At 39.0% G+C, this 72089-nt stretch overlaps 1 protein-coding gene across 1 annotated transcript; it reads left to right on the top strand.

Moving 5' to 3' along the window:
• The first annotated feature begins 38156 nt into the window (after window positions 1–38156).
• On the top strand, window positions 38157–54707 carry TNMD (tenomodulin). Its single transcript, XM_081126053.1, has 7 exons — window positions 38157–38343; window positions 38508–38639; window positions 48512–48652; window positions 48867–48968; window positions 52320–52473; window positions 53854–54020; window positions 54328–54707. Exons 1-7 carry the CDS (start codon window positions 38296–38298, stop codon window positions 54535–54537), a joined length of 954 nt encoding a protein of 317 aa, XP_080982179.1. The 5' UTR covers window positions 38157–38295; the 3' UTR covers window positions 54538–54707.
• The last annotated feature ends 17382 nt before the right edge of the window (window positions 54708–72089 follow it).

Genomic DNA, 72089 nt, shown 5'->3' with positions numbered 1-72089 from the left:
GGTCAAATGGCAGTTCCATTTTTAATTTCCTGAGGAACCTCCAAACTGTTTTCCACAGTGGCTGCACCAGTCTGCATTCCCACCAGCAGTGTACCAGGGATCCCTTTTCTCCACATCCTTGCCAGCATGTCATTTATTGATTTGTTGATGGCAGCCATTCTGACAGGTGTGAAGTGATACCTCATCGTAGTTTTAATTTGCATCTTTCTGATGATTAGCAATGTTGAGCATTTCCTCATATGTCTCTTGGCCATTTGTATGTCCTCTTTGGAGAGGTGTCTATTCAGGTCTTTTGCCCATTTTTTTTTTTTTTAATTTATCTTTATTGTTGAAAGTATTACAGGTGTCCCATTTCCCCCCCCCCATTTCCCCCCTCCACCTCCCTCCCACCCCCTCCCCAGGCCTTCACCCCTTTATTGACTGTGTCCATGGGTTATGCATATAACTTCTTTGGTTAATCTCTTCCCACCCTCCACCCCCCTTCCTCTTTCCTCTGAAATATGACCATCTGTTACATGTGTCAATGTCTCTGGATCTATTGAGTTCATCAGATTCTTTTGTTCATTAGCTTCTTGTTAAAGAAGATCCTTCAACATTTCCAGTAGTGCTGGTCTGGTGGTGATGAACTCCTTTAGCTTTTCCTTGTCTGAGAAGCTCTTTATCTGACCTTCAGTTCTAAATGATAGCTTTGCTGGGTAGAGCAATCTTGGTTGTAATTCCATGTTTTTCATCACTTTGAATATTTCTTGCCACTCCCTTCTGGCCTGCAAAGTTTCTGTTGAGAAATCAGCTGACAGTCGTATGGGGGCTCCCTTGTAGGGAACTAACTGCTTTTCTCTGGCTGCTTTTAAGATTCTCTCTTTGTCTTTAACCTTTGGCATTTTAATTATGCTGTGTCTTGCTGTGGGCCTCTTTGGATTCCTCTTGTTTGGGACCCTCTGTGCTTCCTGGACTTGTAAGTCCATTTCGTTCCCTAGGTAGGGGAAGTTTTCTGTCATTATTTTTTCAAATAGGTTTTCAATTTCTTGCTCCCTTTCTTCTCTTTCTTGCACCTCATAATACGAATGTTGGGCCTCTTGAAGTTGTCCCAGAGGCTCCTTATACTATCTTCATATTTCTGGATTCTTTTTTCTTTTTGCTCTTCTGGTTGGGTGTTTTTTGTTTCCTCATGTTCCAAATTGTTGATTTGATTCTCAGAGTCCTCCACTCTCTGTTGATTCCCTGTAAATTATCCTTCATTTCAGTTTGTGTAGCCTTCATTTCAAATTGGTACTTTATTATGTCATCGATGGTCTCAGTTGTTTTCGTCTTACTCTTACTAATATCCTTGAGCATCCTTATAAACAAAATTCTGAGCTCTGTATCTGTTAGCTTGCTTGGATCTATTTCATTTAGTTCCTTTTCTAGAGATTTCTTTTGTTCTTTGTGACATGTTTCTTTCCCTCCACATTTTGGCTGCTTCCAAGTGTTTGTTTCTATGTATTAGGTAGAGCTGCTATGTGTCCTGGAATTTGTCGAGTGGCTTTGTGTAGTGGGTGTCCTGTAGGGTCCAGTGGCTCAGCCTCCCCAGTCACCTGAGCTGGGCCTTCTAGGGGCTCCCCTGTGTGGGCTGTGTGCATTGTCCTGTTGTAGTTTACCCCTGGTTGCTGTTGGGGTCCCTGGGAGGAATTGACCCCCATGAGAATCAGCTCTGAGGACCAGCTGCAACCACAATCAAAGAGCTGCTGTGCTGGAGACACTGTTATGGAACAGGATTTACTTCAGTGGGGCTTTGGTATTCACCAAGTGCGCTCCTTGAGTGTGTGACTCGTGGATGTGGTAGGGTTGTAATCCAGTGTGGTCAAGTCTGACCACCAGGTGCACTGTCTCTGGGGCCTCCCGGGAGGTGCAAAGTCAGCCTGTGCCAGTGCCTTGCCCAGGGCCACCCAGCATGAGCTACTCAGCAAACCGTAGTTGGCTGCTCCTTGTGCTGGGCTTGGAGGTGCCCAGGAGAGGCCCAGCTATGAGCCAGTGCAGCTGCCGCTAGTGCCAGGCCTGGGGCCGCTTATCAAGCCGTATGGGGCCCGCTGCTGCTTGTTTGAGAGATTTTAGGAAAGTCCTAAGCATGAGGCTTGAGAGGCCACTTGCACAGAAAAGCCCCTGGAAATGGCCTGGATGAGATGCAGGTGGGGAGGGGCGGGGCCTCCGGGAATCACGGGGCGGGGCCAATGGTGAGTCAGGTGCTGGGGATTCAAACATGGCGCCTGCCTGCCGGCTGTGCGGGGAGGACTCACCACAGGAGCCATGGCCTCCGCCAGCCCTTCTGCCTGGGAGGAAGCCGCCCTCCGCCTCTCGCCCGGATCTCAGGCAGGTTAGTTCCCCCCGAGTGTCCCAGGTCCTTTCAGGCTGCTGCCCGGCGCTGGGCTCAGAGGGAGCGTCGGAGTGAGTCCGCGCCGGGCCCTTTAGGAGGAGCTGCTGGGGCTCCTGCAGCCTCCATGACCCTCAGGGACAGTCCCGCTGGTTTCACAGCCGGAAGCTTTGGGGATGTCTCTTCCCGGCCCTGGAGCCCTGGGCTGGGGGCCTGCTGTGGGGCTGGGACCCCTCCCTCCTCCAGGAAACCTCCGCCACCGCGATGCCCTCCCGGGTTTCCCCGAGGCCCCGGGTGTGGCCCTCGGCCTGTCTCCGGGATCCAGCCCAGCCCCGCCCCGTCCCCGCCCCTCCTACCGGTCTCGGCGCTGCTTCAGCTCCCTGGTTGTGGGGCTTCTGTTCAGACAGCTTTCAGGAGGCTCTGAGTGCTGGTGGTTCAGTATTTTAGTGGTAATTTTGATGTGGCTGCGGGAGGCAGCGGGTGCACTGTTACCTGCGCCGCCATCTTGTTTCCGCCCTCTGTATTGTCCGTCTATAGCAGTTATCCATCCTTCTCAGCAATCTAGGTATGTTAATTCCTGTTTCCTGAGGGTATCAGCTACTGCATCAAATAAATGTATATCAAGGAAGGCCACATCCTAGTCTGGTCCAAGTGAAGAGTCCTAGACATCACAGAACTAGGGTTACTCCTGTATCCTGGCACCCCGTGAGGCAACTCCTCCAGCCAGTCACCTTGAGTAGCAATCCATTAGATCTAAGGATTTGGATGGGGAGAGGTGGATAAATGAATGCCAGAGGAAACCTGCTTAGTCCATCTCTGTGTCCATCAACTCCTCACCCCAGCAGGACTTTTACACGGCCCAGCTACGCATGAGCCTGCTGATACAGGCAATTTGGGCTATTGTAGCTGATTTCTATAATGAATAATAAGGCAAGCAGTAATTATTCTAAGGGTCCACAGGAAAGAGGCAGCAGTAGAGCTCTAAAAGATTTCTTCTGCCATATCCTATCTGATGCCTCTGGTCACCCCCTACACCAACCTACAGCTATCCACCTTCTACACACACAAGTTCAAGGCAGTTTTCAGTATCCCCAGAGGTCCTTCATAGTGTTGTGGTGGTTGCTGTTATTCCTGGAATATATCTTTCCCTCTGGCTTCTATAGTTTCTCCAGAGTTGATTTTGGAAAGGAAGACAGCAACTCACTTACCAGGAATTGCAAATATAACTCTTGTTAGGTGCTTACTCTGTGCATAGAACTTTACTTGCATTATCTCATTTAATCATCTCAGCATCTCTATGAGGTACATACTATTATTATACCCATTTAGCAGTTGAGGAGACTGCAACACAAAAACAATGAGTGGCTTATACAAGATCACACAGACATAGGGATGGAGCCAAAATTCAAACCCAGTCAGTCTTACTTCAGAGACTAGGGTCTTTGTTCACCACTGGTACCCAGTGGATAGCATATTGTAGGTGCTCAAAAATATTTGTTAAGTGTGAACAAATGGATGGATGGTTAGAATTACACTGCTAGCTTGCCCAGCAGTCTTATCACACCATGTGTTCATCTGTTCAATTGCCTTAGTGCCTTTGAAATATACGATGAAGTTTATCTAGGTGTCCTTACAAGTGACACATTCTACTTTCCTTTCAGTCTTTACCATTAAAAGAAGCACATTTATACTTCTAATAAAAAAGAAATACTCACCTTTTGATCTTTCTGAGTAAGCACAAGTGACATACTTTTCTCATTACCAGAGCTCTGTCACAAAATCTGGCTTGTTTGCCCTCTGCACTTCCTGGTAGAAGTAGGTCCTTCAAAAGAAAGAATATAAATGGCCATCAAATGATGGAAAGGTGCTCAGTTTCACCAACTATGAATGAAATTGAAACCAGCAACATACCATTTTTGAAACTGGCAAAAAACTAAAGGATTGAAATACTCAGAATTGGTAAGGGTTCTAGGAAACAGACCATCTTATACATTGGTGGTGGGAGTTTAAATTGATACAGCCTTTTAATTTTTTTATTATTATTATTATTTTTAAAGATATCTTTATTGATTTCAGAGAGAGGAAAGGAGAGAGAGAGAGATAGAAACATCAATGATGAGAGAGTCATTGATCAAGCCCACAACCTGGGCATGTGCCCTGACTGGGAATCGAACCCCGATCGCCTGGATCCCAGGTCAACGCTCAACCGCTGAGCCACGCCCGGCTGGGCAATACAGCCTTTTTAAAATGAAATTTTACAAAATCTAAAAATATTCAAATATGTAGATATTTTAACAGGATTTTTATTTCTAGGTATTTGTGTTACAAAAAAACTTGTGCTGTACAAGCTTATATGTTGTACAGCATAATTCATATAAAAATCTAGTATAAATGAAATTTCTGTTAATAAGGAAACAGTTAAATAGATTATGACATTAGGATACTGTGGGGTCATTCAATGAGGAAAATCTATGTTTACATGGGAAATTATCAGTGATATATTGATAAATTTAAAAATACAGAAAAGTATATAAAATATCCAATTTTTATAAACCAAAATAATTCATATATATATATATATGGTCTAAATTTATATCAAGCTGTTAACAATTGTTACCACTGGAGAGTGGGATTAAATAGAGACTAGATTGGTGGTTGCCAGATTGGGGTGGGGGTGAGGAATTAGTTGAAGGTGGTTAAAAGGTACAAACCTGCAGTTAAAAGACAAGTTCTGGGGGTGTAGTATACAACACGGTGACTACAGTCAATAACATTGTATTGTATATTTGAAAGTTGCTAAGAGAGTAGATCTTAAAATGTTCTCACCACAAGGAAAAAAATTATAAGTTTGTGAGGTGATGAATATTAACTAAATTTATTGTGGTAATTTTAAAAGAGGGGGCATGGTGAACTTTCACCACTCTAATATTTAATTTTTTGCAACATAGTAGGTTTTTTTGTAAATTTTTAAACATGTATATCTGGAAGCAAAGAAAGATGAAAGGAAGGAAGAGAAGAAGGAAGGAGAGTTAACATTCACTTGGAATCCTCTCTCACATCCAATAGAATTGCAGTTGAAAAATAGCCAGGAATCTGAAGGCCCTTGTTATATTTGACCTTTACTAGATTTGAGCTAATAAGGAAAGCACTCTAGGACATTGAGCAGGAAGCTTCTTGTGAAGAGCTCAGTCCTTTCTCACAGAAAACTGGTGGGTTTTTAGCTTACTGTGCTAGTGATTAGGGTAGCCCACATCCTTCAGGTAGAAAAGAAAGCATGGCAGTTGCTCTAGACCTTGAAAGAAAAAGTGATCTAAATGCAAAAGCAAAATTTCTTCATTTTTTCTTATGTCATTGATTTTAATATATACACCTACATATATGTATATATCTGCAGAAAACCTCTTCCCTCAGCTACACACAAAAGTGGTCAAGGTTGCTGAACAGATCCTTCTATTCTCAGAGGCTAAAGCTAGACAGATGAAGGCACTTGGAAAGCTGAACTGAGAATCTGAGCATATGGGCGTTTCAAACACTGAGAGAAAAGGCCAGGCTTCAGGTAAATGGTCAAGCCTCTTTGCTTCCCAACTCTAGGCTGTGTGAAAATCTCATTGTTGGGCCTATGTTTACCATAAGTATATCTTGGGGAAAAAAAAGAAAAGCAAACCTCTGATCTTTCTCTAAAGACTGGCATCTTTCTTGATAAGACTATAATTGTGTAGTCAGCACCCTGGCCTCTCTCCCTATAGCTCAGCTGAAATATAGCCAGGTGGCATTGTGTAATTAGTCAAAAGCCAATTCATATATGCAAGAATTTACCACCACTTTCATTTTCATCATGGAGACTATTGCTTACCAATCTTGATTCTCAGAGCTCTATTTTTTCATATAATAATAATAGATTTCAAAATATCAGGGACTAGAGTTTGCTCCTTGTGTAAGCCATTAGCTGAGAAACAGGTTTGTAATTCTAAGGAGGAAACAGGCATGGACTTTAGACAGAAGGGCTGTTCGATCAATAGATAAGTCTATATTTGGAGAGTAAAGGCTTACCCTCTTCTAAAATAGACTGGATTAGACTCATTCCAACCAGATAGAGCTGTACTCAGCTAAGAAAATGTATTTTTAAATGGTCCAGACTGGATGCCATCAGTCCCAATGTACCTCAACAATTCTAGCAGCAGAAAAATCTTATGAGATACTTTAAATTTAAGCTTTTCCATCAGCTATACTAAGTGAAGAACCCTTAGTTGAGTCCAATCATTTAAGAGTCTGGAGTCTGTGAAGGTCAAAGAGTTGGGGGTGGGAAGGGCCTTTAGATTCTTGCTACTCGATGTTTGATCTGCAGACTAGCAACCTAGGCATCACTTGGAAGCTTATTAGAAATGCAGACTCACAGGTCCCACCCCAGCTAGCCATATGGAATCAGAATCTGCATGTTAACAAGATTTGTATTAAAGTCTGAGAAGTGTTGCTCTGGATGTTAGCTTGGAGGTTGGCTTGCCTGATTTCAAGCACCAGAATCATGCCTCTAGTAGCTAAATCCCAGCATCTACCCACATTCCTAGTTCTCATGGCCAAACTTTAGGAGATATAAGTGGGCAGTAATATTAGCTAGTGGCTGAATTGACCAAAATTTATTAAACCTCTACTGTGTACCAATCTAAGAGTTAAGCCCTTGGAGAGAAACAAGAGTGAATCCTCTGGTTGGAGGAAGAGAGGTATATAGGTGCCAATACACCTTTCCCACATTTTCTCCCACTTTTTCCCCTAATGCATTTAATACTTTAGCCATAGAGGACTGATTCCATTTCTCCAAAGGTGTCCTATGCTTTTCTGCCTTTGTTCTCAATGTTCCCTCTGCCTGGAACTTTTGCTGTCCACCCCCACCTTTGACTATTGAAAGCCTACACACCCACCCAGAGCCAGCTCCTGCCTACCTTAAATTATTCTGTCTACCATTCCTCAAGCATGAATTCCCACTTGTGCACCTTCACCATTATCCAGTAACACTTGGCTTCAGACTAATTACAAAGATTGATGAAGCTTTCTAAAGCAAAAAACCAAAGAAACTTAAAGAATAATTTCACCTTTCTCCCAGATAAACACAATCATCTCTTAATTCTTGCATTTAAGGTTGTCTTTGACTTCCCCTTATCCTTTCAAATGCTCCCATTTCATTTCCAAAGCACTATTGAGGTAAAGCATTGTCAAAATGTCTCTCCTAGTTTGAAATCAAATTTTAGGACTTCATGAAAATTTTAAATATTTCACTCAGGATACAAAATCAATATTCAGGAGTCAAAATATCAGTCCCCAAAACACTGGGCTGCACCAAGAATATCACTCACCTCCTACATGGCTTACAGAAGGCAGCAAACACACACATAAACCCAGAGGCCCTAAACTAGTCTCTCAGCAAGTTGCCTGATTTGACAGCAACAGTAGGTGTAATTTTCAGTGGATACTCTAGATGGTAGCATTGTGCATATTATTCTTTTACTTCTTTTTATTGGTTTCCTAATTCATTTTATACATCAGGAAAGGCATATGTGTGGAGTGGCGATAGTAAGTAAAACTAATTTTATATTAATAGAAATCCATAATGAGGTGAAAAGTAATAATAAGTTTTCCAAAATTCTATTGCTCCTCAAGAGTTTCCCATCTCTTTTTTCTATCGCTCAAATTCTCAGAATTGCAGTCCACACTGTTGACTGGACTGCTTCACTTCCCGTTCACTTGTCACCCAACTTTGCAATCTGATTTTAGCCCCCTCCCGCCTGGCCCTTCTGAAATAATTGTCTTTTAAAGATTTCCATTGGTCAACTGTTGTGTAGACTCAAGTTCCTCTTCTTAGGGCTCATCCTAATTCATTTCTCCAGAACATTTGTAAGGTGATTACTCACTCCTTTTTTTCATAATTTTCCTAACTTCTTTATTTTGAAACTTTTTAAACTTATGAGAAGTTGATAGAATACTACAATGAGCAGCCACATACCCTTCACTTAGTTCATCATTTACCATTTCACCACATTTCCTTCATTATCCCTCCTTCACCCTCCCTCACTCTTTATGTTCCCTTTTCTGCCTCTCTCTTTCCCTCTCTCCCTCTCTCCCTCTCTCTCTCTCTCTCTCTCTCTCTCTCTCTCCAGGTATGATGCCACTCTAAATATTTCAGTATATATTTCTTAAGTTTCAGATATTATTACCCTTGAACCCTAAGTTCTTCAGCATGCATCTCCTAAGAATAAGATTGTTCTTCTACAACATTTTTCTTGAAACCCTTTACTCTTCTTGCCTTTCCTTGGTTCTCCTTCTACCTCTGACCACATCTAGCTAGAAATCTGTAAGAACTAGTAAATGAATTCAGCAAGGTTTCAGGATACAAAATCAATATTCAAAAATACACTTATATTTCTATACACTAGCAATAAATGATCCAAAAATGAAATTAAGAAAATTCCATTTAAAATAGCATCAAAAAGAATAAAATACTTAGGAATAAATGTAACCAAGGAGATGGATGACTTGTACACTCAAAACTATAAAAATGTTGCTGAAAGAAATTAAAGATGACACAAATTAATTTTTAAAAACATGTGTTTATAGATTGGGAGATATTATTGTTAAAATTTCAATACTACTAGAGCGATCTACAGATTCAATGCAATTCCTCTCAAAATCTCAATGACATTTTTCCAGAACTAGGAAAATGCATTCTAAAATTCATGTGAGATCTCAGGAGACCTCAAATAGCCAAAAAAATACTGAAAAAGAACAAAGTTAGAGGTCCAACATTTCCTGATTTTAAAACTTACTACAACTTTACAGCAATGGGGACAGTACGATACTGGAATAAAGACAGACATATAGACCAATGGAATAGAAATAAACTCTCACATATAAGGTCAAATGATTTTTGACAAAGGTGTCAAGACCATTCAGTGGGGATGAACAGTCTTTTTCAAAAAATGGTGTTGGGAAAACTGGATATACACATGCAAAAGTATTCATTTATACCATTATGTTATACTATATATAAAAATTAACCCCAAGTAGATCAAAGAACTGAATGTAAGAGCTAAAACTATAAAAGTCTTTAAAGAAAACAGAAGAAAATTTTCATGGCATTGTATTTGGCAATAATTTCTTGTATATGACACCAAAGACACAAGCAACAACAGAAAAATAGATAATTGGATTTCATCAAAATTTAAAAATTTTGTACATCAACAGACACTGTCAACATAATAAAAAGGTAACACACAGAATTGGAGAAAATATGTACAGATCATATATCTTATAAGGAACTTATATCCCAAATATATAAAAAGCTACTACTACATCTTAACAACAAAAAAACAAGCCACTCAATTAAAAAATGGACAAAGGACTTGAAGAGACATTTCTCCAAAGAAAACATACAGACAGCCAATAAGCACAATGAAAGAAGCTTAACATCACTATCATTAGGGAAATGCACATCAAAACACAATGAGATACCACTTCACACGCTTTAGGATGGCTATTATCAAAAAGAAGAAAAAAAACAGAAAATAACAAATGTTGGCAGGAATGTGGAGAAATTGGAACCCTTGTGCACTGTTGGTAGAAATGTAAATTAGTACAGCTGCTATGGGAAATAGTATGGCAGTTTCTAAAAAAAATTAAACATAGAATACCCACATGATCCAGCAATTTCACTACTGGGAATAAATCCAAAAGAATTGAAAGGAAGGACTTGAACAGATATTCATATACCAGTGTTTATAGCAGCATTATTCACAATAGGTGAAAACAACCTCAATGTCCATTGTCAGGTAAATGGTTCAAGTGTGCTCTATACATAGAACATAATATTATTCAGCCTTAAAAAGGAAGGAAACCCTGGCAACATGCTATAATGTGGATGAAACTTGAAGACATTATATAAAGCGAAACAAGCCAGACATCAAAGGGCAAATATTGTATGATTCCACTTACATTAATTTCCTAGATTAGTCAAGTTCACTGAGACAAAAAGTAGAATGGTAGGTCTGGGGGAGGAGGAATGAGGAGCTATTATTTAATGGGTACAGAGTTTCATTTTGGGAAGATGAAAAAGTTCTGAAGATGGATAGTGGCGATGGTGGCACAACGATGTAAATGTACTTAAAATGTCACTGAATTGTACATCTAAAAATGGTTGAAATGGTAAATTTTATGTTAGTGTATTTGTCACAGTGAGGAGGAAGAACCCTTGCAGGACAAGAGCTTGCAGATTTCAAACACCCCAGAAAATTAGGGTGACGCATAGGGTTAATAGAGTAATTAGTTGAAAGTGTATATACGAAGTGGTTGAATCACCACCTGAAATTCTAGGCAATTACGCCCACCACCAAATGTTTATGGTATGGAGAAACTGATCCAATGCACACCTAATGGAAAGCAGCAGTGGATGTGGACCTGAAATCAGGTAGATGAAGTGCAAGTTTGCAAGCTAAATGCAGAACCTCTCAACTCCTGTCCCCTCTCTCGTGCTCCCAGAATGCCAGCAACCAGGCCTCTGGCTCCTAAGAAGATAAATTTTTCTCTTGAGAAATGGAAAAGCCTATTAAATATATCCTTCCAATTCTGGCATTTGCAGATCGCTCAATAACACCAGCATGCTAAAAGACCAAAAAGGCAAACAATAAAAAGAAACAGGAGGAAGTAGATACAATACAGGTAAAAGATTATTCATCTTTTTAATTATTTTTCAATCAATAATATATTTACATGATTCAAAGGTCAAAACAATATAAACAGAAGTTCTCTGAAAGGTCTCACTCCGACCCTTTTGCCTCCATCTACCCCGTTTCCATCCCGTCTCTCACAGAAAATGATTTTATTCCCTTTTTGTGTATCTCTTTAATATTACTTTAGGTAAATATAAGAAAATACAAATATATATGTTATTTCCCCTTATTTATATCACAAAGGTAGTATACTATGTACAGTACTGGTTTTCACCTTAAAATTTTTTTTCACTAAAAAGGAATCCTGGAGATATCTCCATATTAATAACGATGATTTTTGTTTTTGTTGTACTTTTCTTTGGGTATTTTTGTATTTGGGGTTGTTTTTTGTTTTTTAATTTATCTTTATTGTTGAAAGTATTACAGGTGTCCCATTTTTCCCCCCAACTGACCCCCTCCACCTCGCTCCACTCCCTCCCAAGGCCTTCACCCCATTATTGACTGTGTCCATGGGTTATGCATACATGCATATAACTTCCTTGGTTAATCTCTTCCCACCCTCTGCCCCTCTTCCCTCTTTCCTCTGAAATATGACCATCTATTGCATGCATCAATGTCTCTGGATCTATTTAGTTCATCAGATTCTTTTGTTCATTAGCTTCTTCTTAAAGAAGACCCTTCAACATTTCCTGTAGTGCTGGTCTGGTGGTGATGAACTTTAGCTTTTTCTTATCTGTGAAGCTCTTTATCTGACCTTCAGTTCTAAATGATGGCTTTGCTGGGTAGAGCAATCTTGGTTGTAGTTCCATGTTTTTCATCACTTTGAATATTTCTTGCCACTCCCTTCTGGCCTGCAAAGTTTCTGTTGAGAAATCAGCTGACAGTCGTATGGGTGTTCCCTTGTAGGTAACTACTTGCTTTTCTCTTGCTGCTTTTAAGATTCTCTCATTGTCTTTAACCTTTGGCATTTTAATTATGATGTGTCTTGCTGTGGGCCTCTTTGGCTTCCTCTTGTTTGGGACCCTCTGTGCTTCCTGGACTTGTAAGTCGATTTCTTTCCCCAGGTAGGGGAAGTTTTCTGTCATTATTTTTTCAAATAGATTTTCAATTTCTTGCTCCCTTTCTTCTCTTTCTGGCATCTCTACAATATGAATGTTGGGCCTCTTGAAGTTGTCCCAGAGGCTCCTCATACTATCTTCATATTTCTGGATTCTTTTTTCTATTTGCTCTTCTGGTTGGGTGTTTTTTGTTTCCTCATGTTCCAAATTGCTGATTTGATTCTCAGCTTCCTCTACTCTACTGTTGATTCCTTGTAAATTATTCTTCCTTTCAGTTTGTGTAGCCTTCATTTCAAGTTGGTACTTTATCATGTCATCGATGGTCTCAGTTGTTTTCGTCATACTCTTATAAATATGCTTGAGCATCCTTATAAACAAAATTCTGAACTCTGTATCTGTTAGCTTGCCTGGATCTATTTAATTTAGTTCCTTTTCTAGAGATTTCTTCTGTTCTTTCCTTTGTGACATGTTTCTTTGCCTCCACATTTTGGCTGCTTCCAGGTGTTTGTTTCTATGTATTAGGTAGAGCTGCTATGTGTCCTGGAATTTGTAGAGTGGCTTTGTGTAGTAGGTGTCCTGTAGGGTCCAGTGGCTCAGCCTCCCCAGTCCCCTGAGCTGGGCCTTCTAGGTTCTCCCCTGTGTGGGCTGTGTGCACTGTCCTGTTGTAGTAGAGCCTTGGTTGCTGTTGGCATCACTGGGAGGAATTGACCCCAGGCCAATCAGCTGTGAGGACCAGCTGCAACCACAGCCAAAGAGCTGTTGTGCTGGAGACACCCTTATGGAGCAGGACTTGCTTCAGTGGAGCTTTGGTGTTCACCAAGTGCGCCCCTTGAGTGTGTCACTTGTGTATGTGGTAGGGCTGTAATCCAGTGTGGTCAAGTCTGACCCCCAGGTGCACTGTCTCTGGGGCCTCCCGGGAGGTGCAAAGTCAGCCTGTGCCAGTGCCTTACCCAGGGCCACCCAGCATGAGCTACATAGCAAACCGTAGTTGGCTGCTACTTGTGCTGGGCTTGGAGGTGCCCAGGAGAGGCCAAGCTATGGGCCAATGCAGGCTGCCGCTAGTGCCAGGCCTGGGGCCACTTATCAAGCCATATGGGGCACGCTGCTGCTTATTTGAGAGATTTTAGGAAAGTCCTAAGCATAAGGCTCTAGAGGCCACTGACATAGAAAAGCCCCTGGAAATGGCCTGGATGAGCTGCAGGTGGGGAGGGGCGGGGCCTCTGGGAATCATGGGGCAGGGCCAAAGGGGTGAGTCAGGTGCTGGCAATTCAAATATGGCACGTGTCTGCCGGCTGTGTGCGGGGAGGACTCATCACAGGAGCCATGGCCTCCGCCAGCCCTTCTCCCTGGGAGGAAGCCGCCCCTCCGCCTCTCGCCCGGATCTCAGGCAGGTTAGTTCCTCCCCGACTGTCCCGGGTCCTTTCCGGCTGCTGCCCGGCGCTGGGCGCAGAGGGAGCGTCCGAGTGAGTCCGTGCGCGGGCCCTTTAAGAGAAGCTGCTGGGGCTCCTGCGGCCTCCGCGACCCTCAGGGACAGTCCCCGCTGGTTTCACAACCCGGAGTTGTGGGGACGTCTCTTCCCGGCCTGGAGCCCTGGGCTGGGGGCTGCTGTGGGGCTGGGACCCCTCCCTCCTCCGGGAAACCCCCACAGCCGAGATTCCCTCCTGGGTTTCCCAGCATTTGACAACATTCAACAGCGATTCATGATAAAAATTCTCAACAAACTAGAACTAGTGAGTAACACAACAAAAAATATTTAAAAGCCTACAGCTAACATAATATTTAAAAGGGAGAAACTTCAATCTTTTCCAATAAGATCAGTTACAAGGCAAGGATATAAAAGATATACTGGTTAGGAAGAAAGAAATCAAACTGTCATTAAATGGTTATGTGGAAAATCCAAAAAATTGACATCCCTGCCTTGTAACTGATAGTAAGGATACAGGATATAAGGCAAATACACAAATATCAATCACATTCCTATATACCATCATTGAATAAGTGGAATTTAAAATAAAAAACACAATACACAATACAATTTAGCATGCAAAAAATGAAATACTTAGGTATAAATCTAACAAAATACAAGATCTATATGAGACAAACTACAAAACACTGAAATGGAAAAAATCAATGAAGAATCAAATAAATGGAAAGATATTCCATGTTTATGGATAGGAATACTCAATATTGTCAAGATATCAGTTCTTCCCAACATGATTTATAGATTGAACTCAATCCAAATTAAAATCCCAGGGCGTTATTTTGTGGATATTGACAAACTGATTCTAAAGTTTGAGACAGTGAAGAGGCAAAGGACCCAGAATGGTCAGTGCAATATTGGAGAAGAACAAAAATGAAGGACTGACATTATCCAACTTCAAGATTTACTATAAACCTGCTGGAATTAAAACAGTGTGGTATAGGCAAGAGAACAGACAGATTGATAGAACAGAATAGAGCCCATAAATAGGCACACATAAGTACAGTCATCTGGTCTTTGACAAGGGACCAAAGGCAATACAATGGAGCAAATGTAGTCTCTTCAACAAATGATGTTGGAACAACTGGACATCCACATGCAAAAAAAAAAAAAAAATCTAAACACAGACCTTAAACTTTTCACAAAAATGAACTCAAAATGAATCATAAACATAAATGTAAAATGCAATATTATAAAACACCTAGAAGATAACAAGATGAAACCTAGATGACCCAAGTATGGTGATGCCTTTTTAGATAAAACCACAAACACAATCCATAAAAAGTAGTTGATAAGCTTGACTTTATTAAAATGAAAAACTTCTGCTCTGTGGGAGACACTGTTGAGAGAATTAGAAGACAAATCACAGACTTGGAGAAAATATTTGCAAAAGGCGTATCCAATAAAGGACTGTTATCTGAGATACAGAAAGAACTCTTAAAATGCAACAATAAGAAAACAACCCACTTGTTAATTTTTTTATTTTTTCCTTTGTTTCCCTTGCCTGAGGAGATATATCAGAAAAAAATATTGCTATGAGAAATAATTTTGTTAACCAGTATCACTGCAATAAATTCAATAAAAGGGGGGGGGGAGAAAACAAACGACCCAATTTAAAAAATAGGCCAATGATCTTAACAGATACTTTACCAGATAAGATATACAGATGACAAATGAGCATATGAAAAGATGCTTCATATCATGTGTCATCAGAGAAATGCAAATTTAAACAATAATAAGATAGCACTGCACACTTATTAGAATGGCCAAAATCCAGAATACTGACAATACCAAATGCTGGTGAAGACATAAAGCAAATGGAACTCTCATTCATTGCTGGTGGGAATGCAACATGGTTACAGCCACTAAGAAAAACAGTTTGGCACTGTCACAAAACTAAACATACTCTTACCAAACAATCCAGCGATCACACCCCTTGGTATTTACCCAAAGGCATTCAACATTTATGTCCACATAAAAAACCTGTACACAGATGTTTATGGCAGCTTTATTCATAATTGTCAAAAACTGGGAAGCAACAAAGATGTCCTTCAGTAGATGAATCAATAAACTGCTGTACATACTGACAACTGAATATATTCAACACTGAAAAGAAATAAGCTATCAAGCCATAAAACAACATGGAGAAAACTTAAATGTAATTATTAAGTGAAAGAAGCCCATCTGTAAAGGCTACACACTATATGATTCCAACTATATGACATTCTGGAAAAGGGAAAAGTATGGAGACTGTAAAAGATCAGTGGTTGCTTGGGTTTAGTGGGGTGAGAGTAATGAATAGGTGTGGCAGAGAAGTTTTTAGGGCAGTGAAACTAGTTAGTATGATACAATAATTGTGGATACATATCACTGTAAGCCGGAAGCTGTTCCGTCCTTGCTGCTTGACACAGTCCTTCAAGGAGGAGACATTTGCACAGCCAATGCTCCATGGGACTTGATGTATGGCAGATCCCTCTTCCTATGCCTGTTCCCCTTTCTAACGCTCTGTGTCCTTACCCGAGTCACTGCACCAGAAAAGGGCATTGCCCTAGCTGGAAACTTTTCCCTAGCAAGGGGTGTCAGATGGGACTGGAAGAGACAATAATTCAGTAAAAGCCCAAGGAGTACAGGAAAATCATGTGCCACTTATGAGGAACTCAGACTGTCAGCAGAAGAGTTAGGACTTGCTAGACCCACTACCCTGGGGGCCTTCCCACCGGGTAAGAGGCCTGGGTCCGGGCCCTGCTGATTCGCCAGCGCAGGGCAATCCACAGGGAGGCCACCAGGGAGTTCCCACTAAGCAATGTATTACTGGGGGATGTTTATATTAATAGAAAACTCTGGGAATCCCCACAAGGAAAGAGCAGTCTAGGAAAGAGATTATTTCAATCTACACCTGAACCCTTATCATACACAGAATATTACAATGAGGACGGACTGCTGCAGGGAATGTAAACGGAGAGGCTGAGGCCGAGTGCCAGACAGGCGGACAGTCACCACAGCTAAAAACAATCACGGGCAAGCTCCATAACCCTGACTTAGTGTTATAGAAATAGATTTGTGTGTGTATTAGAGTTAGGAATATAAGTTTGATGTGTGTATTAGATTTGAAATAAGTAACTTCATCTTGTGTGACCGAGTGTAACTGTGAGGCCTGCGCGCCACGATAAGATGAACACTTTGTAGCCCCAGCCTCCAAGCAGGCCCGCGCTCTGTGGGACCCCGATAAGACACACTGAAGACGCACCACACCTTCAACTCAGCTGTTAAAAGCAGCGGCTTTTCGGCCACATCTTTGGATGCTTGTCTGCCCTCCACAGACTTCGTCCCCAGCTCCGGGAAAGCTGACCCTGCCTTGCCCTGCCCTGCACCTCTCTAGGAGAACTTCCAGAGGGCTGCAGTGACCGACGCCGTCGCGGCCGCACCCCCAGACCTCGTGTGTGTCTTTCAGCGGATCCTCCGGGTGGCCTGCTGGTGCCGAGAACCATCGGGAACTGGTAAATAAACCTTGTGTGATTTGCTTTATGTTTGTCTCTGTCTCCCTTCTTGAAACTTGAATTATTGGCTCGGTCTCATTGAACTAAAGTGTCTCTCGACCCTCACGGTGGTATAGCCACGTATTGGGAGTTAGACCACCTGCGTTTAAACTCCAGAGAAACTGGGACACTTAGGACTTGCATAACCTTTACATAAGAAAAGCTGGCTGAGTTATTCTCCTTTTAGCTATGTGGTAGAGCAATAAAATAGTAACTTCAGAATATAAATAACAAACGAGATTAACCTGTAGAATAACCTATAGAAATATAAACAATAGGTAAGACTAAAATTAACATACCTAAACAGATGTAAATTCTTTAGCAAAGGTCAGATAAGAAGGTACAATCATTAACTGTGAAAGGCCAAAACAGAAACCGGAACAAAGCATGATGTCATGTTGTTTAACCAGCAATAAAATCAAATAGTATAAATACAGTTGTAACAAGGCAATAAAATGAGGGAAAGCTGATTGTACTGATGCTCTGAACATTCTTCATGTCCTTCATTCTTCGCTACTGCCGTCCACACCTTTGGGGACCCCTGGACCACTGGGGCTGGACCCCAGCAACTGCACGTACATTTGTCCAAACACAAGCATATACCCTAATGTAAACTATGAACTTTGGATGATTATGATATGTCCATGTAGGTTCATCAATGGTAACAAATGTACCACCCTGATGTGGGATTTTGAGAGTGGAGGAAGCTGTGTGTATGTGAGGGCAGGGGGAAATGGGAACACTTTGTAATTTCCACTCACTTTTACTGTGAACCTAAAACTTCTCTAAGAAATGAACTCTTTCTATATATTTTAAAAGCAAAATCAAAGGTAAAGATATAATAAATGAAAGAGAAAAGATAATAAAATTTGAGGATTGATCCAGAGGGGATCTAATACCCATTAAGTTGGACTTCAGAAAGAGAGACGATGTAGGGGATGAAATTAGCAAATAAATAGTGCAAGAAGCTTTTCCAGAATTAAAGGATACGAGTCCTTATAGTACTTGGTGAGTATTTGGGGAGCCCAGCAAAATGCATAAAAAAAGACTGATCGCTCTGAAGTGATTTGCCTATTATCAGTGGGAGTTGGTCTGTAGTAAGTTCAGGTTGTGAAAGATATTGCTCTTTTTCAGTAGTTCTAATTTAAGGTTTGAAAATTTATCACAGCCACTTCAGTGGAGCTTTCATTAAAATCAGTTGACTGAGCCAAGGTGCTAATGAGGCACCAGCCATGAGCCCAACCCCTGGGTGGGCCATTCAACTTATTCTGTTCTCTGGCCAGCCTCTTAGCATTGAACATGAGGGAGGCAGGGTTAGAAAGTACAGTATTATTTTTAAAAAAAAAACACAACACTCCAGAAGAAGGAGAAGTTGCTGGCTGAATAGACAGACCTTTTTTTCACCTCCTTCCAGGGCCAGACTGGAAATAAAACTAACTGGGGAACATTCACCCGGAATTACCAACTGAGGTCCAGCTGAAGAGGAGACATATCAAGGAAGGACAAAGAACACCTGGAGACTGGTAGGAAGGGCAAGGTCTGGAGAGGAGCTGACCCAGCTTTCACCAGGGGGACAAGCCGAGAGTGAAGAGGGATCTCCTGGCTACAGGAGGGTCTTTTCCCTGAGAAGATCATGGCCTGGAACCCAAGCTGGGCTCCATAGCCTGAAGCACCAGAGCTGAGACCAGCAGCCCACGTAACATCCAGCCATGAAAGGCAGCAGGGCTGCTGGCCACCGTTTTTTTAAACCCAGAGACAGAATTTTTGTTTGCAGCTATTCACCTGAAGCTTAAGTGGAGGGAGAGTGCTGCAGACTGAAGGTGCCTGAGGAGAGGCTAGGGTGGGAATCATTGGGGGGACATGTGGAAAAGTGGCAGCCCGGAGACCTGCATTTGGTAGTACATCCACAAACCAAAAAAGGTTATTTTTCCTGAGGCGCTGGCCGCTCCCAGAAGCCACAGCCTAGGAAAGGGAAAAAACCCACCCTAGGTGATACAGCCCCCCACACTCTCAGGAGCCCTGCCTACCACACCCTGCATCTCAACCTTTGCTGAGCAGACAGCAGAAGCCAAGCCTACGGGTTTGAACAATCTCAGGGAGCATCAGTGACTGGTATGGAGGTATAGCTCTGGGATAGAGAAACATCCCGGCCACTGTCCCTGAAATCTGAACAGCACCTCCCCCTAACAGGAGACCCAGAGCTCTATACTCCTGATTCCAACTAAAGCCCTTTCAGAAACAGACTTTTGAGTGATTAAAAGTAAGAGCTGGCCGGTGAAGACGGGTGGAGGCAGATCCCTGGGAACCTGGGGAAATTTGCTGACCCAGCCTTGGGCCTGGTGCTGCTAACAAACCCACCTTAGTGTGCAGCTTGGCGCCACCCAGGCAAAGCCAAGTCCTGTGAAGACAGACATAAACTGGATTGCTTGAAGCTTCAAACAGGTTGCTGAGAGCCAAAGGAAGACAGTTTCTGACAGTGGTTAGCACCTGAGTACCTCCTGGGAAGTCAGAATAGGCAGATAGAACAGTCAGCTGCAATCATCAGAAGAGCAGTATCCAAAGGGAGCTCCCAGGAGGCACTAAACTCCGCTGAAACAAACACCACTTTACATTTTTTTCTTTATCTTTCTTCTTTATTGATTTGTTATTATTTTAGTCTCTTTTTTCTTTCATAGATCTAATTTTTTCCTTTCCTTTTCTAACTCTTTTTTTCTTCTTCCTCCTGCTTTCTCTTCATTTTCCCTTTTCTTATTTTTTGTCTATCTGCTTTCTCCTCTATTTTCCTTTTCATAACTATTTTCTTCCTCTTTTATTTTATACCATTTTCCTTCCTTCCCTTAGTCTTTATTCTTATTTTCTTTCTTCCATTTCTGCCCATTCATATTCATTTTTCTTGCCCTTTTTTTCTCATATTTTCTTTTCTTTTCTTCTATTATTGTTCTCTTTTTTCCTTCCTAATTCTCTCTCTTTTATGGTTGCATTTGTTGTTGTAAGGGTCTTGTGTATGTTTTTGCTTTGTTTCTTGTTTTGTTTTGTTTTATTCTGTCAGCACCTGCATAACAGCTCACATGATGTGGTCAGGGGTGAGCCTCACAGTCAGCCAGCCTGAGAGAAGATTCTATCTATGAAAGGGAAAACATTCAAGACCCATTTACAACAGGAGAGCCCAAATAACTCACACAAGGGACATTTGTAGAGCAGCCAGCTCAGGAGATCTAAGAGCCTGCACTACTGAGTCCCACAAAACACTTACTACATAAGGCTACCCTATGAAGACTGGGAGGCATATCAGTCTGATCTAATACATAGAAACAAATACAAAGGAACAGCAAAAGTGGGGAGACAAAGAAACAACCTCCAAATGAAAGAAAAGGAGGAAACTCCAGAAAGGGAGCTAAGCGAAATGGAGGAAAGCAATTTATCAGATATAGAATTCAAAGTAATGGTCATAAGGATGCTCAAGGAACTTAGTGAGAATTTTAGGAAACTTATTTGGAACTACAACAATATGAAACAAGAAATAGAAACCATAAATAAAAATCAGCGGGAGTCCAGCCAAGCGTGGCTCAGCAGTTGAGTGTCAACCTAGGATCCAGGAGATCACAGTTCGATTCCCAGTCAGGGCACGTGCCTGGGTTGTAGGCTCGGTCCCAGTTAGGGGCATTCAGGAGGCAGCCAATCAATGACGACTCTCTCATCATTGATGTTTCAACTCTCTCTCCCCCTCTCTCTCCCCCTCTCTGAAATAAATATATATTTAAAAAAAAATCAGTTGGAAATGAAGAATAACATATCTAAAATCAAGAATACACTGGAAGGAATCAAAAGCAATTAAATGAGGCAGAAGATAGAATCAATGACTTGGAAGACAAGGTAAAAAAATAATTAGAGCAGCAAAGAGAAAAAAGAATTAAAAAGCAGGAGAATAGTTTAAGGGAACTTTGGGACAACATGAAACAACAGACACATCATGAGGTAACAAAGGGAGAAGAAAGTGAGCAAGGAATAGAGAACCTATTTAAGAAATAATGACAGAAAACTTCCCTAGCCTCGTGAAGAAAAAAGCCACACAAGTTCAGGAAGCACAGAGAGTTCCAATCAAGATGAACCCAAAGAGACCCACTCTAAGATACATCATAATCAAAATGACAAACATTAAAGGCAAAGAAAGAATGTTAAGGGCAGCAAGACAGAAACAGAAAGTTACCTACAATGGAGTACCCATTAGAATGTCAGTGGATTTCTCAACAGAAATATTCAGGCCTAAAGGGATTGCATGAAGTATTCAAAGTAATGAAAAGCAAAGACCTGAACCCAAGACTACTCTATCCACAAAGCTATCACTTAACATTGAAAGGGAAATAAAGAGCTTCCCTTACAAAAAAAAGGCTAAAGGGCTACATTACCATCAAACCAACATTGCAGGAAAACCAGCATTACAGGATGTTAAAGGGAGCATTTTAAGAAGAAGAAATTGAGAGAGAGAGGAACATAGGTATAAAGAAAAAAATGGCAGTAAATAAGTACCTATCAATAATAATCTTAAATGTAAATGCATTAAATTCTCCAATCAAAAGACAAAGGGTAGCTGAATGGATAAGAAAACATGACTCATATATACGCTGTCTACAAGAGACCTCAGAACAGAAGATTCACACAAACTGAAACTGAAGGGATGGAAAAAAATTGTCCATGCAAATGTAAATGAAAGAGAAGCAGAGGTAGCAATACTCATATTTGACAAAATAAACTTCAAAGCAAAGACCGTAACAAGAGACAAAGAAGGCCACTACATAATACTAAAGGGATCAATATAACAAGAGGATATAGCCCTGGTAAACATATATGCACCCAATATAGGAGCACCTAAATATATAAAAAAGCACTTGGAGGAATTTAAAGGAAAGATCAACAGCAATACAATCATAGTAGGAGACTTTAACACCCCACTGACATCATTGGATAGGTCTTCCAGACAAAAAAATCAACAGGGAAACAGGGATCTTAAATGATGCACTAGATCAGATAGTTTTAATTGACATTTTAAAAAATTCCACCCCAGAGGCTGAAATACATTCTTCTCAAGTGTACATGGGACATTCTCAAAGGTAAACCATGTTAGGACACAAAATAAGTCTCTACAAGTTGAAGAGGATTAAAGTCATATCATGCATCTTGTCGGATCACAATAGCATGAAACTCAGAATCAACTACAATAAGAACCCTCAAAAACATTCAAACACATGGAGGCTGAGTAGCATGTTATTAAACAATGAAAGGCTTACCAGTAAAATCAAGGAAGAAATAAAAAACTTCCTAGAAACAAGAGATAATGAACACACAATCCAAAATCTATGGGACACAGCAAAAGCAGTTCTGAGAGGGTCATTCATAGCATAACAGGCCTACCTCATGAAACAAGAAAAAGTCCTAATAAACTATCTAAAGCTACAACTAAAAGAATTAGAAAGAGAACAAGAATAGTCCAGCATAAGTAAAAGGGGGGAAATAATAAAGATCAGAGTGCAAATAAGTCACATAGAGAATAAAAAACAATGCAAAAAATCAAAGAGCTGGCTCTTTGAAAAGATGAACAATATTGATGAACCTTTAGCCACGCTCATCAAGAAATAGAGGACCAAAATAAATAAAATCAGAAACGAACGAGGTGCATTAACAACTGACACCACAGAAATACACATAATTGTAAGAAAATACTATGCCAACAAGCTGGACAACCTGGACAAAATGAGCAAATTCCTAGAAAACTACAATCTCACAAAACTAATCAAGAAGAATCAGAAAACATGAATGGGCCAATAACAACTGATGAAATTGAAGCAGTAATAAAAAATAAATAATAATTAAAGAAAAAAACCTCCCAGCAAACAAAAGCCCTGGTCCATATGGCTTCACAGGGGAGTTTTACCAAACATTCAAAGAACTAACACCTATCCTCCTCAAACTATTCAAAAAATTCCAAGAGGAAGGAGCACTTCCAAACTCTTTTTACAAGGCCAGCATTAGCCTAATTCCAAAACCAGATAAAGACACTACAAAGAAAGAGAATTACAGGCCAATATCCCTGATGAACATAGATGCTAAAATCCTCAACAAAATATTAGCAAATCAGACCCAGCAATATATTAAAAAGATCATACACCATGACCAAGTGGGATTTATTCCAGGGATGCAAAGCTGGTACAATATTCACAAATCAATAAATGTGATACATAACATAAACAAATTGAAAGACAAAAATCACATGATCATGTTAATAGACACAGAAAAAGCATTGGACAAAATTAAGCACACATTTTTTTATAAAAACTCTCATCAAAGTGGGAATAGAGGAAACATATCTCAACATAATAAAGGCCATATATGACAAACCTACAGCCAACATCATACTCAATGGGCAAAAACTAAAACCATTTCCCTTAGGAACAGGAACAAGACAGGGTTGTCCACTTTCACCGCTCTTACTCAACATAGAACTGGAAGTTTTAGCCACAACGATCAGACAAAAAGAAAAAATAAAAGGCATCCAAATTGGAAAGGAGGAAGTAAAACTGTCATTATTCACAGGTGACATGATATTGTACGTAGAAGACTCTACCAAAAAACTACTAGATTTAATAAATGAATTTGGGAAGGTATCAGGACACAAAATTAACACCCAGAAATCACTGGCAATTTTATTCACCAATATTGAACTACCAGAAAGAAAAACTAAAAAAAAATCCCATTTACCATTGCAAAAAAAAATTAAGATACTTAGGAATAAACTTAACCAAAGAGATAAAAGACCTGTACTGGGAAAACTACAGAATGCTCAAAAAAGAGATAGAAGATATAAACAAGTGGAAGAATATACTATGTTTATGGATTGGTAGAATTAACATCATTAAAATGTCCGTACTACCCAAAGCAATCTATAGATTCTATGCAATCCCTATTAAAATACCAATGGCATATTTCAGAGAGCTAAACAAATATTCCAAAAATTCATATGGAACCAAAAAAGACCCCAAAGAGCCACTGCATTCTTGAGAAAGAAGAACAAAGTTGGAGGAATCACAATACCAGATATCAAGTTATACTACAAAGCCACTGTAATCAAAAGAGCCTGGTACTGGCACAAGAACAGGCATATAGATCAGTGGAACAGAACAGAGAACCCAGAAATCGACCCATGCCATTATGCTCAATTACTCTTTGACAAAGGAGGCAAGAGCATACAATGGAGTAAAGACAGTCTCTTCATTAAATGGTGCTGGGAAAATTGGACAGACACATGCAAAAAAAAAGCAACTAGACCACCAACTTACACCATACACAAAAATAAACTCAAAATGGATAAAAGACTTAAATGTAAGTAGTGAAACCATAAAAATCCTAGAAGAAACCATAGGCAGTAAAATCTCAGACATTTCTCCTAGCAATATGGTTGCCGATACATCTCCTAGGGCAAGGAAAACAAAGAAGAAAATAAACAAATGGGACTACATCCAAATAAAAAGCTCCTGCACAGGGAAAGAAACCAACATCAAAATGAAAAGGGAATCAACTGTATGGGAGAACATATTTGCCAATGACACATCTGATAAGGAGTTAATTTCCAAAATATATAAAGTACTCATACAACTCAACAAAAGGAAGACAAACAACCCAATTAAAAAATGGGCAGAGGACCTGGATAGAGACTTCTCCAAAGAGGACATACAAATGTCCAAGAGACATATGAAAAAATGCTCAAAGTCACTAATCATCAGAGAGATGCAAATTAAAACAACAATAAGGTACCACCTCACACCTGCCAGAATGGCTACCATCAATTAATCAACAAAAAACAAGTGCTGGCAAGGATGTGGAGAAAAAGGAACTGCAGAACACTGCTGGTAGGAATGCCTACTGATACAACCACTATGGAAAATAGTGTGGAGCTTCTTCAAAAAATTAAATTTGGAACTGTCATTTGACCCAGTGATCCCACTTCTAGGAATATATCCTAAGAATCCTGAAACACCAATCAGAAAGAATATATGCACCCCTATGTTCATAGCAGTGCAATTTACAATAGTTAAGATCTGGAAACAGCCCAAGTGCCCATCAGTAGATGAGTGGATAAAAAATCGGTGGTATATTTACACCATGGAATACTACGCAGCTGTAAAAAGAAGGATCTCTTACCCTTTGGCACACTATGGAGAGACCTGAAGAGTATTATGCTAAGTGAAGTTAAGTCAGTCAGAGAAAGACAAATATCACATGATCTCACTTAAATGTGGAATCTAATGAACAAAATAAACTGATGAACAAAATCGTTCCAGAGACATTAAAGAATGCAACAGATTAATGTATTTCAGAGGGAAGGAGGGAGTGCATGGGAAGAGATTAACCAAAGAATTTATATGCTATATGCATAACCCATGGCCAGACAATAGTGCAGAGAAAGCCTGGGGATGGAGCAGGAGTGGGGGGGACAGGGTCAATGGGGGGAAAAAGGGACATCTATAATACTTTCAACGATAAAGACAAATTTAAAGTTTCAAAAAATAAAATGTAAGTAGGATAATAAAAACAACAACACTCCAAATACCTGTTCTAGTGGAAGTTCTGTATCTTTACATATCGAAGGCATCCTTATTTTGCATAACCAAAATGTACAGGTTATTTTATAGTGTTGATTACTATTCACACACTAGGCTGAATGTGTGCCTTGAAATATTTGTTGGAGATGGAAATAGTTGGGTTCTCTGTGTTTTTTGGTGGTTTCCTAGTTTTCTTTATTCACATAAAAATTCAAGCAAGAGCCCAAAAGTAATTTTTCAGGCTAGTATTTCCAGGCACATGAATTTTATATGCCAGTCAGATTTATTGTAATAGGAATAGAATGAATTAAGTCAGCTGCTTCTAGATGATGTTTGTGATTGATTTTCCAGAGCACCTTGGAGACTGCCCGTTTATCTCTTACTGTTCTCAATAAAAAAAATAAATAAAAAAAATTAAAAAGCTCTTTGGCCAGGCACATACTATTTTCCACCTATCCTCCTTGGCACCTACCAGTGCACAACACCACATGTTCTTTTCACCCAAATTGCTTGATTTTACCACGTCTCCCTGAGGTTATTTTTTTTCTTCTTCTCTACAGTTGTTCTTTTGTCAAGTTCTCTTTGAATGATTTCTTTTGTTTCCTGTCTCTCTCTTTCATGCTCACTTTCTAATGACTCTTTTGGTAATATCCAAAAGGCTTATTTAGGAAAAAAAAAAAAAAAAGATCAGAAGAAAGAAAAACACCTTCTCTTACTCGTGATTTTCCCCCATTTTAAACTATGATATTCTTATTCATCTTGGAGATTTTTTTTTCAAAAGTGAATATTAATCAAGTCACAGTATGAGGCAGTGAGGAGTCCAGTCACCTTTCTATAACTCAATTTTATCCCTTGTAAAAGTGAGTCATTAAGTAGCCCAGAGCTAATACCCCTTGAATATAAATAACTTCTTTTTTCTTAAACCATTGCTTTCTCATTGGTCTTTGCCTAAGCACTCTGAGTAGAGTCCTCCCTGTAGAATAAAGAAACTGAGGGACAGAGGCTCATCGTGATTCGATGAGGGACACATGGCTGGTCTGTGGCATTCAGAAATAGCCTGGTAAACCCAGTACACCAGACAGTCTTCCCACTCAATTGTAAATCATTTAAATTCAGATTTAAGTATAATACCTTCCCTTGGTCTCATTGCCACAGCAGTCATTTTTATTGTTTCTGGCACAGAAGGAGGAAAAAATGAAAAGTAATATAGTGGTTTAAAGTTAAATCTCTTTAACAGACTAAGCTTAAAAAGAAGCTCACTATTTTCCTTCAGTTCTTCCTTTTGCACCCCAGACTTGCTCCTACTTGAAGAACATATGAAAAATTATTAGTTTGTTGTCTCTGGAGATAACTGTCCCTGTTATAGTGGACAGAGCCCTGCAAAAGGAATCAAGAGTCCCAGAGGCTGGCTCTAGCTAGGTCACTGACTAGCTGTGTTACTTTGGATAAGCTGTTTCATGACTCTGGCCTTCAGTTTTCCTATCTGTAAAAATAAGGGTTGGAGCAGAAAATCTCCAAGGTCATTTTAGTCCCAACTTTTCTTGATGTTATGATCAATAAAAGAAAACAAACTCTGTGAATGAGCACATGACATAAATAGGTAAGTAAAAAGAGAAACAACTGGTTGGCCAAGATAGAAGAGTGTACACAAAGAAAAAATTTAAAAAGGTATGAAGCTAAAACGTATGAGATGCAGTTAGCAACCTAGGAATGGATTTAGATATTGTTTGATATAGGTCAGTCATTTTACAAAGAACCTGAAGACTTGAATTAGATGGTCAATTCCCACCTCTAAGCAGTTCTTTTTATGTAAGTTGATGTGGTTACTGATCAAAGGAGATATAGAATGGGCTAAAAGCAAGGAGTCTTAACCTTAAGGGATGAAAAATATAGAAAGATGGAATATGACCAATGAAAGACCTTAGCATCATTCAGTAACCTACAGAAGATAGGCACCATTGTTTCAGCCAAACACTGATGACATCATTGGTAACATAAGAGAATGTTTGACACTTAGCACATATTCTATGCGTGTGTGTAGCCGTGTACACAAAGATAGCCAAATAAACTCACGTTGCTATAATCAATATCTTGTTTGGGTAGGTCTGTTCTCTGTTACACTAGAGTAAATGAGTCAGCTTAACTAATTATTAGCGACTCTTTCAGGACCAAGCTTCTCAAGTTTAGGTATGCAGTTATCTGAGGGAAGTTGTTAAAATGCAGATCCCAGAGTGCCACTTCTAAGACTGTGATTCAGTAGGTCTGTAATTACACCCACCAATCTGTATTTTTGAAAAAGTATTACTGGTGATTCTAATGCAAGTCAAAGCATCCTTTGAGAAATTCTAGGGCATAGAGAAGAGATCAAACCTCTTTTACCTGGAATCTGCTCATATATGGCCCTTTAGAACAGTTTTTCAAGCAAAGGGTTCCCTACAGTGAGTTTTCTACCACATCAAAAAGGCATAAGCAATACACAGAGAAAATTCAGGTATAATCCAAATCCAAAGATAGTATTTACTGCCCTAGCCCATTTGAGCGTTGGCCTGTGGACTGAAGGGTCCCGGGTTCGATTCTAGCCAAGGGCACGTACCTCGATTGCAAACTCGATCCCTGGCCCTGGTCAAGAAGTGTGTGGGAGGCAACCAATCGATGTGTCTCTCCCTCATCGATGTTTCTCTCTCTCTTCTTTCCACTCTCACTGAAAAGCAATGGAAAAAATATCCTCAGGTGAGGATTTAATAAATAAATAAATAAAACAGAGTATTTACTGACTGAAATAAATATAGGCTGCTTATTATTCCCTTTATTTTTAGCATCCTCACCATCAACTGTATTGATTTTGTTTCTTGAGCATTTTAACATGCTCTGATCTCAGATGTTATTTATTATAACATCTCAGATGTTATTTTACTGAACTTTTCAGAAGCATTTGAAACATTTCATATCTCCCAAACTAATGACCACTTCCAGTTTTTTGAAATTTTCTTCCCTTGACTTCCATGACACCATGCTCTCATGATTTAACTCTTAATTTTCTGGCAGTGACTTCTCAGTTTCCTTTCTGACCCCTTCTTCCTATCCCCATTCTTTATGGGATATTAATCACTATCCCAGGCCCTCATTCTGAGCACTTCTTTTGGGCAAGGTCACCTTTTCAAGAGGCTTCAATTAACATCTCTATGTTAACATCTACTAAATCTTAGTCTCCGGACCAGATTTCTCTCCTGACCTGAATTGCCAATCATCTACTTGACTTCTCCACTTGCATGGCGTCCAACCACCTCTAACTCAGCAAGTCCAAAACTAAATTTGTAAACCCAATAGATCTACTGGAGGATATAGCCAGGAAAATTAGGCAAAGAAAAAAATTAAAAGGAATCAGGATTGGAAAAGAATGGAAACATGCAACAGACTGACTAATCTCAGAGGGAAGGAGGTGAGAGCGATTAACCAAAGAACTGATATGCATATATGCATAACCCATGGACACAGACAATAGTGTGAGGAAGGCCTGGGGAGGAAGAAGGGGACATCAGTAATACTTTCAACAATAAAAATAAATTTTTAAAGAAACTATATTTGCAGGTGACATAATCCTATAGTGGAAAAACTTAAAGAATTCATTAAAAAATTATTGGAGCTAATTAACAAGATCCGCAAAGGTTCAGGATACAAGATCAATGCACAAAAACTTCTCTGGTAGGGTAGCTCTATTGATTAGAGCATCATTCCGATATGCCAAAGTTGTGGGTTCAATCCCTGATAGGGGCACACACAAGAATCGACCAATGAATGCATAAATAAGTGGAAAAACAAATTGATGTTTCTCTCTCTCTCCCTACCTCTCTCTCTAAAATCAATAAATAAGGATAAATCTGTGACCCTACCTCTAGTCTTACTCAACTTCCTCCAACACAAACTAGGTAGCCAGAATTCTCTTTCTAAAAGATAAATCTGAGCTATAGGTCATGAACACATTTTATGCAGGCTGAAAACACCCTTCACAAATGCTCATTCTCCATTTTCAGCCTTGCTTCTGCCTGTTTCTTCCAAAGCATGCCACACTCCAGCCATATTGACCTCTTACTACCCCCAAGAAGACAAGCTCTTTCCCTAACCTAATGCTACTGACAGTACCATCTGTGGAGTCATCAGACCTGGGTGTGAGTCCTAGTTCCTCCAAGAAGTAACTCAAGTTATGAGACCTTGGGCAAGTCACATAACCTTTCTGAGAGACTGAGTTTCCTCATGAACAAAATGAAGACAATGATATAGACCCTATAGGACTCAATTAGCTAACATGCAGTGGCTGGCACCCAGTAGGCACTTAACAAAAATTAATTCCATTCTCTCTCAGTATATCTCTTTGTCTTGACATTCTTCCTTCATCCCAAGTCCCTTTCCCACCTACAAACTCTTACTGAACTTTCATAACTTATATCACTGAAATGTCAGTTCTTCTAAGAATCCTTCCCTGGAGTCTTCTGGCAAAAAGAAGTCCCTCTCTCCTCTGGGTTTCAGTAACCCCATGCACACTCTTTTCACATTGCCTTAGTGTTGTCCATGCATGAGTTTCTCTTCCCTGCCAGCCTTGTATTTGGATACCCGTGATCCTAACACTGTGCCAGGCACAAACAAAGCCTTTAATAATGTTTGGTGAATAAAAGATCATCAATAATAAAATCAATAAATACAAAAATGTAAAAACCACTTGTATTTCTATCTACTAGCGATGAATGATCTAAAAATGAAATTAAGTAAACAATTTCATTTGCAATAGCATCAAAAAGAATAAAATCTCAGGAATAAATTTAACCAAAGAAATGTAAGATTTTACATTGGAAACTAGAAAACATAATTGAAAGATGTTAAAGAAGACCTAAATAAATAAAAGACATCATGGCATATTTATGAATTGAAAGAGTTAATGTTAAGAAGGCAATACTCCTGATACAGGTCTACAAATTAAAAAAAAATCCCCATCAGAGTTCCAACTTCCTCTGTAGCAGATATTTAAAGACTGATACTAAAATTTATATGGAAATGCAAGGGACCCATAACAGCCAAAATAATCTTGAAAAAACAAGAACAAAGTTGGAGGACTCACACTTTCTGATTTTAAAAAATTACTACAAAGCTACAGTAATCAAAACAATGTGATACTGGCCTGAAGGATAGGCATATTGACGAATGGAATAAAATTGAGGGTTCAGAAATAAACCCCAAACCCTTATGGTCAATTGACTTTTGACAAGGGTCCCAAGTCCATTCAATGATAAAGGACAGCCTTTTAACAAATGGTGCTGTGAAAACCAGGTATCTACATGCAAAAGGATGAATTTGAATCCCTATTTCACATCATATACAAAACTAACTCAAAACAGATCAAAGGCCTAAATGTAATAGCTAAAATTATAAAACTCTTAGAAAAAAACATAGGGATAACTTCTCATGGCTTTGGCTTTGGCAATTGAATTGTAGATAGGACACCAAAAGCATAAGGAATAAAAAAATATAAAAGTTGGAATTCATCAAAATTAAAATTTTTGTGAATCAGCAGATATTATCAATAAACAATAAGGCTACACATAGAATGGAAAAAAATATTTGTGAATCATATGCTTAACAAAGGATTTGTATCCAGAATATATACAAAAAATACTTAAAACTCATTAATAAAAAGACAGATAACTTAATAGTGGGTAGAGGATTCAAATAGAGATTGAAAAGGATATACAAATGCTTACTAAGCACATGAAAATGCTCAACATTGATAGTGATTAGGGAAATGCAAATCAAAACCACAATGAAATACCACTTCACACTTACTAGGATAGCTGTTATAAAAAAACAACCACCAAAAACCACAATTCTTGGCAAAGATGTGGAGAAATCAGAACCCTCATACATTGCTAGTGAGAACACAAATGGTGCAGCCACTGTGGAAAACAGTTTGGTGGTTCCTCAAAAAGTTAAACATAGAGATACCAAATGACCCAGAAATTCCACTCCCAGGTTTATACCCAGGGGAATTTTAAAACATGTGCTCACACAAAAAAAATTGTACATGAACATTCATAGCAACATTATTCATAATAACCAAAAAGTGAAAACAAAGCAAATGTCCATCTACTGATAAATGATAAACAAGATGTAGTATGTTCGTGCACTAGAATAGTTAGGCAATAAAAAAGGATGAAATGCATACACATGCTGTACAGATGAAACTTAAAAACATTATGCTAAATGAAAGAAGTCAAACATAAAATGTCACTTAACATATAACCCTGTTTATATAAAACATCCAGAATAGGCAAATCCATAGAGACCAAAAGTAGATTGGTGGTTGTCAGGGGTAGGGAGAAGGGAGAAGTGGGAAGTGATTGGTAATGGATACAGGGTGTCTTTTGGGGGAGATAAAGATGTTCTGGAGTTAGTGATGATGGGTGTACAACTCTTGAATATACTAAAACCATTGAATTATACTATTTTAAATGGTGTATTTTTATGGTATGCGAATTATATCTCAATAAAAAGATCAAATTAAAATAATAGAATTGGGCAAGGGGTATTAACAAGCAGTTTGCAGAAGACATACTAACAGGACTACAGTTAAAACGAGATGTAATTTTTTCCACCGAAATTTAATGACTGCCATCCTTATAAAGAGAGGGACATTTGGAGATACACAAATCTGCACAGAGGGAAGAAGCCATGTGAAGACAGAGGCAGAGATTGCAATGATGCAGCTACAAGCCAAGGAATGCCAAGGATTGCCCAGAGCCACGAGAAGTTAGGAAAAGGCAAAGAAGATCTGTGGGAGAATAAAATTCTTTTGTTTTAAGCCACCAAGTTTGTCATTATGGCAGCCCTGGGAAACGAATACACCTCACTAAGAATCTATCATACAGAAATGCTTACAGAAGTGAGCAAAAGTATTTATAATGTACCAGTGGGCTTATTGCAGCATTCTTTATAATGTCAAAAAAACTAGAGGTAACCTAAATTCATCAATAGGTAACCAGTTTAATAAATTACAGTACATTCTACTGTATATAGCTATGTAAATGTTACTTAGCTATAAATAAGGAGCTCTTGTATTGACAGGAAGAATGTGTATGATATATTTCTAAGTGGCAAGATCAAGCACCAGACAATCGTATGAATATTTTGTAAGATCATATATTTTTAAAAATATTAATACTATATACGTGTATATACGAGTGTGTATTTTCACTTGAATAGTAAAGAATATGAAATAATAGTCACAAAACTGTTAATAGTGGTTAATACTGAGAACTTGTAAAGGTGAGGAAAAACTTTTATTTTCTTACTTCGTACTCTTGATGGATTATTTGCCAGTGAGGATATACTTCTTTTGTGATGGAAAAAGATCTAAACACACCTTCCACACGAAAATTCTTTCAGTCACTCGAACATCCCATTCTCTTTCACATTTTCAAGCTTTTGTCCATGATTTTCCTCTGCCTGGAACATCGTCTCTGCCAACACCGTCACCTGACCATTCATCTTACAAGTCTGGACTCCATCGCTTTCCCCCAGAAGCCCGCCCTGAGCCCTCTTCCCCTGCCTCTAACCTGGCAAAGCTGGGTTCGGTGCCCCCCTCAGTGTTCCTCAGCACCCTGTACTGCTCGCAGACAGCACTTACCACACACTGGGCTGTGACCCTTGGCTTCATGTCTCTCCCACTACATGGTTTTATGTACTACAGTAGTTCCATTCTATATTCAATATTTCTTGCAATTATTAATTGATCTATGGGCAAAACATAATGGAAAAGTCGATTCCTTTTATTCCCAAGAAAACAGAGAAAAATATGGAAGTACTAAAGGATGGAGCAAAAGAAAGATAACTCAGAAATATTTTTCTTTAATCCAGATGAAGAGCTAGGTGGAGAAGCAGAAGGGGAAACAAACAAACAAAACAACAAAGCAGCCTAAGAGGGAAAAAAAATCTGAGTAACTTTATTTGTCATAATTTAATTTCTCCCATGCAATCAGTATTCCATCTACAACGGACTACTCAGTACTCCCACTCCCTAAACACATACTTAAACATCTATACGACTTTGCTCATTTTATTCTTGCAGCCAAGAATGCTCTTCCACATTTCCCCCATCCAAATCCTATTTTTCACAGCCTTTCAACCTTGCGGAAGCTTTGACGGAGTTCACCGCTGCCTTCTTTGACAAACACACTCTTCTCTTGGCTTTTGTGACACCTCAGTGTTTTCTTCCCATTTTCCTGGCCATTACATTTCAATCTTATTTGCCAGTTCCTCCTCCCCATCATCTAACTTCTAATGCTGGAATTTCAACAAAGAAATGTGGCCAACCAAAGGATGAAAGGAGAAGCCATGGTTAAAGGACCAGTGTAACCCACGATGACAAAAGACCATGGAGTAATACTGACAAACTCCTAAGGGAACCAAAGTGTGACCCAAAAATTTTATAGTTTACATTTGGCCCTTCAACAGACAGATATTCTCCAGCATGCAAAAGTGCAAGAAATGGAACACTTATAAGTGCCTCATTTAAAAAAACAAACTAGTAGATGATAAAATCTAGACAACCAAGAGATATAGAAAAATAAAAAACTCAGGAATAAAGAAGGAAGCCAGTGAGGATATACTTTTGTAGTGGAAGAAAATTTTGATAAAAGGACTAGAGGTTAATCATTGAATTCATTTAAGCACCAAACCAAGACCAAACAACTTAGAGAATTCTATTTGGGAGATAAAATGTTAATGTTATAAAATATGAGAATGTAAAAATAACAATATAGGTAACAAAAATCAGGAGATGGAAGAGGTGTGAGGGGGCTCATTTTCTCATATTTATAATAATAGTTTACTATATACCAAGCACTGTATCAAGTATTTTGTATGTATTAATTTTTTTATTCCTCACAGCAACCCAATGAAGTAGGCATTTTGTAATCCTCATTCTAGAAATGAGAAAACTGAAGCACATAGAGATAAAATAATTTACCCACCTTATAGCTAGTAAGTGGCAGAACTGATTTGAATCCGAGCAGACTATCTCTAGGACCCATGCTCTTAACTAACTACTCAGGGAATCAGGCAACGCTATCAAAATTTGAAACAGAGAGATAAAAATATAATGCCTACAATCTATTTTACAAATCTTTTATCTTTAAAACAGACTTTCAGGGACTACATCTTTTGAGGTGTAAGAAACATTTATCTGAAGTTTATCAATTACTTTTATTTTTTACTTTTATTTTTTTAATCCTCACCAGAGGATATTTTTTCCATTGCTTTTCAGAGAAAGTAGAAGGGAGAGAAAGACAGAGAGAGAGAGAGAGGGAGAGAGAGAGAGAAAGGGAGAGGAGAAACATTGATGTGAAAGAGACACATATATCTATTGGTTGCCTCCGGCAAGCACCCCAACCAGGGCCAGGGATGGAACTTGCAACCAAGGTACCTGCCCTTGGCCAGAATCGAACCAAGGACCCTTGAGTCCACAGGCCGACACTCTAACCACTGAGCAAACCAGCTAGGGCTGAAGTTTATCAATTTCTTTACTTTCACTTTGATTTTTCTTTGGTTTAATTCAAGCATTTAAAAAATTTTATACTTTTTAAAGTAGCATAAATATCATTGCTATTAAAAATTTTCTATCTATCCATTTACTAGTCCTATATAATATAAAAGATGTCCAGAATAGTTTATCAGTCTTAGCAGGTAATGTTTATGAAGGGTTTACTCTGCCAGGTAGGTAGCAGAGTAAGCACTTTCAATGGATTATCCCATTAAGTTATCACAACAGTCTTATGAAAGAGTACTAGTTTTATCCTTCTTTACTCAGACTAGGAAACTGAGGCACAATAATGGTTATTCTTGGTCCTTGCAGATTAAGTATAAGGGAAGCACTGGGGACATGGTGTGAGTAACATTGCTGAGGAGGAACACATCTAACATAGTAAATACAGGTTTTTCCATGAGACTGTTCTCCTAACTTTCCTTTTTTTTTAAAGTTTGGCCAAAGAATTGTACAACAAATAGAACCATAACTTAAATCTCATAATTTTCATAATCAATGTCCTACATGATCATTCCACAACAATTAGAAATTTATTTTCCTTCCAGATGTTAGGATGTGGTTGAAGTCGCATGTATATCTTCCACGGCTCTGCCCAGCTGTGAGCCCCAGTGGGCTCCATCTCTACGGAAGAAATTGTCCAAAAGCAAGGCTGGGGAGATAGGCAGGGTCCCGACCATGAAGTAGCTATAATGTTACCTTATGTAGCTTTGATTTTATAGACAACGAATAGACACCAAAAAAATTTAAACAAGGGAGAGATTATACTTAGATTTGAGTCTTAGTAGGATCACCTTGAAGTCAACTGATCAAAGGCAAAGAGATCCGTGAGGCTTCTATTACAATAGTAAAAATAACTATGCGAACCTCAACTAAGGCAGCGGCAATTAAGGGTGGAGAGAATAGGATTGGTGCGATAATTCAGAGGCAAAATTGACTGGAGTTTATAATTGATTAGGCATGGGAGTGAGAAAGAGGAAGAAGAAATCAAGAATCATTTGGAAGTTTCTAATCTAGAGACTAACCATTGTGTCATTTAGTGAGAGAAGGAAAAGAGAAGGAAGATGTTCAGCAGGTTAGATGAACACATGGGTCTGGAGCCATAAGAGAGCAGCCTGGATCAGAGAGATGGATTTGAGACCTGTCATAGAAGATGGCAACATAAACTAAGGTTTTAGTAGTCAACATAGAGAAGGAAGAATGACTGAAAACTGTAAGAATTTCAAATCAATGAGACTTGGTGACACACTGGCCAGTGTGGGTCAGTTGGTTGAGTGTAGTGCCCTGCACTGAAGGGTTGCCAGTTCGATTCCAGTCAGAGCACATACCCAGGTTGTGGGTTCAATCTCTGGTCGGGGTGCATACAGGAGACAACTGATAGATGTTTCTCACATCAATATTTCTCTCTTCCTCTCCCTCTCCCTTCCTCTTTCTCTAAAGAAAATCAATAAAAACATAGATTTAAAAAAAAGACTTGGTGACTTATTGGAAAAAGGGAATGTGGAAAAGAAAGTGAAATCTAGGACAAACCTCAGGTTTCTGGTTTTGGAGCCTGGGTGGGTTATGGTTCCACTGTTATAGGCTGAATTGTGCCCCCCCCCAAAAAAATTTCATGTTAAAGCCCTAGTACACATTATCTCAGAATGTGTTTGGAGATAGGGCCTTTAAAGAGGTCATTAAGGAAAAATAAGGTCCTATGGATGGACCCTAATCCAATATGACTGGTGTTTTTGTAAGAAGAAGAATTAAGACATAGACATGAATAGAGGGAGAATGCTGTGTGAAAATGAAAAAGGCCATCTACAAGGCAAAGTGGGAGATCTCAGAAGAAACCAACTCTGCTGACACATTGATCTTGGACTTCTAGCCTCCAAAGCTGTGAGAATATAACTTTCTGTTGTTTAAGCCACCTAGTCTGTGGGACTTCGTTATGGCAGCCCTAGTAAACTAATATAGCCAGCAACCAAGGTTAGGAATATAAGAAAATAAAGTGGGAGAAGGGGGTATTAAAAAAAGAAGAGTTTGGGGTGGAACGGGTCATTGGGGAGAAAAAGGGACGTCTGTAATATTTTAAACAAAAATAAAATTTAAAAAAGAAAAAAGAGTTTGATGCAGGGCATGTTGCATTTGAGATTTCTGAGGCACATCCAGGTAGATATATTCAAATGGTTTTGAAATTCAAGAGGTAGAATAAATTTGTAAATCATTGATATATAAGTTATATTTTAAACTATAGAAGTGAATAAGATCATCTAAGAAGTATGTATAGAGTGTGAAGGTCATCAAGGATAGACCATAAGAAATAGCAACATTAAAGAACAGATTAAGGAAGAGAACTGAGAAAAAGAAAGTAATCTGAGAGATAGGATAAAGAGATAAAGAAAACTTATATTTAACCTTTTTAATACTGTTTTTAATTATAATTAGGTGAGTACATATTGATCTCAGTCCTCAAAGAACTGTAACATAGTGGAAGAGGCAATACTTACTCATTTCTGACTCTCCAGTGTCAAGCACAGTGCCTGACATTTGATATCCCTGCAATAAATATTTGTTAAATCAAATGGAATTGAAATCAGGACTTCATTCCTCTTCTTTTTTTGTTTGCTTATTTCTGGAGTTTGCAGTATGTATTGCCACTGATATTTTAAGTTCATAATGAAAAATCATTTCAATGTGTCCTAGGCTTGGTCCCCTTCCAAACCAACCCCCAGGACAATAGTTTTCATTATAACCTTCTGTCTTTGCCATTCTGGATTGAATTCTGTGCACAGAAGTTATATACATATATGGGTATATCTATGTAACAAATCGCAGCACAGGATCCCCCTGGGCTCCCTCAGGCTCTGGTATGACATATTTGAGCCATATAAATTCAGCTTCTCCTCTGGCATCTGTTAGCCGACGCACTTGCAACTCCACCTCAGCAGTGGTCTCAGTTCTCTCAAAGCCGGGAAAGAGTGCTGTGTGCTGAGAGACCATGGCCAAGAATCCTCCAGAGAACTGTGAGGACTGTCACATTCTAAATGTAAGTTGATTCATATTTTTCCCTTTTGAGCAGAAATATGGCTGCACAGACTTATCGTATTGCAATGTGAACATTAGAAAGTGAAATCAAAGGTGGATTTGAATTATGGCTTGCTATTTTAAGGATTATTGTGTATTGTTTTATTTTCTCTGTTCTTTGCTTAGGCAGAAGCTTTTAAATCCAAGAAGATATGTAAATCACTTAAGATTTGTGGATTGGTGTTTGGTATCCTGGCCTTAACTCTAATTGTTTTGTTTTGGGGGGGCAAGCACTTCTGGCCAGAGACACCCAAAAAAGTAAGTAAATGCACATTATGGTCCAATGCTTCTGTTTCGAATTTGATTGAATTTAATTAGTGATTGACATGTATATTAGTCTGAAAATGAAAGTCATTAAGTCCCTTTTGTGTTTATTTTCTGGTGGTATGAAAAACTGAATCAAGATTTTGCTCTTCTTTATTTGCCTAATTATTTTGGTAAAGGAAAATGTGCTTTTTGTATTTCGGTTAGTAATGATAGGCTGTAGAATTAGCCATTCTTTTGTACTGCTTGGCTTTAAGGAGTTAAGAGCCTTCCTAGAAGCAAAATTTTTACTGTAAGAAAAAAATATTTTCCATCTTTCTTTCAATTATCTGGGCAGAAACTGATGGAAAAGTAATTATACTACCACATAAGAAGAAACCACCAGAAATGGCAGCAAAGGATTTCAGGGATTATGTTTCTGACTTAATGCATCTGCTGTGAGGACAGGCAGCAAACTCCTTTTCAGAAGGAGCGATTTTCATACCTGAGTTCACATTTATTTATGACCTAAAAAATAAATACAACTAGAGCTTTTCATCTCCTCACCAGCCACAGTTGTCACAGTCCCACTGAGATAGTAATGCTACAAGGTAGAAACAAGTGACACCAAGTCATAAATCACAGGTATTTCAGATAGCTTCTGATATTAGGGTCATTTGGTGAAGCTTGGCTGGCCATCGTAGTTGGTATTAGTGTGCCTTAGTGTTATTGTTACTCCCGGGCTCACAAGCAATGGGCAAGTCTAGGTGTTACTTAAAGAAAATCAAAGTCTCTTCATGCCAACAATTTTCACTTGAAAGAAAATTAATAAATGTCCAAGCTACAAGGTGTCAAGATGGTTTTCTGGCTTTGCCACATTTTTATTTCTGCATGTGGGTTGCTGTTGTTATTAATTTGTTGTCATGAAATGCTCATTTCTATTAGACAACAGATGTAAGGAGGGAAAAGCACAAGTGCAGGAGGGAAGATTAGAGACAAGAAGAAAATGGGTTGGCATGGCCCATTAGGAGCCAAAGGAGCGATGGGAGCAGAGAGAAAAGAATATGGATTGACTCAGAGGGAAAGTCAGTGGGGAAGAAAATAGAAAATCAATTGGACAAGTGTCCAAAAGAAAACAGAGAAGTAAGGCAAAGCCACCTTGGATTCTTCACCTCTGCTGCCATACCCACTTTCGTTTAGTCCCAGAAGCTACCTTATTTTAAGTAGGAGGGAGAACGAAGAGCAAAACAGTCTACTTTGTTTGCCTTTTTCTTTCTACTTTGTTCCAGAAAGGATTTCAGGCATCACCCAACGCTTATAGTTAGCTCTTTCTAGATAGGCAGGTAGGTAGGTAGGTAGATAGATGATATAGATAGATGATAGATAGATAAATAGATAGATGATAGATGGTAGATAGATGATAGATTAGATATAGATAGATTAGATAGATGGTAGATGATAGATGATAGATAGATAGATGATGATGATAGATAGATGATAGATAGATAGATAGATAGATAGATAGATAGATAGATAGATAGATGATAGATAGATGATGAGATAGATAGATGATAGATAGATAGATGATAGATAGATAGATGATAGATAGATGATAGATAGATAGATAGATAGATAGATAGATAGATAGATAGATAGATGATAGATAGATAGATAGATAATAGATAGATGATAGATGATAGATAGATGATAGATGATAGATAGATAGATGATAGATAGATAGATAGATGATAGATAGATAGATAGATAGATAGATAGATAGATAGATAGATAGATGATAGATAGATAGATAGATAGATGATAGATAGATGATAGATAGATAGATAGATAGATGATAGATAGATGATAGATAGATAGATGATAGATGATAGATAGATGATATAGATAGATAGATGATAGATGATAGATGATGATAGATAGATAGATAGATAGATAGATGATAGATAGATTAGATAGATGATAGATAGATAGATAGATAGATAGATGATAGATAGATGATAGATAGATGATAGATAGATGATAGATGATAGATAGATATAGATAGATAGATAGATAGATAGATAGATAGATAGATAGATGATAGATAGATAGATAGATGATAGATAGATGATATAGATAGATGATAGATGATAGATAGATAGATGATAGATAGATAGATATAGATGATAGATAGATAGATAGATAGATAGATAGATAGATAGATAGATAGATAGATAGATGATAGATAGAGATAGATAGATAGAGATAGATAGATGATAGATAGATGATTAGATAGATAGATAGATAGATAGATAGATAGATAGATAGATAGATAGATAGAGATAGATAGATGATAGATAGATGATGATAGATAGATAGATGATAGATAGATAGATAGATAGATAGATAGATAGATAGATAGATAGATAGATAAAGATAATGACTACTCCCTGCTTCTGAACTACTTACTGTTCACTTGTCTTTCTAGAAAAGTCAACCATATTCAGGCTAGCAAGATGGGCAAAGCAATAGAGATCAGGAAGGAAATAGCAACTGAACAAGAGCGCCAAAATGCATTCCAATCTAATTCTGCTACCATTTAGCTAATTCACAAGGTGCTATGCTGTCCCACGATTGAATCTCAGGTCCTCCTGACAATCACAGATGAGTTAGAGGAAAAGAAATACTTCTGCTCTCCATGTCCCTATGTACTTAACTGAGTATGCTAGATAGCTAGCCCTTTCACCACCCATACATGCCTACCTAAATATGGGCCAGATGGCCTTTCTTGTTTTATTGTAGCTGTTGGTACTGACTATGCTATTCTGAGTTTCCGTGTTTTTCTAAACTTACAACGCTATTTGCCTCAGTGCAACTATAAATGACCAGGTGGGGACCTTGCTTTTATCTTGCAAGGTGCCAAACTCACTAACTGCTCATGGCCCCCTCTGCTTCTGTATTATACTATCTTTCCTTCTCACTCCAGTTCTTTTTTTCTTTTTCTTTTTTTTTTGGATTATAAGAACCAATCCTGTGATTTCTCAAACCAAAAATAAAACCTAATCAGTGCATACACAGAAATGGTGGGGCATGCTATAGAATGAAGTTTATCAAGAATCAAATCTCTCGTGAAGTAATCCATCTTGGGACGTAATTTTCAACAAAGAGATTCTCAGAAATGAACAAAGTTATTATTATGTAATCTTATAAAAGACAATAGAGCCCAAGCTGGTTTGGCTCAGTGGTTAGAGTGTCGGCCCGAAGACTGAAGGGTCCGGGGTTCGATTCTGGCTAAGGGAACGTGCCTTGGTTGCAGGCTTGATCTCCTTCCCATTCGGAGTGCGGGAGGCAACCAATTGATGTGTCTCTCTCACACCGATGTTTTTCTCTCTCCCTCTCTCTCTTTCTTTCTCTATCTCTCCCTTCTACTCTCTTTGAAAAGCAATGGCAAAAATATCCTCTAGTGAGGATTAAAAAAAAATTTTTTTAAAGACACTAGGTGTCTCCTGGGTCGATCCACTTTGAACAAAGATTGTTTGTTCTCCATCCCAATGGGGAGCTCTCATTTATTGCATTTAATATTTAAGTCCTGGACTTCACTACAAGATCAGGCTGGATCCATTGTAACATAAGGAACCAGCTGGAGCTGTAAATGGTTCTCTCAGTCTACAACTCTCCAATTCCCAGACAAAGAGCCCACGAGGCCATCTATGATCTAATATATATGGTCTAATCATTGGCTAATACTGCCAATAAGCCTGCCTCAAAGCTGACTTATGAATCCTAGGAAGAGTAGAACAGTCAGATGTGTCTTGGTAAAAAAATTTGCAGAGGAAAAGGATCCAGGCATTTTGCACAAATTAAAGAGCCCCCCCCCCCCCTTCGGAGCATGACCTAGCAGGAAACAGCAGTTAGCAGATTAAAACCCAGGCTTGTCTGGACTTTCCTTTACAAGTCTGTGGGACCTGTGAGGACTATGGGGCCCTTGGTGGAGGGACCTATTGATGCTGTTGTGCTTATGGATGGCAGTGACTTACTTGCCATCCTGGGACTTTCTCCAAACTCTTAGCATTTGCTCCTTTAACCCCCACCTCTCTCTTTTTGTTTTGTTTTTCAACATCTGTTTGTAAATAGTGTTTATTCAATATTCCACATCTGGTGCATACATTTCTGTGCCAGTAAGTCCTCCCCCTCTTTCCATTATGTCCCACCTTGGTGTGTACAAAAGATCCAAATTCTTGATCCCAAATGGGAACTAAACCATACTTGACTCCCTCCCTCTCCTCACAGACCTCAGACATGAGCACATGTGCATGTGTGTGTGCATGTGTGTATGCACGCACAGCACACACACACATGCATGCCAAAGAGAGGAAGGAATAAAAATAAAGTGAAACAAAGAGGAATAAGTCTGGGTGTGTTGTTGCGCTCCCCTATAGGCTAACAGGCCCCCTAAACCACAAGAGCCACTTGGGCTGAATGAAAGCCAATCCATCGACCTCTTGTTTTCAGCTTTCTTAACCAAGCAAGGGGATCTGTTCAGTCTCAGAGATTCTGAGAGAGCATTACATTGAGGCTTCACTTCCAGGCAGTGACTGTGCAGGGACTTTGAAGCACACATTCTTGCTTAAAGCTCCCCATATTGCACATTTAACTTGAAACAACCAGGAGCCAACTCGCCAGTTAATTACCCCAACATGGAGAAAACAAGTCGGAAAAATCCAGCCCTTAAACTGAAAGTTTTCAGACGTAGCACAGATCTTGTAGCCTATTCCCTCCAATGCTTTGTAGAATGAGGCAGAAGAATAATAAATTAAATAAATTTAAAGCTGTTCTTCCTGCCATATCTAGGAACTTTCTGGTGACTTTAGGGCTGTTTGGAAACCATAAATTCTAAGGCCCACATAATCATCAAAAAATTCCCTGAGATCTCCCCTCAAATCTACATACTACCAGCATGAGATGAGAAGTGATAGGGATAGGTGAGCATCCTTCTGCCATCCCCACCACCTCAACTACAGACAACCATTAAAACAGTCTCACTCAGGATTTCAAGCCCAATATCATTCTAGGCTGAAAATCATTTGCTCAGAAAAAGTACCTTCTGGCTAAGTCTGGGTCCGACTTTCTTGTGACTATTTATCTAATGCTAGCATTGGCCAGAGACCAACTTTCTTCATTCCTCTTTGAGACACACAGGAGATACAACTTTCCTCCCCAAGTTCCCTGGGCTCTCCTACAAAGCAGTTTGGTGGGTGAAATGTGGGTCTGGAGAAGCATTCAAACCCTCAAGGAAAAAGTTGGAGTTGTAGCTTGAATAGCTTTAACAGGGTGACTGAGCTTCACCAGACAGTGCCATATCCGCATTTTGAAAAAGAAGACTTCTCTTCATTTTATTTTCCTCCTAAACCATTGTGGGAGACAGCCCACTTTTGAATAGAAACTCTCACCGGGCGAGCTCTTGCTCTAGGCTACTCAGGGTCACTCTGATTCTGTAGATCAGGACTCTGGCTACTGTGGGCACATTCTCATTCAGTCTCTTCATTTTCCTAAGGCAGCATTTGCTAAGAAACTTACATGGCATCAATAAGGTAAACTTGGGTCTTCAAAGGGACCTGTTTTTAGTGGCTGAGAGTGGAATTGGACTGTAAGGGGACAGCAACCCAAGTGATCAAGAGGTAGTGGCAATCCACTGGTCTACCTGACAGGTATCAGCCCAAATATGAGCAGAATTGATTTTGTCAGCTATTCAACATTGTATCTGGCAAGGGGTGGGGGATAAAGATGAGAACGGAGCCTCCAGAGACATTTGATGACTCGCCCAAAGTCACACAGCCTGTAAATGGCAGAGTTGAGGCTAGAACTAGAATCTGGTCTGAGGATTCTTTCCACTGTTTTTCAGCTGCATTTAAGAATAATGGATAGGTGGGGGAGGGAATGAGCAGAGGAAAACTTCCCAGCCAGCTTGAGTCTGTAGATGAAAGAAATGGTATTTTTCTTGTTGAAAAAGAGGAATGTCTGTGCTGCTTATGCCAATTTTTTTCAGGGCTGAGAACTGGTGATTGAAGATGCAGAAGTCCAACTTTGCATAAGAAACAATCTGTCTGCTCTGTGTTGGTAAAGAAATACCCAGAGGCCCTTTAATTCCCACAGGTTAGGTTGGTAATAATATGGTACAATGCATTCCCTTCCCTTCCTTCGAGCTTAATACCTGCTAGCCAGCTATTCTGAGCATGTATTTCACCTTTGGAGAGTGTACCTCATAAACAGACAGTAAAGGATGAAGGTGGAGAGAAGAGCAGCTAGATTAATCACAGGCTTCAAAAAACAAACCTAAGCCAAATGCCCTCAAATCCCTTTCAGGGCAGGCTAAACCTACTTGCCCCCCAAACAGATCCATCACACTGAGGTCTGAGGCAGCTTTACTCTTTATAAAAAAGCTTTCTTTTCTGATCTCAGAGATTGTCACAAATTGAGGCAAGAAAACAGGGCAAACTGTGAAAGGGGGATGTTAGGGCTCATTTGCTGCCTGAGTAGAGGATTTAATTGGACCGAGGAAAGAATTCCTGGGCAGGGAAGAGAAATGAGTTTATATTCTCTTCATGTTTTGTCAGTGTGGTCTTCTTACATCTCTCACTGCCTGGGCTTCACCATGTACGTATCTCATTTCACTTCTGAGTCATATTTCACTCCATTGGCTTCCTGGTTCCACTCCACTGTGCTGGTCCTTACGGTTAAAACCAACCTTATGTGTGGGTGGGGTAGGAACCCTATCGAGTGGTGTTGGAAATATGCCTTTGCCTCCCCAAATATCTCCTGTTGCTTGTGCCATTGTACTTAAAATACATTAGTAATTCATTCCTTTGAGTTTTAAGTATTGCACTCAATTATTTTAACAGATAAATACCCAGCTAACATCTTAGTGTGAAATCATTTATAAGATTGATTTTTTTTTCTTTGACATAAGGTACCTGAAGCACCAGGAGATCCCTAGATGTCTAGACAGGGGTTAGAAGGAAATTGGAAGAGGGGAAAGGACTAGGAGGGTACAAAATGAACAGGATATAACAAGAACAGAAAAGGGAAGCTAGAAACACCTTCTTAGATTAAACTTCCCAGTCTGTCATCATACTCTGTCCTTCCTGGAACAAAGCTGAGTTGGGGGCACTCTGAGGCGAGCTACTGGGAGCCCACTCACACCTCTCCCAGGCCAGCCATCCTGTCTCTGTTTTAGCTTGTGCCTGGAGAAGACAAAACCATTTATTCCTCCATCTCCAGAAAGACCCTCAGCCCCTGAGCCAGTGAGCTTAGTAGAGAGAAAATTACTTCTGAGGCCAAAGGCATGAGCTCAGTCTTCATATGGGCCAGTGGAGCTTGCATAGCCATTATCCGGTCAATGTGCTCCGCAGGGACCCGGGCGAGACAGTATGTCTGGATTTGCTCTAACTCATCCCCAAACAGTCCAAAATGAGACACCGGCATCATCTTCCTAGACAAAAGATAGTCTGTTCCAAAAGGACACCTTTGATAGTGGAATTCCATCTGGGTGAATATATAGCTCCCCACCCCACCCAGGATTCACGCATAAATGAAGTCATTCTGCTCCCACTCTATTTAACAACCTACCATTGCTAACACAAAAGCCAACAAGTTGGTTAAGGAATACAATCAAAATAGACCCCCCCCCCTCCTCCTCCACCAAAAACAAAACAAAACAAAACTCTGAAGGAATGTTGAAAATAATTAAGATCTGCTGAGCTTGGCAGTTTCCAATAGTTTTCATCTAGCAAGGTGTCCAAGTGAAGTGCATTGCCAACAATGCAGGAAAACTCATTCCACAAAAGTACACTGAAATTCTAAATGTCACCAGTATGGTTCCATAGTCTTCTACAAGTGATTGAAAATACAGCCTGTATTTTCTCTTTTGCCCAGGTAGGCAGCCTTCCAACATCCCCTAGTCTCTAACCTCATTTTTCCATGCAATAATCCATCAGTGCTGCTACTGATGAAACAAACACCCTACCCCGCCCCCAATGACTAGTGGTGTCGACATTTGTCTCAACAATGGATAGTATTTCTAAAGAAATTCTCTCCTGTTGGGAAATCTGACAAGACTGGAACTGAAGTAGATGCCTCTCTCCTCTTCTTAGGTCAGGCCAACTGAGAGCTCAATTTGTTGCCATAGGTAGAAATTTCTCAAGCTGGCTGCAGAGCTGGAACTAAGGACATATTTATAACTAGAAGCAAATAACAAGCCTAAAGGAATTTGCTACCTGTCACAAACCAGGCCAGACTTCCTGAGTTAACTCTGCAGTTGCTGGAAGGTTCTAAATACTGCTTACATTCCCTTTTAAAATACAGGCTCTTAAAATACCTTGCCAATGCTCAAAATCTCTCTTTAAGAAGATGAGAAATGGCCATTGGTGGGAAAAACTTATTCAACAAATACTTAAGTGCTGGCCATGTCCAAGGCACTGTAGGGTTACCAAGAGGTAAAGGACATTGTCTCTTGTTCTCCTATTCAGCAACTACACAGACATGTCACGCTTGAAGTAACATCGTTTCTACAAACTCTTCCAACTTGTTTCTCTTCTTGAGTTAGGGAAAATTTGACCAGGTTAAACTAACATGTCACAGACACCGGCAGACTTTAAAAAACAACATAAACCAGTGCAAGCTGTAAATAGCTGCCAATGGGAATCATATCATTAGAAAGCAACATTTGCTCTTAGATGATTTCCCTTTTCAAGCTTTTAGTTTACCAAAAAAAAAAAAAATGTTTGTAAGGAAAAATGAGCATAAAGAAACTTGATAGCTGAAGGCCTCCTAACAACAGGGATAAGATAGACTTCCATATGGCACCATCAGGTCTGGCCTGGTTTGTGACAGGGAGCAAATTCCTTTAGGCTTGTAATTTGCATTTGGCTATAAAAATGTCCTCAGTTATAAGTGATGGGCTTGCTCCTAAACTGGGACACTCTGTAGGACTGGTCCTCTTGGTCCTTAGAAAGAGAATTGCCTCTTTTAGAGGGCAGGAGAGAGTCCAGGGTTTTATTTCAACCACTCAAGAATGACCTGATAAGCAACCTTTCCATGGCATTCTTCTTGGGAGACTCCATATTACTTAGTGCAAGGCACTTGACACAGTTGTTGGATTCTATATGTAGGAGAATCTGGAGACCTTGCAACCAACTAAATCATGTCTGGCAAAGAGAATCCAGGACTAAACTGAGGGGGTGGGGAGTGCTGGTTAACCTATAAAAGATAAGGTTAAAGGAAGGGAATACATGTTTCCTGGAGTTTAAAGGGCAAAAGAAAGCAATTCAGACCAGGGTAAGATTATTACCTAAAATTGGCCAAGGAGAATGGTTTTCAGATTCTAAAAAGACTGTGGAATCAATGTTAAAGCCCTGGAGAGATACAGAGATAAAGAACAATACCTAAAAATTCTAAATGTGTTCAAATTTTGTCTCAGCCCTAATAAATTTCATGGGGAGGGAGGAGTGACCACTAAGCACTTAGAAAGGCAGGTATGAGTAGCAGTTTAAAGGAACACCACAGGTTTTAGGTGATCCCTCTGCTCAACACAAATACTTTATAGGCTAATTTGCAAAATATCATTTGCTGTTTGTTGGAATTCATAATAATTAGTTCAGCAACTTGGCTTGAATACAAAATATTGGCTCCAAAGTGATCCCCAAATCAGCCCCAGTGCCAAAAAGCACCTCACTTTAATCTTGAGTCTCAGAAAATTCCCAGTGGCAACTGCTGAGACGGCACTTCACTACAAAGACTCTGGAAAGAAAAGGCACCCCAGAGGTTGCCCAATTAAAGTGTCATATGAAGGAACACACTGAGTATCTTAGAGCTTGTTTTCTCTGTTCTTCCAGACATATGACATGGAGCACACTTTCTACAGCAATGGAGAGAAGAAGAAGATTTACATGGAAATTGATCCTGTAACCAGAACTGAAATATTCAGAAGTGGAAATGGCACTGATGAAACATTGGAAGTACATGACTTTAAAAATGTAAGTTGGATATTTTCCCCCAAAGGCTTCCCACTTAAAATATTAGAATCTAGTTGAGTTTAAAATAGCCTGTAGCCTTCATTTAAATTATAAGACAAAGCTTTCCCTTGGAATTCAAATTTTGCCAGCCTAGGGCCCTGACAGACAATGGAACTCATTAATTGTGGCTATTTCAGGAGGTGTTGTGTTTTGTTTTGTTTTTTCTGTTTTATAGGGATACACTGGCATCTACTTTGTAGGTCTTCAAAAATGCTTCATCAAAACTCAGATCAAAGTGATTCCTGAATTTTCTGAACCAGAGGAGGAAATAGATGAGGTATGTAAGAATAATAGTGGCAGAAAAAATCATCATGTATTGGGTGCTAACTATGTGCCAGGCATTGTACTAAATGCTTTGCTCTTATTTGATTCTCACTTGGACCCTATAAATAGGTACTATTATTATCCCCATTTTCAGATGAAGAAACTGGGACTCAGAATCGAAAAGTGGCTTGCCCAAGGTCACACAGATAGTGAGGAGCACATTGGGATCTTGAACTCATGACTTTCAAAAAAATAAATCCGTGCTTTTAGGTCCAACACTGTACTTTTAAACCTGTGTAGCCATTAAAATTATGTACCTTTGCTCCCAAACCAAAGATTTCTAGTAAAAGGGGTGAGCAGTAGCACAAAATCAATCCTGCCTAAGATAAAGTCCTAGAAAGAAAAGTTCCAAGGCCACTGGGGTTCCTTGCCACTTCTGTCACACTATAACATTCACCTGTTTTAAAGATTTCAGTTCATTCAGCATACCCTTTTGTGCTGGGCTGCTAATGGAATAATCCACATTTAATTTCACTGAGAAAGGCAAAAGCAAAGAAGGTGAAAACTACAGTGTAATGCAATTTCTCTGAAAGCACACTGCTAGGCCAGGTTACTGGTGCAATTATTGAATGGCCCCTGAAAGCCTAGTGGGAGATGAAAGATTATTGCCTAAAATATAGACATCTAATAAAGCCCCTGAGGCTCTTAATTTTTTTTCTCATATGCTGTCTGTAATTACACAATGTTGCTATCAGTGGAGGAAGAAAGGAAACATTAGCTAAGGCTATATTGTGACAGCATATCCCCACTGTAGCCAGGAAGAAACAAATGTTTGTTTGGTTTGTTTGGGATTTTTTTTAGAGTTTAACTAGTAAATCTAGTGAGATTATGCCAGTGACATGGTGTCCTCTCTATACTGTAAATACCTCTTTCTCCCGTTATTTTTTACTTTTCTCCTACCCACTCTCTCCATCTTAATTCTCATCTACCCATTTATCTTTTCCTTTTCTTACTTTTTTGGGGGGTGAGGTGGGGTGGGAGCACTTTTTCCTTTCCCTTATCCAAGTCTCAGAGCTGTCATTGGTTCCCATGCACATGCTACTGGCCTCTTCATGGCCAGAAAAGTTACAGACACTTGGTACCGGAATTTCTAAGAAAAATAAGATTTCCTAAGGTCCATGGTAGTAAAAACTTAGGAGATTTTTTAAAATAAGCATAAGTTAGACGCATCTGAGGAACAGAACATCTTCCAGGATATTAGACATTCTATAGGAGGCAAGGGTAAGACGAAAGGAGAATGAATAGGATAAAAAGCTACTATTCCCAATAGCATATCCTGCTTTTTAAAGAAAATAATGTAAGATTTTGAGTAGGACCAGCCAGCAATTAGAGTCCAAACTGACACAACAGGATTTATTTTTCTGAATAAATAAATAAATAAATAAATAAATAAATAAATAAATAAATAAAGGCACTGATCCATAATGTCTCATTTTGGCCCTAATTTATTCTTCAGTTAATTTTGCTGAATCTTTTAAATCACATATGTATTCATCTCGTGACAGCACTATTACTTTATCTTCAAGAAAAACCTATTTTTTATATTCAGGCTGCAGATTTTTTTATGAGACAAATGTGTGACCCTGAATGACAAAAACCCTCTTATTCTGAATTTCCCTCACCTCTGCATCCATGGTTTATGCATGTTAAACATGCAAAGCAGGTATAAAAATAGCCCTGATTTTGCTAACAAAGCTAGTCAGAACACAAACCTCATTTTATACAGTCCCTTTCAGTGCCTCCCAAGGTCTTTATAGACTCAAAAGCAAAAGAACTAAGACTTGAGAGTTTTAAATGATTAGGGGAAAATTGTACAAAGCCAGATTTCACAGAATAAATAAAAACACTGAAACCATAAAGCTAGTACAAAACAAAAGAGAAAAGGAAAAGCCTTATTAAGGGGGGGAGGGTGGAATATTGAAGCCCCAAAAGACAAGGAGTAAGATCTAGATATTGTCAACATAAGAAATGCCCAAACCTGTAAGAATTTTTATGAGTTCATTTGAATCAAACTAACAACAATTGCCAGGAAGCAAAATCTCAACGGATTGAAAAAATGCTCCAGAAAGTGGCAGTTTTGCACCTTATTTTATACATTAGAATCAGAGAAGATAAAAGCCTGGAGAAAGCAAAGTGGGGGAATCTCTGAGATTATATAAAGAGTAAAATGGAGAGACACATACTTTTACATTGGTGGGTACAGGATAGTTCACAACTAACATTTACAGCACCTAGAGATGGTAGGAGGGGAACAAGGTAACAATGAGGGGCTCTGTGGTCTCTGCTCTGGTGGGAGACTGTGCCCTGAGGGGTCTGGGAAAATGAGATGACTCTGACATTCCAAAGCCATGTCATCCTAGATGCAAAAAGACAATAGACAGGCTCACTCCAGGTAAAGATTGACCTTTGTCAAGGAAGATGCGGGCCTAGGACCTGGGTACTCGTCATGACTTGCTTTTAGTTAGGAAGTTTTCGTTTCCGACCATCCTTTGTGGTTAATTAAGGTCTCTAAGTTTGTAAGGCCACCATGCAGGCCTCCCTGAGCTTGTCAGGTTTAGTATGTGGCCCCTTTTTCATCCACAGTATACAAGACAACGACTTCCAGTACTAGAAACTGAGGAGAAGGCAGCATTCTCGACAATATAAGAAAGGCTGCCTAAAGGGATAACACTCTGTGAGACAAACTAAACATCTAGAATGAAAGGAGTTAAATCCGGGTGAGGTCAGTCAAGATACAAGCTGGAGTTGACTTTAAAACAAAAAGGACATCTTCTGCATTCCATCTAGCTACTATTCACAGGCAAATCTGGTAAAACCAAACTAGTGGGTTTGGTTGCTATTTCACTGATCTCATCGGTTTAAATTATAACAGTTTTTTCGCTTTCAGATCAAATCCTTGCAAACCTAAAACAAGGCAGGCACTCACAACATCCATTTAAGAGAGAGAAAACAAATGTAAATCACTCAGGATTCCAGGAGCCCAAATTAGAAGTTACATGGCCCAATAGGAGGTCCACATTTTGATGGAGAGCCTTCCTGACTGTAAGTGAAATGGTAGCAGAGAAAGCTCCTCTTTCAGTGAACAACCTTATTGTTAGAAAGAGGTATTGGTTCTTGACTCTCCCAAGGGGACCACCTACTCTATGCAAGGCACAGAGCAAGTTCCCGGGCAGCCCTGGGATGTACATTGTTATTCAGACTCAAAATACAGCTGTGTGCATTTTTCTTTCAGTATATTATAATGCCTCACTCATTTTATTAATTCCTCTGCCCATCCTCACTCTGAACTACTTTCTTCTCCCAGAATGAAGAAATTACCACAACTTTCTTTGAACAGTCGGTGATTTGGGTCCCGGCAGAAAAGCCTATTGAAAACCGAGACTTTCTTAAAAATTCCAAAATTCTGGAGGTTTGTGATAATGTGACCATGTATTGGATCAATCCCACTCTAATAGCAGGTATGCCTTTCCTCTCTTCCTCTTCTTCCTCCTCTTTCCAAAGTCAGTAACAGGTTAATGTTCCCAGCATTCAGAGACTACATTTCTAGGAAAACAAATGATCTGCTTATATCTTCTTAGATGAAACTGTATATGCTGACTGCCAGTGAGGAGGGAATTTTTCACAGCCAAGTTATAAATCAGATAAATTAATGCTGACAGGCTTTTAAATATCCCAGCAAAGGTAACATCACCCTAGTGTGACCAATGGTAGCAGAAAGCTAATCTGTCTTTCTTAGCACATCTATATTCATTGCAATCGGGTTACCAGACTATTGCTCAAACCACTGTGTGTTCAACCCAAGACCAGAGGAGAGAAGAGCCAAAACAATGCTCTGCTGTCTCAAGAAGGATTCTCTGTGTCAAATGGTGGCATTCTCCCCAGATGATAGGACAGTCACTGCAATACAAATGTCTTTGTGGCTGTTTTAGGAATTGCTATAACAGTAATTGAGGGCTAGAGATCCAGAGTAGAAGAGTCCAGCTCAACTTCCAGTCAGCCCATAGAGAAGACAAAGGTCTCTGGATATCTTTTCCTGCCCAGCTAACACAGAACTTGGCTTCCCTCATTCTGTACAGCATAGATGGCTATATTACCCAAGAGGGGCAACTCTAACCAATGCAGGCACCTATCGGTACTCTTGTGCCTTAAAAATGGCAACTAAATGCAATGTGGTATCCTGAATTGCATTCTAGAATTTCTGCTTCAGCATCCTTTTTCTAAAGGACATTAGTGGAAATAATGATGAACTCTGAATAAAGTCTGTAGTTTAGTCGATAGTATTGTATCAATGCTAATTTCTTAGTTTTGATCATTTTATTATGTAGGATGCTAACATTAGGGAACTGGGTGAAGGGTGTACAGGAACTTTATACTATCTTTGCAACTCTTCTGTGATCTAAGATTATTTCTAAATAGAAAGTTTAAAAATGTTTAAAACAGGAAAAAGAAGGGAAGAGGAGGATGATAGAGGGTACCAAATCAAATCAGGCAACATAAACATATTTGAGTACCTACCGTGGGTAAAATCATTTTGGAAGACACAGAGGTCCCCTGTCCTCAGTTTTTAATTTGGTATGCTAACGAGGCAAAGCAGTAAATGTTTAATATCAAATGAGCAAAGAAGAAATCTGTTTACATGGGAATAGTCTAATTTGTTTTGGAAAATCTCCTTAAAATATCAGTTGAAAGAGTTTGGAAAAGTGGTTCATGTACGCCTAAATGATGGCAGTGAGAAGACACAGGGAAAAATCCCTACCCCCAAATGCTATTCTCCCAATCACTTCTTTCAGAAACTTTCGCAAAGCAGTTGTATATCTACTTTGTATTTCTTACCTTAGTTTCGGAGTTACAAGACTTTGAGGAGGATGGTGAAGATCTTCACTTTCCTACCACCGAAAAAAAGGGCATTGAACAAAACGAGCAGTGGGTGGTCCCTCAAGTGAAGATGGAGAAGACTCGTCACACCAGACAAGCAAGCGAAGAAGAACTTCCAATAAATGACTATGTGAGTTATTTTCTGTTTTCTTGTTAGAGGAAAAACAAAGCCCTCAAAAGCTCACTATCCCTCAGATCAAAGTCATTGAAAGGAGAACGATTATTATTCTAACAAAAAAATATTTAACAAACTCGGAATCCCCAGGAGGCTCATTCAAAGTCAATCTTGATCTCTATTGAGATATCTCCATGATCAGGCCAAGGAGCTTAATTTCTCACCAGACCCCCCCATTCATATAGTCTTATAGTTCTCCCTTGCTTGGTAGATCTCTTCCTAGTGAACCTTCCCTTCCAACACTGGCTTCTTCTTCTTTCAGACTGAAAATGGAATAGAATTTGACCCCATGCTGGATGAGAGAGGTTATTGTTGTATTTACTGCCGTCGAGGCAACCGCTACTGCCGCCGCGTCTGTGAACCTTTACTAGGTTACTACCCATATCCCTACTGCTACCAAGGAGGGCGGGTTATCTGTCGGGTCATCATGCCTTGCAACTGGTGGGTGGCTCGCATGCTGGGGAGGGTCTAGTAGCAAGCTGGAGATCATTGTTTAAACTTCAGGCAGCCAACATATAATAAATGCATGCTATTCAATGAATTTCTGCCTATGAGGCATTTGGCTCCTGGTAGCCAGTACTCCGGAATTACTTGTTGGTAATTCCTCTCTCATGTTCTAATAAACTTCTACATCATTGTCAATGGCCTGATTGCTGCTGAACACACCGGGTAAGTGTTTGCTAAGAATATTTCCTGCAGCTGAGATGGAACAGATCTGCTCACCATGGATGACAAAAATGGAAACTTGCATTTCATCAGGTTTGGGGGATAGGAAAGAGCAAAGCATAAAAATTCTTAAATACCGTATTTTACTGTGCTGTATTGAGAAAGTGGAAATGAGAGCCTGATGATAAAATGTCCCCATAGCTAATGCATAAAAGCGTGTCCTTTTGTGCATAGCACCAATATTTAATTATGTGAGACATATTGTGGACCCGCTTAAGCATCTATTAAGCCACTGGACAGGCAGTGAGTCACAGCAGGCCAACACTAAAATATTCCAAGTGCTCAGACTCAGCAAAGGAGAATGCTAGCCTAGCACAAAAGGAGTCCCAGGCTCTCCTGTGAACAGGAGCTCAACGTTGGACAAATTCAACACTCCATAACCTTTAAGTCTGACTTGTCTTTAGATTAACATCTGATTACATAACTTTCCAAGGCAATTGTCTGGAAAAGTGGACCCATAAATATCATTCAGAGGAACAGTCATCATAGGAAATTACTGAGGTGAGGAGCCAAATGGGACTCCCCCCCCCCCACCCTTCCAAAACCACAAGGAACTAGCATTATGCCACTTTCTTAAAAGGAAAGGTAAGGCCTAGTTCCAGATTATCTGATACTTTGCTTGGGGAAGGGAAAAGGAACAAGTGGGAGACGAAAAGAAGTGGCTGGAGAGTAATGTTAACCTTGACGTTCCAGCCAGTTCTAGTTTCAAAATCCCTGTTGACCAATCTGTCACCCCTTCCGGTTTCATTTTAAGGTAGCCCCTTTATTGTTCAACTTCAAAGTTACTGTGTCATGAAAGTATCTGTCTGGCACTTTCCATCAGAAAAGCATTTTCAAAGAGTAAAATCTTCACCAAGTTGCCTGTGGGCCAGGACTCAGGTTCCCCTATTTAGTTGAGGAAGCAAACAGAACCAGATTTGCCCAGGGATGGGTTAAGATTAGCCAGCCATTAATTGATAATTAGCATACATGCTCTAGTTAGATTACCAGTTCTCACAGAAGGAGAACACAATAAAGCATAACTAAAGATGCAGCATCACTGAAAATATTTTCTTTTTATTAATGATTTATAACACATCTGAGAATTTTGTAGTACTTCAATGATCATAACAGGCATTAATTTATAGTTGAAATAGAAAAATGTAAAATATATGAAATTAACTTGAGGTTGTATGGAATTTATGATGTTCTCTATCATTGTTTTTCAATAAATTATTCATTTTTAACATTGGTTTTTTTAAGATCAACCAATAATTTTAAATTCCCGAGATGCTCAATTTCATGCAGTCCACATTCTATTATATATACTATGCTCTGTGGGGGATACAAATGAAGTAGAAGGTGTACTCTATATTTCCAAAGAAAAATAAGACACCCAAACTATATAAGGCCAAGTGAAATAACTTATACACAACAATTAATTACAGTTGTATATGGCATGCTACATACATGCGCGCGCGCACACACACACATGTGCACATTATAGAAGTTTCCATGTCACATTTTAGGGCTAAGAGTTCCTAGTAATATTTTAATTCAGGAAGCATTTCTTGTTTGAATGAGATACCGCAACCACCACGTAAGTTCACACTGGGAAAGTATGAGCCCCCTCAATGAGGCAGACCAAGAGTTCAAAAGAAAATACAAGGACGTGCTTAAAGAAGCTTTCAGATCACTCCAAGCTCAGGTAAACAGCAAACATACAAACCCCAGCCCACGAGTCTGTCCCTCCATAGAGGCCCCGGCCAAGTTGAAAACAAGTGTGTTATTGTCCTCCTGTCGTAGAGTTTTGACTCTCTTTGGAGTCCTGTGAAGGCTCCTTACACCACGCCGCAGGCCAACCTGCTGAAGCTAGAGCTGCGTCTCTTACTTCTACCACCTGCCCTAAGCCAAGCCATCACAAGGAGTGACACCAAAGTAACTTGGACCTCCCAAGCCAGAGACCTTACAGTAATTGTAATGTATCTCTGTCGTCCACTCGTCTCATGCCAAATACTTCCAGCTTGTTCTCCTAAACCACCCTTCCATCATGTTTATGGCCCAGGGCACAGGTTATTTCCTAGCACAGCTGTTACAGCCTCCTCCCTGCTGAAGTTCCCAGGCAGCAGACTGAAGGCAGAATGGATATTTTTATATAAAGTTTATTTTTCACTTATAGAATTTATAAATGCCATTTCCTTTCCTGAAAGTCTGTAATAGCTACTTACTAAATTAAGGATCAGGCCTAAATTGCATTCAGATAGTCCTTCCTCAAACCACCTTTAACCACCATCTCATATCCCTTTTCTTCTCCTATAACCCTACCCACCCCCTTTGCTTATCTCAGGGACATTAGCCTGCTCCTCTATTTGAGCAGTCATTCCATCTCCTTTACAGAGTTTTCTCTGACTGATTTGAAGAGATTAAAAAATCCCTATTTCCTCTTACCTAAATATGAAACCTAAATCCTCTCTACTTCATTCTATGCCTGTATAAATTAATATATCACTCAAAGCACTTACTATTTACATATGAGTTTACTTGTAAATTGTAAAAGAGAGCCCATATTCTCTCCCATTTATTTTGCTCTGTCCAGAACTTAACACAGTATCAAAATCATAGAAGTGGCCTTTAATTTTTTTTTTTATTAAAGGCAATGAGAAAGAAGAGAGGGAAAAAGGTAGAGGAAAAGGAGCTGGTTGTAAAAGAGAACAGTTACAAGGCATTTCAAATATTAAAAAGTTGGCCTTGAGTTCTGTTGAAATTTGGGATGAAAGTTCTTATCTTACTCAAATCTATTTTGGTATTCTGTATCTTTCGACACAGTCTATTTCTACAAGTATGAAGAATTCCTCTAATCCCAGAATGAGCAAAAGCAGAGATGATTGCCCACAGCTCGATTATCTGTTTCCATTATACAAATGCAAACTTTTTGCATTTTCTTCTCAGTTTTCAATGGTTCCATGTATAAAAAAAGAAGAAAGGCAAAAAACACATTTGCCATGAAATCACAAGAAACATATTACCTTTCAGATTTTTTGGTGCTCTAAATTCCAATCAAGAAAAGTCAGGTAAGGCGAAGCCATCCATTGTTCCCACTCAGCATAAGGGCACTATGCATTAGTGTGCTCGGTGCCTCTCCTGCGCACCTAAAATGGCTCTTTGGCAGGACTAGGGACAAAGGAAATCTATTTTGAGTCTTTATATATAAGGCTCACTGTCTGGCTGAGTCCAAAACTGTCACTTTGGCTCCTAAAGTCTAATGCTGAAAGCTTACTGAGATAAATATGGACCTTCTCATTCAGGCTGTCAGGAAATGCGTGGATCTATTTTATTTATATGCTTAAAAATGATTTTATTTTGGCTTTCCTTTTTTGAAGAAGTTTTATTCTGGGGCATAATTTTGCTGACAGCATGCTCTTCCCTAACAAGAAAGCAAAGTGGCTTCATATTAAAAACCAGGTAGGAGTGTACATACAACAAATATTGTCCGTGGTTCATTCCATAGTCCTCCTCATTCTCCTCCAGTGTCTTTAATTAATTCTCATGAAAGCTACTTACCCAAGGACTGCATTGATCCTTTATTTAGATCAATAGTCAACTCTGACATTTGTAGCCTAATGAGTGAATCAGTCATTTGTATGCTTATTGCTTTGATATTTGGGTTCCTTTATTGGACACTCAAGCCTATTGTCTCTGCTAAAAGGGCTCAGAAAGAGAGAGGCAGGTTGAAGCAAGGGAAATGGACCAAGCCACAATAAATCCCTCAACCAAAACAAACCTATAAAATCCAGCAACTCCACAGTGTTGAGATGATCGCTGTCTAACAGTGATATGAATATGTTGTTTATATTTATCCTTCCCTGCTGATGCTATCATTTGCCATCCTGAATTTTCCACTGACAGCGGCATTTCTGCTGGTCTTACTTACAGAGATGTTGGCTACTAAAATTCAGGCTTACTCCTACATCAATCATCAGTGAGCCAAGAGCAAGACACTTGCCAAAGGTTGGGGATTTAGGGTACAAACCCTAGCTACAGTTAAGTTGGTGAAGTAGAGAGTAAAAAAGTAGTAGTGTGACTAGCTACAGATAGAAGACAGGGATTTGCATGGGGTGTGCCGCTCACAGATTCACTGTGTCCACAGAAATCCAATTCTTGGAGTGGAGGTTGCTTCTTCACAACAGTATTGCTCTAGCTATGTGCAGCTATCTGGATGCACCACTGTGCATCCAATAATAATAGCTTTTGATGTTTTTGTTACACTACATCATATCATGTTCAAATCAGCATGGTTTTTGATTGGCCTCTGACATTTCCTGTTCCTCCAAACTACTTATCTCTCTCTTTTTAAAAAAATATGTCTTTATTGATTTCAGAGAGAGGAAGGGAGAGGGAGAGAAAGAGAGAGAAACATCAATGATGAGAGAGTCATCGATCAGCTACTGCCTGCAAGTCCCCTGCTGGGGATCGAGCCCGCAACCCAGGCCTGTGCCCTGACCGGGAATCGAACTGTGATTTCCTGGATCCCAGGTTGATCGATGCTCAACCCAGCCGCTGAGCCACCCCGGCCTGGCCAAACTACTTATCTCTCTGAAGGTGTCTTTCTACCAGGGCCTGTCAATCTAGGGTAACTGTTACACTAATGTTCAACAAGATATGAAGAACCCAGCATTCCACTCTGCTAGATACTGTGGCAGATAGAAAACAGGTTATCCTCTTTGTGGTCCGGTAATTTACAGTATATTCGGCATGATAAGATCTATACCCTCTAAATAATTAACAAAGTATGAGACAGAATTTTTTCAGAAAAATTCAAGAGAGCAAGGATTCTCCATATGCTCTCAGAGATGGAGAACTTCTCTTTCAAAAGCCAACAATGATGGTTTTCTCAGAATTATACTACCAGTTTTGCTGAGAGATACCACAAAGGCCTGATTTCCCAAATATATGTGTCTTGTGTCTCCTTAAGATTAAGTTCAGCCCGGCCGGGCGTGGCTCAGCCGTTGAGCGTCGACCTAGGATCCAGGCGATCAGGGTTCGATTCCCGGTCAGGGCACAGGCCCCGGTTGCGGGCTGCAGCCGATCAGTGACTCTCTCATCATTGATGTTTCTATCTCCCTCTCTCCCTCTCCTTTCCTCTCTCTGAAATCAATAAAGATATATTTAAAAAAAAAAAAAAAGATTAAGTTCAGCTTCATATAACAGATATTCCCCAAATAACATGATTTAACAAGGTGGAAGTAGGTAGTGCAGGTAGTCCAGTCAGCTGACCCAGGCATCTCTCCTGTTCCACCATCCTCAGTATGTGGTTTTCATTCTCAAGGTCATCTCATGATCTGAGCTAACTCCAGTTCTAGTCATTATGTTCACATTGCAGATTGTCATCACACAAAAAACTGGGCAGGACAAAAGGTCACTCTCTTTTAAGGAGACTTTTGCATACATTTTATAAGCCTAAACTTAGCCACAGGGCCAAATGTAGCTTCAAAGGAGACTCATAACAGAGTTTGTTCTAGGTACATTTTCGCACCCAATGAAATCAAGATTCTATTACTGAAGAAGAAAGCGAGAAGTCATGCTGGGGGAGGCAACTGCCCGTGTTGGCCACACCTCGTAATTTGTTACAGGATCTAGAACCCCTATTATTAAAGATATCCCTTTTGTATTAAGTGGCTGTCTCTCAAAATCTCTGTTAAATGCAAATATATTACTTGGAAAGCGGTAAAACAAATTAAGACCCATTCTCATATGATCACAAACCGGTCTCTGAGGTTAACTTTTTTCTTTGAAGAATGAGACCACGAGTAAAGGGAACAATAATACTAATGGGGAAACAAATAAGGAATATTTAAAGGGAAACATGCACAGCACTCTGTGAAGTCAAGGCGCTACAGGTCTAAAGGCTGAAGGTAAGGAGAGAACCAAAACCAATTTTGCTTACTTCACAATTTTGCTGAGGACTAACTCCACATACCTAGGTTGATACAGTGGTGTATTGAGTAGGTTATACCCAAAGACAGTATGTCACAAAGCAAATAATTCCATTTAATATTATCTTTTGCAAGGCTTTTATTTGTTTTTCATTTTTACCAGTGACTGTGGGGGGAGGGGAGTTATACTAGGAGATTTATAACTGGTTGGAAAAAGAAGGAAAGAAAAAAAAACCTTTCAAATAACTATGTATAGCTCTTACTTTGGAATCAAAAGAGAGCACCATTTTGAAGAAAAGTGTGAGACAGATTTGTCTTTTCAAAAATCCGCCTCAGTTTTTGTAAAATGAATATTATTTATCAAGAGGTTTAGTTTTGACAGAATTTAATTGACTAGAGAAAGTTCATCTTCTACATTGTGGAGAATCAAAATGTGTCTAGCAGAGCAGTGTAAATTTTATAACACATCATACGCAGAGCAGATGTGAAAATCTAAGGCCAGAAAAAACAAGTTCTATTTTACCATCACCCAGGGAATTTCCCTTTTCTTTCAAGCAGCTGATAATCCACACTTATTTTTCTAAATTTTCATTTTTTTTACCACCAATGGATCCCATCCATCATGCCATGAATATGGCTTTGGAGACATAAAGTCTGTAACCAATTTATAGACCAATCCCAGGAGCCTTTGTATTCAGAGAAACTACGATGACTATTTAGGCCACCAGAGGTAAAAAATGAAGAAAAAAATTATTAGTTTGAAACATATTCACAGTGTTCAGGCCAACCAACACAAACGGATTCCCTACAGCACATTCACTGTGAGCATTCAATAAGTATTAACCAACATTCCCCAGTGTTATGTTTAGGCATCTTAAAAGTGGAGCCCAATTCAAGTACCGAGAGAATTCTTCACAGAAATTCTACTTGTCTTGATATTCAGTCCAACATTTCTTCTAAAGCTTGTTTTCCCAGTGTCTGCATTTTATTAATGAACTGATCCCTCCCCTTGAATTTATGAAAAGTTGTACAGAAAACACTGAGAAAGGTTGTCATCTGAGGGTCCTGCTATCGTGGTCTCAGGCATTTTGACCTTGAGGGGTTGGGAGAAGGGTAGAAAAAGTGGATCTGTGTTTTAGCTTTTCTGCAAAGCCCCCCAAGCCTCCACCCTTTCATTTCCTTTTAGATGATAATTAAATGGTCTGTAAGAGCTGAGCAGAACACCTCAAACCACAGAAAATTGAAATTTATCTTTCATCAAGCGTTCCAGTATTTCTCTCCAGGTGTCTAATTCCACATGTCAAAGCACATTATTTTCAAAAATAAAGTAGTTCAACATCTCATAATTTTTCTTATATGTTTCTCTACATTGCACATCTTATTTCGAAGTGCTCAATTGGAAGGCATGTTACTCATGAAAGAAGGGCTCTATTTCATTTTATAGAGTGGCATGCCTATGAGACCATATTTTTCAGATATAAAAGTTTTAGATTTAAAAGTTTTATTTTGTGTCATCTTTGAAAAAATGAGCAATCCCACCCTGAGGGTGACTTTCCTACCCCACACAGAAGTGGCCCCAGTCTCTTATTATCCAGCCCCCAGGAAAAGATTTCCAAACTAAAACCCAGAAAAGGCCATCTCAGACTCCTTTGTTATACAAAGCCTAATATCAATAGACTGACTGTGCTCCCTACTGGTAAAATCAAGAGCTACAGCCAGCATCAAAAATTTATTTGACAAAAGCCTTACAGAACTAGAAATTAAAATTTTGTTTACTATGTATGCCCAGGAACAGGATACCTTGCCACTAAGTTCAAAAATTATAAGAAAAGACTATTCATTACCCTGAGAGCAGAAGCAAATGAAAACAGAGCAGCTCCTGAGTCAAGCTGAATATAGATTCATATACTGGGACCATTTGACATTATTGTCAGTGTTACTAGCTGCTTACTGTGTTCTGACCAAACCATATCTAAATAAAACCTGATCTGGTGTTTCTCAAACTTTAGTCTGCATCAGAAGTTCCTGGGGTACCTGTTAAAAATGTACAGTCTTAGATCCAAGGCCCAGAAAATCTGATACTGCAGGTTTGGGATGAAGCTCCGAAATCTGCATTTTATCAGTTCTTTCCTCCCCTGGTGATTCTGATGCAAGCAGCTTAAGGAATACATTTTAAATAACATTGACATATTTTTTAACAAAACACCCTGATAGTATGGTCAGAATAATGATTGACTTGTATGTCAGCAACACCATTATCAGAACTGTCATCTCCCTGGTGGGATTGGAGGAAAGTCTCTGGCTTCCTGGCTCTTATACATACCAGCTCTCTGCCTCTCTCTGCCTTACTGGCTCCTGTTAGGTGCCTGGACAAAAGAGAGCATCTTTTTTTAAAACATATTTTTATTAATTTTAGGGAGAGAGGAAGGGAGAAGGAGAGAGACAGAGAAAGCCTCAATGTGAGAGAGAAACATTGGTGGCTTGTTACATGCACCTTGACCAGGATGGAACCCACAGCCTGGGCATGTGCCCTGACCAGGAATGGAACCGGCAACCTTTTGGTGCAAGGGGACAGTGCTCAACCAACTATGTTATGCAGGCCAGGGCATGAGAGCATCTTTAATTAACAATAATAACAATACTAACTAACATTAATTGAGTGCTTTTTATTTGCCCAGTATTGTTTTTCTTTTATTAACTAATTTAACCTTATTAATCCTATGGATTACGTAGGAGCTATTATTATTCTTATCTTACAAATAAAGAAACTGAGACACTGCCCAAGGTCACATACCCTGTAAGTGACAGAGCCAGGATATGAAGGCAGGCAGTCTGGCTCCAAAACCCATGCACTTAACCACCGTGTTATACTAACAGTCTACATTTAAAAGGGAAAGTACTAGCTTTTTCCCCCCCTTTGTGATTATATGATTTTTACTTTACTCAATAAGGCACAAAAGTACAAAATTACTGTGAGGAGAAAAAAAGATTTAAAGGATAGCCCTTTATCAGAGACTTACTTGATCAAGTTCAATTTCTCTGAATAATATGTGATCATGGTAATACACACTATAATGCTTTTATAATGCTTTCCCTGTTCCCTGCTAATTCATTGCCTCACTTAAGAGATTTGACAACTGAGCCATTAACCAAATTTCCCAAGGTCAACATGGAGTTGATGGTGGCAGGTTAGTAAGACCTGTTCATCTTTCCGACCACCTCTAATTGCTGCGTGCTCTTCACTCAGGCCCTCTACGGACTGGCCTGATTTAAGGAGCACAGTATCCATAGCCTGGGAGTGGCCTTGTACGGAGGCTATAAAAGAACAAGCTGTGTATTGAGCAAATTTGCCATGGCTTTTGGAAACCACAATAGTGTCCCAAAGATAACTAACGGATTGAAGACATCAGCCTATACAAGGGAGATGTTTTCTTTACAGTAGTCATAATAAACCTCTCTCTCTCTCTCCGAACTTTACCTGGCATTGAGGTATATTAGGTTTTCAATTGCAGACTTCAGATTTTTTTCCTCCTCTTTATTTTTTTTAAATCCTCACCAGAGGATATGTTCTCATTGATGTTTTAAAATTTATTTTATTGTTGAGAGTTTACAGATGTCCCCTATTGTCTCCCCCTTAACCCCTTCCCCGCATCTCCCACCCCTCCCCAGTTCTTCACCTGTCTACTGTCTGTGTCCATGGGCTGTGCATATATGCTTATAAGCTCTTTGGTTAATCTCTTCCCACCCTCCTTCCCGCCTTCCCTCTGAGGTCTGTCAGTCTGTTTCATGCTTCCGTGTCTGTGGTCCTATCTTGTTCATAGATTTATTTTGTTCCTTAGATTCCACATATAAGTGAGATTATGTGATATTTGTCTTTCTCAGACTGGCTTATTTCTCTTAGCATAATATTTTCCAGGTCCGTCTATGCTGTCCCAAAGGGTAAGCATAGTATTTTTTCCAGCTGCATAGTATTCCATGGTATAAATGTCCCACAGCTTATATCAGATCCTTATTCTGAAACAATACAGAAGATCTGCATGACCTGATTTTTAAAAATCTCCAAGAGTTAAATGAGGGGGAAAGTTAAGCTGAGGAGCAGCTTGTATAATAAAATAATAGCTAACCAGGTAGGACTTCTGGAATGGCAGGCTGAGAACTTCTGCAAATCCATTCTTTCATAAAAGCGACAAAAATGCTGGCAAAATTATAAAAATAAACTTTTTCAGCTATCTGGAAGTTAACCAAAGGCCTGAAGCAATCTGGGGAACATTTAATCAAGAAAATCTGTTTAGCCTCTCTAAGAACACTTTATGTCATTTTTAATTTGGCTTACTCCCATGTCCCTCTCCCCAGCTGCACAGTAGCCTTGAAAAAAAAGCAGACTCACAACCAAGGTGGTTGTAAAGAAAACAATAGCATCAGCAGCAGCATTACAGCCACCAGAGGGTGCAGACTCATAAAGTAACAGAAAACTATAGTCCATATACAAGGTTTAGAACAGACTAGGTTTGGAACGCCTCAGAAAGTCCCATACTGTGAAAAAGATAAAGGGATTATCAAGTAATAATTGGTGGTTATAAATAAGTCATAGGGATGTAAAGTATAGCAAAGGAAATGTAGTCAATAATATTACAATAACTATGTATGGTGTCAGATTGGTACTAGACTTATCTGGGTATTCACTTTGCATGTTATATAATGTCCAATAACTACGTTGTACACATGAAACTAATATAATCTTGTGTGTCAACTGTAATTGAAAAAAAAATTAAATCTCATCCTCAGAATATTATCACTATTTAGCCTGTCTCACAACTCGTTGTAAAGCCCTGTTTTCCGTATTTGACCTGATTCGGAGCTTGCTCCACAAGAAAAGCCTTATCTTCAGAGCATTCCTTGCAAGCAATCAGCAGCAGTTGTTTAACATCACAACTGCCTGAGGTGCCTCTAGCAGTTGGCCAATCAAGAACCTAGCCAAAAACTTAAAAGAAAGATCTAGGGAATTCAATATCCACAGTGATTTTTAAGGAGCTCTGGTATATCTGTGGATCTAGGTGTCTGCATATACATGCATGGCTGAGAGCATGCCCAGGAAAGACCTGGGAGGACACCAGTCTCTCATCTGTGGTTGACCTTAAGGCTCTATGCAAGCCAGAAGTAAAGGCTGAGGAATAGGTGTAAGTGTCTGCCCAAGTTTTGAAGGCATGCCCCAAAGAGCACAAAGCACCACCCATATCCTGCCCTCCTAGGCAAAGGATAGAAGAATTTTTGATTCAAGACATTTAAATATCTGATAAATCATTATCTAATCACTAAACTGAGTAGATTTACATGGCCATACACTACAGTCAATACAACAGAATTGGTCCAGAAAAGTCACTAAATAAAAAAACCAACAAACAGAACAAAACAAAACACCTAACTAATGAAATATCAACAACAACAAACCCTTGGGAGGGGGAGATGTAATCCAAAGTTGCCAAATTATATTATCTAAAATGTCTAGTAGAAAAATATGGCTCATATACACGGGGGGGGGGGGGGGGGGGAGAAGTCAATAGAAACTGTCCCTAAGGAAGCTCAGACATTGGATTTACAAGACAAAGATTTCAAAGGACCTTTGATAAATATGTTCAAAGAACTAAGAAAAACTATGTTTAAAGAATTAAAGAAAAAGTATGGCAATGATGCCTCACCAAAGAGAATATCAATGAAAAGCGAAATGTTTTTAAAAGATCCAAATAGAAAGTCTGTAATTGAAAAGTACAAAAATTGAAATAAAAAAGTCAATAGAAAGGATCAAACCAGATTTGAGCTGACAAGAGAAAGAATCAGAGAACCCAAAGATAGGTCAATTAAGACAAATCAGCCTGAGTAACAAAAAGTAAAAAGAATGAAGAAAAATGAACAGACCCTCACAGACCTGTGGACACTATCAAGCATACCAACATACACACAATGGGCGTTCCAGAAGGAGAAGGGGAGCAAAAAAGGGGGCAGAAAGAATACCTGAAGAAACAATGGCCTAAAACTCCCCAAATGTTATGAAAAGCTTTAATCTACAAATCTAGAAAGTTTAACAAACTTCAAGTAATATAAACCCAAGAATATACATATAAACACACATCCTAGTCAAACTGTTGAAAGACAAAGACAAAAAGAGATTTTTGAAAGCAGCAAGAAGGAAATGACTCATCATGTACAAGGGATCCTCAGTAAGATTAACAGTGGACTTCTCATCAGAAACCATGAAAGCCAGAATGCAGAGGGATTACATATTTAAAGTACTGAAAATAAAATATTATCAACCAGGAACTCTGTATTTGACAAAACTATTCTTCAAAAATGAAGGAAAAATCAAGACACTTTCAGGTGAACAAAAACTGAAAATATTTTTTACTAGAAGACCTGACATACAAGAAATACTAACAGGCCCAGCTGGTATAGTGCAGTTGGTTGAAAGTCATTCCCTGCACCAGGAGGTCACCAGTTCAATTCCCAGTCAGGGCACATGCCCAGATTGCAGGCTTGATCCCAGGTGCAGGAGGCAGCCCATCAATGTTCCTCTCTCATCGATGTTTCTATCTCCCTCTCCCTCTCCCTTCCTCTCTCTGAGGTCAATAAAAACATATTTAGAAAAAAAGAAATACTAAAGGGAGTTCCCTAGTCTGAAAGGACTAGGCAGTAACTCAAATCCACACAAAGAATAAAGAACACCAATAAAGGTAACTATGTAAGTAAATATAAAAGATAATATAAATGCTGGGGTTTTTTTTTACTTTTGTCCTCTCCCACTTTAAAATACAATTGGATAAAGAAATAATTATAAGACTGTGTTAGTGGACTAAAATGTATAAAGAAGTAATTTCTATGACAATAATAGCTCAAAGAATGGAGAGAAAATGGACCTATATTGGAGCAAAGATTCTGTATAGTATTGAAATTACATTAGTATTCATCTGAAGTAGATTGTTTTAAGATGGCAATTGTAATTCCCAGGACTACCACTAAAAAATAACTTGAAATATATATGTAGTAAAAGAAACAAAGCAATTTAAATGGCACACTAGAAAATACCTATTTATCACAAAAGAAGGAAGCAATGGCAGAGCAGAGGTATGAAAAGGTATGACATACAGATAACAAATAAAAAAATGACATAAATTTGTCCTTATCAGAAATTAAATGTAAATGTAATAAACTTTCTAATTAAAAGACAGAGATTGACAGAATGGATAAAAATAAACATGATTCAACTATACACTGTCCACAAGAGACGCACCTTACATTCAAAGACTCAAATAGGTTAAACATAAAATGGTGCAAAAAGATATGCAAGCTGTAACCAAAAGAAGACCGGAATAGCTATAGTAATAGCAGACAAAGTCGCCTTTAAGACAAAAATTTTTATTAAAATCAAAGGACATTTTATAATGACAAAAGGGTCAATTCAACAAGAAAAGATAACAAGTTTTAATTTATATGTGCCTAACAAAAAGACTCAAAGTACAAGAAACTAAAGCTGACATAATTGAAGGGAGAAATAGACAATGCAACAGCAATAGTTGGATACTTTAATATCCCACATTCAATAATGGGTAGAAAAGCTAGGCAAAAGATCAACAAGGATTAGAAGACATGAACAGCACTATCAACCAAATCGGCCTAATGGAAATCTATAGAACACTGTAGCAAACAGAAGGAGAACATATTTTTTCAAGAGCATATGGAACATTGTTTAGGATAGACTTATGCTGGAGCCACAAAACATTATATGAACTTTTCAAGAAGAAAAACACAGATTTAGGTGGCTTCAGTGGTTAATTCTATCAAATGTTTGGAGAAGAATTAATACTAATCCTTCACAAACTCATAGGGGGAACATCTCATAACTAATTTTATGAGGCCAATATTACCCAAATTAGAAAAAGACATCACAAGAAAACCATAGACCAATATTCTTTATGAATATAAGCATAAAAATCCTCAACAAAATACCAGTGAACCAAATCCAGCAATATATGGAAAAGTTTATGCACCATAATCAAGTAAGATTTATCCTTGGAATGTAAGGTTGGTTCAACATATGAAAATCAATCAATGTAAGATATCACTTCAATTTTAAAAAGTTAAAAAAACCACATGATCATCTCAATAGTCTCAGAAAAAGCATTTGAAAATATGCAACATTGTTTAATAATAAAAACATTTAACAAACTAGAAATACAAGAGAATTTCCTTGATCTGATAAAGGGCATTTACAAAAACCCACAGCTAACATTATTCTCAATTGTAAAAGACTGAAAGTTTTCCCTTAAGATCAGGAACAAGACAAGAACATCTATTCTTATCAGTGTTGTTCAACATTGTACTGGATGTTCTAGTCAGGGAAATTAGTCAAGTAAAATAAATAAAAGAAATCCAGACTGGAAAGGTAAAAGTGCAACTATCTCTCTTTGTATATGACATAATCCCATAGAAAATCTTAAGGAGTTCACACAAAAATTAGAAGTACAGCAAGGCCACAAATTACAAGATCAATATAGAAAATTAATTGCATTTCTGTACAAAGGCAACAAATAATCCAAAAATCAAATTAAGAGTGCAATTTCATTTACAATATCATCAAAAGAATAAAATACTTAGAAATAACTTTAACAAAGGAAGCATAAGACTTGTACATTAACAATTAGAAAATCTTACTGAGGGAAGTGAAAGAAGATAAAAATAAAAATCAAACTCCCACACAACCCAGCAATTCCACTCCTAGGTATCTATCTATTCAAGAGAAATGAAAACATATGCCCACACAGAGAGTTGCATTGAAATATTTACAGCACCATTATTCATTATAGCCAAAAATTGGAAACAGTGGAAATGTTCACCATCTGGCAAATGGATAGATGAACATGGTATATCCATACAATGGAATACTATTTGGCAATAAAAAGGAATAAACTACAGATACATGCTACATCATGGATGAACCTCAAAAAGATTTTGTGAAGTGAAAAGCACCAGACACAAGAGACCTCATATTATATGATTCCATTTATATGAAACGTCTAGAAAAGGCAAAGCTGTGGAAACAGAAAGTAGATTAACAACTGCCTAGAGTTAAGCGTAAGGACAGAGATTAACTACAAAGCATGAGGGATCTCATTGTGGGGATAAAGTTCTAAAACTGATTAAATCATTGATTTATATACTTGAAATGGATGAACTTTATGACACATAAAATATATCCCAATAAACTTATTTTTTAAATTGTAGCTAACTTTATATAGCTTTAATATATACCACACAGCCCGGCCGGGCGTGGCTCAGCCGTTAAGCGTTGACCTAGGATCCAGGAGATCAGGGTTTGATTCCTTGTCAGGGCACATGCCCGGGTTGCGGGCTGCAGCCAATCAATGACTCTCATCATTGATGTTTCTAGCTCTCTCTCCCTATCCTTTACTCTCTCTGAAATCAATAAAGATATATTTAAATATATATACATATATATATACCATACACTGGGTTGAGTGCTTAGCATGTAGAAACTTATTTAATACTCATAACAACCTTATGAAATAGGTAATATTATTTACCCCTCTTTCATAAATTAGGAAACTGAAGCACAAAGAGATTAGGTAACTTGGTGAAAAGCACACATACAGTATAGAGATGGAATCCAAACACAATTAGCCTGGCTCCACAATTTGTAATTTTAACCACGGATTCCACTTATGGGACAGAAAAAAAGAATATAGATATACTTGTATATGGCAAAATGTAGAAGAAATCACAGGGAACCTTTATCAGTAATTCCCTCTAGAAAGTGGGAATGAGGGTGGGTAGGAGAGGGAGACAAACCACTCTGAACTCTAATTTTATTTCATAATTTCATAATTCATGTATTAATTTTGTAGATAAGCAACATCTATTTTACATTAAAAAATCATTATCTTTGATTTGTCAGATTTCTACATTTTTAATTTTCCCTAAACTTTTTGATATTTTTTAAATTTGTTGGGGTATGTCTTTGAGTCAAGTTCTCAAATAATCACCATGACATGTTTTCTGTTACATTTCATTCTGCCAATGTCGGAGCCACAGGATGGGACTGAGGCCAAGAAGGGGGTGGGTGGGGCTAAGGAAGACTTGATGAAAGAAGGGCCTATATTGCTTGCTCCTCTGCTTCAGCCAGGCTGTGACTGGACTGGATTCAAGTCTGCACTGAGCTGAGGCATGCAGCTTTAAATTCCTTAGGTGTCCTACGGCGCATCATGGGGGCCCTGTTGCCTTGGAAACTGCTGCTATCCCACATGGGTAGATTATCTTTGTGCAGGTGTATATGTGCACAAGGTTGGATTTGTACCTACAGGGTTAGAGTGATTCTGTCTCCAGCATACGTGTGTTTTCTGTGCGTTAGAGGTTTGCATTAGGGGTGTCTTTTTCCACTTAACATTTCAAAGTATTCACAAGGGAATATGTGATGAAATCAGTTAAGTATTGAGTATCTTTACTAACATAGGAAATATTAGTTTATAAACTTTAGAAAATATTCTATGACAAATGCTTAAAAGAAAATGGAAGGGGTTAATGTTCAGACTATGATTAACTTTTTTTGCTTAATTTATCTTTATTGTTAAGAGTATTACAGTGTCCCATTCTCCCCCCAATTGACCCCCTCCACTTCGCTCCCACCACCGCCCCAGGCCTTCACCCTATTATTAACTGTGTCCATGGGTTACGCATATATGTATATAACTTCCTTGGTTAATCTCTTCCCACCCTCCACCCACCTCCCCTCTTTCCTCTGAAATATGATCGTCTATTGCATGCATCCATGTCTCTGGATCTATTTAGTTCATCAGATTCTTTTGTTCATTAGCTTCTTCTTAAAGAAGACTCTTCAACTTTTCCTGTAGTGCTGGTCTAGTGGTGATGAACTCCTTTAACTTTTCCTTGTCTGAGAAACTCTTTATCTGACCTTCAATTCGAAATGATAGCTTTGCTGGGTAGAGCAATCTTGGTTGTAGTTCCATGTTTTTCACCACTTTGAATATTTCTTGCCACTCCCTTCTGGCCTGCAAAGTTTCTGTTGGGAAATGAGCTGACAGTCGTATGGGTGCTCCCCTGTAGGTAACTAACTGCTTTTCTCTTGCTGCTTTTAAGATTCTCTCTTTGTCTTTAACCCTTGGCATTTTAATTATGATGTGTCTTGCTGTGGGCCTCTTTGGCTTCCTCTTGCTTGGGACCCTCTGTGCTTCCTGGGCTTGTAAGTCTATTTCTTTCCCCAGGTAGGGGAAAAGAATTGAAACTTATTTTTTCAAATAGGTTTTCAATTTCTTGCTCTCTTTCTTCCCCTTCTGGCACCCCAATAATATGAATATTGGGC

The sequence above is a fragment of the Miniopterus schreibersii genome (genome assembly GCF_964146895.1).
Source record: "Miniopterus schreibersii genome assembly, chromosome: X".
Classification (NCBI taxonomy): Eukaryota; Metazoa; Chordata; class Mammalia; order Chiroptera; family Miniopteridae; genus Miniopterus; species Miniopterus schreibersii.
The sequence above is the reverse complement of the archived record's forward strand: the minus strand, read 5'-3'. Positions and strand labels throughout refer to the sequence as shown.

Coding starts and splice junctions, on each gene's coding strand:
- TNMD (XM_081126053.1), top strand. CDS start 38,296: ATGGCCAAGAATCCTCCAGAGAACTGTGAGGACTGTCACATTCTAAAT. Junction 38,344..38,507: donor AGGACTGTCACATTCTAAAT/GTAAGTTGATTC, acceptor TTCTTTGCTTAG/GCAGAAGCTTTTAAATCCAA. Junction 48,653..48,866: donor AAGTACATGACTTTAAAAAT/GTAAGTTGGATA, acceptor TCTGTTTTATAG/GGATACACTGGCATCTACTT.